At 36.9% G+C, this 70,951-nt stretch overlaps 7 protein-coding genes and 1 long non-coding RNA gene across 16 annotated transcripts; 3 read left to right on the forward strand and 5 right to left on the reverse strand.

Annotated features, from left to right (window-relative positions):
- Positions 1-24,802: 24,802 nt before the first annotated feature.
- Positions 24,803-28,503, forward strand: LOC112286930 (uncharacterized). 6 transcript variants are annotated; one of them, XM_024529352.3, is made up of 5 exons: positions 24,803-25,019; positions 26,130-26,312; positions 26,618-26,697; positions 26,873-27,745; positions 27,874-28,503. In XM_024529352.3, the coding sequence occupies exons 4-5, from the start codon at positions 26,905-26,907 to the stop codon at positions 28,323-28,325; spliced, it is 1,293 nt and encodes a 430-aa protein (XP_024385120.1). In that variant the 5' UTR covers positions 24,803-25,019; positions 26,130-26,312; positions 26,618-26,697; positions 26,873-26,904; the 3' UTR covers positions 28,326-28,503. The 6 variants fall into 6 exon arrangements, with proteins under 6 accessions (XP_024385120.1, XP_024385117.1, XP_090109018.1 ...); XM_090252892.1 differs by having other exon boundaries at positions 25,017-25,143; XM_024529349.3 differs by lacking the exon at positions 26,618-26,697.
- A 4,283-nt stretch (positions 28,504-32,786) lies between these two features.
- On the reverse strand, positions 32,787-34,233 carry LOC112286411 (stromal cell-derived factor 2-like protein). The gene has a single exon (XM_024528276.3). The coding sequence runs from the start codon at positions 33,872-33,874 to the stop codon at positions 32,948-32,950; it is 927 nt and encodes a 308-aa protein (XP_024384044.1). The 5' UTR covers positions 33,875-34,233; the 3' UTR covers positions 32,787-32,947.
- A 183-nt stretch (positions 34,234-34,416) lies between these two features.
- Positions 34,417-38,114, forward strand: LOC112286412 (derlin-1.1). Its single transcript, XM_024528277.3, has 7 exons — positions 34,417-34,695; positions 35,412-35,547; positions 35,759-35,832; positions 36,112-36,205; positions 36,628-36,759; positions 37,134-37,294; positions 37,524-38,114. The coding sequence occupies exons 1-7, from the start codon at positions 34,679-34,681 to the stop codon at positions 37,654-37,656; spliced, it is 747 nt and encodes a 248-aa protein (XP_024384045.1). The 5' UTR covers positions 34,417-34,678; the 3' UTR covers positions 37,657-38,114.
- Positions 38,115-38,680: 566 nt separating this feature from the next.
- LOC112286410 (scarecrow-like protein 11) lies at positions 38,681-42,611 on the reverse strand. Its single transcript, XM_024528275.2, has 5 exons — positions 41,021-42,611; positions 40,430-40,556; positions 39,960-40,239; positions 39,514-39,788; positions 38,681-39,184 (listed from the first exon to the last, which is right to left on the reverse strand). The coding sequence occupies exons 1-5, from the start codon at positions 42,190-42,192 to the stop codon at positions 38,747-38,749; spliced, it is 2,292 nt and encodes a 763-aa protein (XP_024384043.1). The 5' UTR covers positions 42,193-42,611; the 3' UTR covers positions 38,681-38,746.
- Positions 42,612-47,538: 4,927 nt separating this feature from the next.
- Positions 47,539-49,399, reverse strand: LOC112286313 (nascent polypeptide-associated complex subunit beta). Its single transcript, XM_024528063.3, has 5 exons — positions 49,238-49,399; positions 48,408-48,556; positions 48,077-48,133; positions 47,902-47,940; positions 47,539-47,756 (listed from the first exon to the last, which is right to left on the reverse strand). Exons 1-5 carry the CDS (start codon positions 49,303-49,305, stop codon positions 47,605-47,607), a joined length of 465 nt encoding a protein of 154 aa, XP_024383831.1. The 5' UTR covers positions 49,306-49,399; the 3' UTR covers positions 47,539-47,604.
- A 274-nt stretch (positions 49,400-49,673) lies between these two features.
- LOC149988327 (uncharacterized) lies at positions 49,674-53,605 on the reverse strand. Of its 3 annotated transcripts, none has more exons than XR_016504653.1 (2): positions 53,441-53,605; positions 49,674-53,218 (listed from the first exon to the last, which is right to left on the reverse strand). It is a non-coding gene; the product is annotated as an uncharacterized LOC149988327 (long non-coding RNA). The 3 variants fall into 3 exon arrangements; XR_016504655.1 differs by having other exon boundaries at positions 49,674-53,225; XR_016504654.1 differs by having other exon boundaries at positions 53,365-53,605.
- A 313-nt stretch (positions 53,606-53,918) lies between these two features.
- LOC112287007 (uncharacterized) lies at positions 53,919-56,723 on the forward strand. Of its 2 annotated transcripts, none has more exons than XM_024529582.3 (2): positions 53,919-55,302; positions 55,460-56,723. In XM_024529582.3, exons 1-2 carry the CDS (start codon positions 54,588-54,590, stop codon positions 55,921-55,923), a joined length of 1,179 nt encoding a protein of 392 aa, XP_024385350.1. In that variant the 5' UTR covers positions 53,919-54,587; the 3' UTR covers positions 55,924-56,723. The 2 variants fall into 2 exon arrangements, with proteins under 2 accessions (XP_024385350.1, XP_024385351.1); XM_024529583.3 differs by having other exon boundaries at positions 55,463-56,723.
- A 5,645-nt stretch (positions 56,724-62,368) lies between these two features.
- On the reverse strand, positions 62,369-63,982 carry LOC112286336 (uncharacterized). Its single transcript, XM_073536067.2, has 2 exons — positions 63,736-63,982; positions 62,369-63,314 (listed from the first exon to the last, which is right to left on the reverse strand). The coding sequence occupies exon 2, from the start codon at positions 63,297-63,299 to the stop codon at positions 63,045-63,047; it is 255 nt and encodes an 84-aa protein (XP_073392168.1). The 5' UTR covers positions 63,300-63,314; positions 63,736-63,982; the 3' UTR covers positions 62,369-63,044.
- Positions 63,983-70,951: the final 6,969 nt, after the last annotated feature.

A 70,951-nucleotide genomic window follows, 5' to 3' on the forward strand; every position in this document is an offset into this window, starting at 1 on the left:
CCAATTTCAATTCAAATTAGTTGTATTGACAGTTGTATAATGTAGGCTTCTGCATAAATACATAGAAGCAATAAAAGATATATCGTCGTCAAGAACAATTCACTTTCTCAACTGGAACAAGTTCATATCATGATAAAATGTGTTCTGTAAAATTACTTGAACACAATTCAAGTAAGAACAGTAGCAGGAAGCTGATTAAGTAGTGTTTTAGCAACAGAACAACGGTGTTAATGCAAAATCTTTAACTGTGCTTTGCAATATGTGTGCGCGTGTGTATATATATATATATATATATATATATTCATTTATAAAAATTCACACATTGAATGCTATTTAAATTTAATCACAATAATGTCAATGCAATACGTACTGTCGCATTGAACCTCCAGCAGGTTAGGGGATATTTTAATGCATACATCAGTTGGTTGTCTCTTAATACATAATCAGTCCTTCCTTCGTAAAACTAAGTATTTTTGTAACTAAGTCAATGAAGCCACATTTACACACCACTTCACTGAAATTCAAAGCAAAGTTATCCAAACCAACATGCCATGTGAAGTGCAGAGTCTCGTGGTGGTGGTGGGCTCCAGTGAAACAAATCTCATCGTTGATTCAGCCCCAGCGTTGACGATGATTCAGAAGCAGCTCTCTTCCCTGTCGGAGATGGTTCGATATGGGCTCACAGCATCAGGGGCCATCCCGAAACTAAGGCTGGGACCCATAGTAATCACCCACATCATCGTCACCGCATCTCGGACAAATATGGTGCTCGCGCAGCCTGGCATGTCTCGACGACACCCCAGCTCCGTCCACGGCTCTCGATTTGGTGCATCGATACTGTAGGCCTCTATTTGGCACGGGTATTCTTGCACAACTGCGTGACCCCAACTCCGGACATGCTTCTGGAACCGACTCTTGCACGAGGCATCATTTGGTGTTGAACAGTCCCTCCCGATCCCGTGATCAAAGGACTCGTGAAGCTTCGAATGCTTCCCCGCCCTTTTTTCTGTGGTCCTTTTTGCTTTGGCGTCAGCAAGGTCGGTGACGACAAGCGATCCAATTTTTGGGAGGTTCAGATGGGATTTTGAGGATGGCATACTGCAACAGTCTCTACGGGTAGACCAGGGAAACGTGAAGATGCGTACGTTATGTCAGATAGTATCCATCATCAACCGATGGATTTGGAAATCACATTGCTTAGTACTAAATTTAGATTGTCACGTCACTGTCCAGCAATCCAGTTACGGAATTCAGTCACGGTGCGCACATGATTTCTCGCTACAGGTATTCTAATATTCTCTTCTGAAGCCCCCTTCACCATGTTAAAGTTCAACTTTTTCAGCACCCTTTTCCTTCACAACTACAGAGCCCGAAAGAGATACTGGATTTGAAGGGAATGCAGAGATAAGCACAAAGGGTTAAGAGAGATCGCCAAGTGTACAGACACACAAGTAGTGCGAGTAGATTCTTTTAAATCCGAAGTGAAAGACTCGTGTTGTGCTACCGACCAGTAGGACCTGTCCTAGGCTCGTAGCACCCGTGACGTACTCTGAAAGAGTTGGGGACGGCAGCGTTAGAAGATATGATAGGAAATAATTTAGCAACCGCGTAGAACCTTGAACAGTAACTGTAGGCGGATATAATCGATGTGAAGATGAGCCTCCGTGATGGGTGGCTATGGTCCTCTATGGTCCTCCTCTGAACAGTATTCTGACGACGCACAAACGTACTAGAAAGGCGGATACCGTTTAGCACCTGGTTTCCTAAACGGTACCTTCTAGCCAGGAAACCGATCTTGTCAGGATGTTCTGAGTAAGCGCCGATCATTCTTATTATGGTTTGACGAAACTGGTCATGACATAGTTTCGACGGCATCTGTAAAGGAAATGTTTGGGATCGATGAGGGGTTCGTTCACTGATTTCGCCGCTGAACTGGCTGATCAGCCATGATGATCACGAATGCTTTTCCTTCGCAGTTCTCTGTGTTTGAAGCGTGAGCTGGTTGTGCCATGAGAATGAGAAAGTTACAATTGAGTTTTGTCTGGTAACCAGATTCTACCTACAGGGACGGAGAAGTTAGGCCTGGATCTATTTGTTACAAAAATTGGATTAATAACATTCTTTATCAAACTGAAATGTGCCGAAAGCCAAGGAGAGAGCACTTCTAGTGTCATTCAACACTCCTCTTTTGTAAATGGGACTTAATTCTCTATTGAAATAAGACCTAACATATCCCTAAAAGCTAGAAACTTATATCTAGGGAGAGGTTTTGTAAAGATATCTCTTAAAAGCTAGAAACTTATCTCTATGGAGAGGTTTTGTAAAGATGTCTGCTGCCATCTGCTCAGTGGGACTATATTCCAAACCAATTTATCTTTTCTCCACACATTGCATAATAAAATGATATTATATATCCCAATATTTTATACGGCCATGGTATGTTGGATTCTTGGCAATAGCAATGGTATTCTCATTATCCTCGTAAATGAGAATCTTTTCTAGCTTAGGAATGTAATAATCTATAAGTACTTTACAAAGCCACAAAATCTCCTTGTTGGAGCAAGTAAAGTTGCATACTTTACCTCCATTGATGAAACAAAAATTAAAGATTATTTCTTACTTGACAAAGTAATAATTGCCCCACTCAATATAAATACATAATTTCCTAGTAAACAACGTGTATCCACACAACCTACTTTATATGCATCATTTTAGCCTACAAGTTATAAATTTATTTTTTTTCCTCTATATTATAATATCAATTTTTTTTTCCTTGCAAGTAACAAAATATTTGTTTGATTCCTTACCAATATAAAACATATAGATGTGACAGGTATTGAACAAAGTCTTAACAAGCAAATGCAATGTCATACCTTAAACCATTTGCAAGGTACAATAACAAATCCAAAGCTTTTTGATAAAGCTTTATACCTTTTACATCTAAAAGATCATTATCCTCGTGTTTAGTAATATGACTTTGTACCATTGGTGTAGCAACTACCTTTGCATCTTTTATCCCAAATTCCTCTAACTTTTGACAAATGTATTTAATTTGGCTAAAATTAATAATATCATTTTTTTGATCTTCCAAAAAATCAATGCAAAAAAAATCACTAGGTTCACCAAGGTCTTTTATCTTGTAGCACTTTTGCAATTCATCTTTGTATTTCACAAGGATCTCAAAATTCTTGCTACTAATAAATACATCATCAATATAGTTAATTAATACAAGAATCATTTCATGAATGTATATTGTATATAAACAAAGGTTTGATTGTGAGTACTTCCAACCAAGATTCAATAAAGATTTATCCAAACTCTTGTTCCATTTACGTCCAAATTGCTTCAAATTATAAAAAGTCTTTAGCAATTGCAACACCTTGCTTTTGTATTTTGATCGAACTTCCAAAGCTTCTAGAATTTTTTGTATAAATGTCTTTTTCTTTAAATTGTATTCAAATAAGTTGAAATAATATTAAGTTATAGTATATTATAATTAAAGATAGCAACAATTGCAACAAATATGCAAATTTTTGCAAGGCAAGAAACTAGTACCAAAATTTCTTAGTAATCTAGATTCTTTAATTGAATAAAATCCTTTGCAATTTATTGTGCTTTAAAATATTTAATAGAACTATCACTAGCAGTTTTTTTCTTAAAAATCTATTTTGAATCCACAACCTTCTTATTATTAGAAAAAAATAAAAATTTCCATATACCTTGATTTTTCAAAGAATTGAATTCTTTTTGTATAATATGACTCTATTCTTTACAAAAAGATGAATTCATAGCTAGCTCAACAATTTCTAGTTTTGCATATTCATCAACATGAATTACATCCATTGTTTCAATTGGCAAGTCATAATCTCATTGAATAAAATTGTTGTCTTTTTTTCAAAGAGTGCAATAGCCATTCTAGTTTCTCTTTCAATATATATACTTGTTTATATATATTTTGTTACCTCTCTTTGAATGAAGGCTCACTTGTCTAAATTTTTTTTTTTTATCGAGTTCTTGTCTTTGACAGATTGACAAGAGTACACCAACAATATCAGAGCTTTCTCTAATCTTGATTAAGAGTGGATTATCCCTTTTTCTTGATAAGATATAAGCATATTAGAAGTTGCGGATTACCCTCTTCTAAACTGATATTGTCCTTAGTATTTTCTTTGTTCTCAAGTCCTCTCTTTTATTTGTCTTGAGCGATATTGGACATCTTCTCTCTTCTAAATGTTATCATGGCAGAACTTGTTGAAATGAAGAGTGCAATGGCACAAATGCAAGAGCAATTGAGGGAGTTAATGCTTGCGATGCATCAATTCAATTTACCACCACAAGGAACAACAAGATTGGCAAGAAGTGAAGATATAGAAATGGTTGGAGCTGCTTCAACATCTGCACCAAACCATGTCCTTTCTCCTATGGTAGAACGCACTTCAAATGTTAGAGAACCAAGAATTGCTCTACTCGAGAAGTTTGATGGCACCAGCTCCAAGTTTCGAGGATTTATCAATCAAGTGCAACTTGTGATTGAACTTCAATCCCAAAGCTATCCAACTCCAGGATCGCAAGTTAGATTCATTGGTACACTTCTTTCAGGTTCATCACTATCGTAGTTTTCATCTTTTCTTGAATGACGAGATCTAATATTGGATAATCTAGAGGCTGTTTTGGCACAGTTTCGATCCATGTATGGAGAACATGATGCAATTTGTGTTGTAACCAATAAGATCCATATTTTAAGACAAAAAAAATCAATCAATAACATAATATGCTTCACAATTTTGACAACTTGCAACTCATATTAAGTGAAATGATGTTGCACTTATTAGCCAATTTCTCTACGGATTACAATATGAGGTAAAAAAATTAATGTTCAACTTACCTGATCCTCAAACATTGAGTCAAGCAATTGACTTTGCTGTGAAGTGCGACAATCACCTTTTTGAATTCCAATCTGAGAACCATACAAATGGACCTCAACGTTACTATAATTCAATGGCAACACCAACACCTCTTCAACACATACATTCGAAAGTAGAGGATATGCAAATTGATGCAGTATGTTTCAAACCTCTTACTGAACAAGAAAAGACTCATCGTCGTCAAGAAGGATTATGTTTATATTGTGGAGAACCAAAGTACACTGCTCAACATTGTCCAAAGAAACGACGCAATCACAAAATGAGGAGTATGGTTGTGAAAGAAGACAATATGTCGGAAAACGAGTTTGTCCAGCTACAATAGGGACCGTGCGGCTGGAAACTTGCACAACATCTAGTAAAGGTCCTATTCTCTCCTTATAGCCCTCTCCTTGTTTTACATTAAATATTATTTTAGGACCTAAACATTACAAAGTCTCTGCCTTATTAGATTCAAGAGCCTCAGCGTGTTGTTTAGATGAAGAATTTACTAAAAGACATAGCATATCTTTAGTAAAGAAAAGTAAACCTGTTCATGTAGAAGTCATAGATGGTCGTCCATTGTCTTCTGAAGATATTACTCATAAAATCCTTCCTATAGAAGTAATAATCAATGGTCATAATAGTTTTGTAGTATTTAATATCATTAGATCTCCCTCTAATCCAATCATTTTAGGTTTATCGTGGTTAGAAAAATACAACCCTCAAATAGATTGGATTTCTCGAACTCTTACTTTCTCTAAAAGTATAACTAACAATGTAGTTAATCAAGTAGAGAGTTATAAGTTCAGTTCAATTAAACTCGTATTTATAGGTGCAAAAGCTTTCTTGCATGCCGCTCTGAAAGAATCACCATATATTATTTATGCCACATCCGTTTCTACTGGTGAAAAGACTTCAAGTGGCATTCCAAGCCAATATCAAGAATTTCAAGATGTATTTGAAAAAAAGAATGCGGATACAATCCCGGAACATTGTCCCTATGATTACTCAATTGACCTTCAAGAAGGAGCACAACCGCCATTTGGACCAATCTATAGTTTATCAGAAAATGAGTTGGCTGAACTCAAGGAGTATATTGAAGAAAATCTAGCCAAGAATTTCATACGCCATTCTAAATCTCCGGTAGGAGCTCCAATTCTATTTGTGAAGAAAAAAGATGGATCATTGCGGATGTGTGTTGATTATCAAGGACTCAACAAGATTACCATCAAGAACAAGTATCCACTATCTTCAATATCTGGACTTCTTGATCAGCTGAATCAAGCTAAGATCTATACAAAAATAGATCTTCGGAGAGCATACAATCTAGTACGCATCAAAGAAGGAGATGAATGGAAGACTGCGTTTCGAACTAGATATGGACATTTTGAATACAATGTCATGCCTTTTGGACTTACAAATGCACTAGCAGCTTTTCAACATCTAATGAATGATGTTTTTCAAGAGTTTTTGGATGATTTTGTGGTCTGTTATCTAGACGACATCTTGATCTATTCTAAGAATCCAGAAGAACATGAACTTCATGTTCGTTGTGTATTACAAAAATTAAGAGATGCAGGACTCTTTGCCAAAATAGAAATGTGTGTATTCTACACCACTCAAGTCGATTTCTTAGGTTACATCATTTCAAATAATGGACTTATGATGGATCCTAAGAAAGTTCAAACTATTATAGACTGGAAGATCCCAAAAACGGTAAAAGATGTCCAATGTTTTTTGGGATTTGCCAACTACTATCGGATCTTCATCAAAGACTTCTCTCGAGTTGCAGCTCCACTTACATGTTAGACTTGTAAAGACAAACTCCAATGGAATCAAGAAGCGGAAGTTACTTTTGAATCTTTGAAGACAACGTTTGTTTTTGCACCAATCTTGTATCATGTTGATTTTTCCAAAGCATTCTTTATGGAAACAGATGCATCGGACTTTGCTCTGGGTGCGGTTTTATCACAAATGGGAACAGATGACAAACTTCATCCAGTAGCCTTTCATTCAAGAAAATTCTCAGCAGCAAAAATCAATTATGAGATCCACGATAAAGAACTTCTTGCAATTGTGGATTCTTTTCAAAAATGGCGTCATTATCTAGAAGGCGCTTCCAGTCCAGTCACCATGTATGCGGATCACAAGAACCTCAAATATTCTATGTCAGTACATGTATTAAATCATTGCCAAGCTCGTTGGAGCATGTCTTTATCAAGATTCGATTTCATCATCACTTATCAGCCAGGAAAATAACAAGGTTTGTCCGATGCCTTATTTAGACGTTCTTATCTTGCACCAAAAGAAGGAGATGCAGCTTTTGAGCAACAAAGAATAGTTCTCTTGAAGCCAGAGCAATTTCATCTTCGAGCAATAAAATCAACATTGACTGTTGATTTAACATTTCTTAAGCAAGTTCAGTTAAGTATGTCTTCAGACCCTGTTGTTCATGATATCAAGAATAATTCTTCTAAATCTCATGATCCCTCTAAATTTGAATTCAAGAATAACCTACTCTATTTTGAAGGACGCCTATATGTTCCAGAAGGAGAAGCACGTTTACGTGTTCTTCAAGCTCGTCACGACTTCCTAGCAGCAGGACATTTTGGATATAATAAGACTTTAGAGCTGATATCTAGGGATTTTTGGTGGCCTCAAATGTGGAAGGCAGTTAAAGATTTTGTACAATCATGTGATGTTTGTTCAAAATCAAAAACTCCTCGTCATTGACCTTTTGGACTTCTTCAGCCATTACTCATTCCAGAACAACCATGGTCTTCTGTTTCTATGGACTTCATCACGGATCTTCCAATCTCAAGTTCTTATGATTCTATATTCGTGATAATAGATCGTTTTACCAACATGGCACATTTTGTACCATGTACAAAATCTATTATAGGTGAAGAAACAGCTAAGCTCTTTCTTGACAATATCTATTGCTATCATGGATTATCCAAGGATATTATATCAGATAGGGAAACTCAATTTGTATCAAGATTTTGGCGGACTGTTTTCAAGATTCTTAAAGTGGATATAAAACTATCTTCGGCATTCCATCCTCAAACTGATGGATAAATGGAGCGTGTTAATCAAGTTTTGGAGCAATATTTAAGATGTACCATTAATTACCAACAAGATGATTGGACAACTCTTTTGCCATTGGTAGAGTTTGCTTACAATAACACGATACATTCTTCTACAAAACAAACATCTTTCTTTGCTAATTATGATTATCATCTACGACTTGATACTTTTGACTTTTTAAAAGTTGATAATCTTGCTGCGAAAGATTTGGCAATTCATTTATCAGAGCTACATGCAACGATGAAGGTGCAGTTAAAAGAGACTCAAGAACAACAAAAGGTCAATGCGGATGTCTATCAAAAGGAACAACCATCATTCGTCTTGGATGATAAGGTATGGCTACTTCGTCGCAATATCAAGACCACTCGTTCTTGTGACAAGTTGGACTATCGAAGGTTGAGACCATTTTCTATTTCTGCACAAATCAATCCAGTTGCATATCGTTTACATCTATCGGAGTCAATGAAAATCCATCCAGTATTCCACGTGTCTCTTCTTGAACCATACAAGACAGTGGACATACGAAGAACACGACAAGCTCCATCTCCTCCTATAGAAGTGGACAATAATGAAGAGTTTGAAGTAGAAGAAGTCTTAGATTCAAGGCGGCGCCGAAATAAATTAAAATATCTTGTCCATTGGCGCGGATATGATATTAGTGAACGCACATGGAAGCCAATAAAGAATCTTGCAAATGCAGCAAAGGCGGTGGAGGCTTTTCATCGACGACATCCATTAAAATCAAGATAAAAACCTTCTTTATAAAAGAAACAACATCTAGGCAAGATAACATTCTACTTTCAATTTTTGTTCGTAGCTTCTTTGTAGTAGTGACGCTCAGGAGATGGAGAACCAATAACCAGCGGATTCAAGTCAAGAGCCTTCATTTGCTGACCTGCTGGATGAGACATTACGATTGTCACAACCTTCAAGATGACACAATCGAGATGAAGATCTTCAAGAATGACATGTTCTTCCTCGAATAGATGGCGAGATACAACGCGTTTGGTATCACGATTTGGGAAGGGACTCCCAATATTTGGTGATTGTGCTAGAGGTAGGAACAACTTCTGATGGTGTTTCAAATATTCTATTCGAAGGAAGTTAGGAAGGCCTCAGTAATGATCAAATAACTGGGTGGTCTTTTCACCTTGGTATGGAACACTACCGATGGTTGATGGCCCTATCAATCATCTTCGAAGAGAACAAAGATCAGAGTATGTGGCGAATACAATTGGTCGCATCATAGATTTTCTCAACATATGATGACCACTCCTCGTGGAACTCATTCCTAGAAAGGGGGGTAATGCCATGGACATAATCATGTAAGCTAGTAATTACATATACAAATAGGTAGAAGTAAGTAAAAGTAGGTAAAAATAATTTAATTCTATAGTATTTAATATGGAAGCTTCCTAGAAGCTTTATAGATGCTGCTTTGATTTTATAGGTGTCTTTAATTGACTTTTTGGATTAGAAACGTGGTCAACAAGTTGGCCATGTGCCACACATGTTATTAGCTTGAAGATCAAGCTTACTATGTGGCCCACACGTAGAAGAACTTGCCTTGTAAGTCAAGGCATGTGTCCTACAAAGTCAACACATATTGAAGGTCTTATAGAACGTTGCCACGTAGTCCTTAGTTAGATAGTATATATAGAGACAAGAGTGAAGGCTTCTTCACTCTTGTCAACTCTTTTTTTGCTTCTAGTCTAGTTTCAAGGGTCTCTACTTTTCTTGTCTTTTGGCAATAGCCATTCCAGTTTCTCTTTCAATATATATACTTGTTTATATATATTTAGTTACCTCTCTTTGAGTGAAGGCTCACTTGTCTGAATTTTTTTTTTATCGAGTTCTTATCCTTGACACATAAGTAACATGTACTTGGTCATTAATTTAAAAAAATTTAAGGCTACAATATCCAAAATATTATTCAATCTATATAGCTAATTATTTGGCGCTACTAAAGCTAGCTGTATTATCAATCTATATATCTAATCATTTGGCACCACCAAAACTTGTTATATTAGAATAACCAAGGTCAGATACTATTATATCTAAAATACCATTGGCATGCTTATGATTGTGTGACCAAGGTTGCCTACAGATCTTGCCAACAATGGATGACTCATATATAGATATTTTATCTTTCTCCCTCTTAATCTTTAATCCTTCAAAATAATTCATTCAATTTGCCTTTCTTAATGTATGCAGTGAAGCATGTGCTAATACTTGATGTTATTGAATAAATGTACAACCTAAAATAGATGAATTAGAAATTATAGCAACTTCTTTAATTTCACAAGGCATAAGATAAGCTTTACGTACTAGCATACCTTGTATAAAAAAGTCACCTAAAAGTAGAATTCAATCAATTCTATTGATATTCAAGTTAAATTTACAACCTCTCTTACATAAAGTTGCAGTTGATAATAAAGTATCATGTGTTGCAAGAATCCAATGGATATCCTTCACAACCACAAAAATATATTTTCCTACAAGTCTAAAACTATAAGATGCATCTCATTTGAGCCTTGTGATTTGCTAATGCTACCATCATAGTCTTGAAGTTGAATAGTTGTATTTTCATCAAAATTGAAAAGCTTACTCTTCTCTCTTTAAATGTATATATCTGCTAAACTATCAATGCATACATAATGTCATAATTGAGACAATAGTGCAATCATTGTTTTTGAATTAAATGTTATCTCTTGAGTTAAAAGAACAATAGTAACTCCAGCATTTAAAACATCGTTGTTGTTTGTTTTAGAACATTCTCGATCATCTTGTCAATTCTCCTTTTGACTACAACTCCTACAAGTACTTTTAGACTTATCAATCATAGGCATCAATTTTTGTTATAGATGGTGCTTCTTTAAGACTTGCTTTTCTTTTACATACATTGTAAAAGCAAAAAAATTGAGAACTAGTCTTCTCCTTCTTTCACATCTCTTCCTCAAGGAGACTAAATCATACTATCTCTTTTGTGATCTCTTCTCTTTTCCTCAATATAATTGACTAAATTAGCAGATCCCAAGATTTTGGTAATACAATAAGTATAAAAAATACCATGCTTTGTTTGTCTATTTCACCATTGGCTTCAATATATTGATCCCTAAGATAAAAAAATGTCTCCAAAAAAAATCTCCATAGATTTTCTATCCACATATCAAAGATTATACAGTTTCTTCATTAAAAATATCTAAGTAATAATTCCTTAGGGCTTGTGGATTTTAGCCAATACATCCCACATCTCCTTTGCAATATTATATTTGCATATATGAGTTAATTGCAAAGGCTTAACATTGAGTGTAATCAATGCTTGTACTTGTGCTTCACTTCATTCCCATTTTAAAGATCCATCTACATGCATGTAAAGCTTGTGAATGTACATCAAGTGTTTCATAATAAATGTCCATGTGCCATACTTTTTTTCATGTAATCGATCAATGTGATGATCCATTGAATATGTCATTGCCAAATACAATTAATGCAAAAACAACAAATAACTATAATGGAACAATTAACAAATGATCTGCAAAATGCAATATTGGAGCAAATAACATTTCAATATATATATATATATATATATATATATATTTCACTAGCAATAAATGAAATTTAATTAAATAAAAATTAAACTCAATAGAATTAAACTCGAGCTCTAGTAGCTCCAACAAAGCTCTAGCAAGGCTCAAATAGTTCCTCGGCTTCAATAGCAATGGAGGTCTGGCAATAGGCAGATCATCCACAATTTCATCCAAAACCTATTCAATATTATTCATCTATGGATCTTTTCATCCAATTCTGATCCCATGTCGCGAAAACTGGATATCATTTTGTTGTGAACTAGAATGTGCTAGACGCGAAGGGTTGAACACTTCCAGTGTGTTTAGAGCGGGATAAGTCACAGGTTTCAGTACATAGAATATGGGACATTCAACACCATTGGCAGAGGCGTTCAATGACATGGGATTTCAGGTTTCGAAACGTGTCTTTTGACAATGATGCAAACGTGGGAGCGTCGCAGCATTGTTAGCAAAGAATACTCATGACGGGGGTTCAGAATAGAGTTAAAACAGGAAATCGGAATCGATGTGTAAAGTCTGGTTTGCATCGTTAAGGATGGGGTTCGTTCGGTGACACTTCTAACAGTGCAGGCATTGTGTCAATCCGACGAATACCGGTTTGTGCTCTATTGTGATTGCTATTTCGACGACAACGTTGTCGGCAAAACTATTGAGATAAGAAATCTTCACTTGATGATGACGCTTCATGTCTGGCCTGAAGTCTTCTTCTGCACCGAGCAGAAATTGTGAACCAATTGACAATTCGCTAAATCTCTGCCTTTCAAAACTTCGATTCCTTGGATCATTCTTATTAGATTCACATTTTGGCCAACCAAGGAGTTGACCATGGAACCCTCTTCACTTCAAACTTTGTTTAGTGAAGATTTGTTTTTCAAAGAATTTGTTCACAAATTTTGGTTTATCAAGAAAACACACACACCTATACACACGAATTCAGAAAGCGATAGCAAAGAGCCCCAAGAATCGAGACCAACTTCTCTATAAATGTGCTAGCATGTGTACTCTGAAAGACATCTTCTGTACCAGAAAGGGGTCTAGAATTCACGAGTTCACTGGAACCCATACCACCATAATCAGATTTGGTTCTCCAACAAGCTCCAGAGCCATATTCTCTACCCAATTGCTCCATGGAGCAAACGGTGCTAACTTGTACTTGTTACAAAGCGCTAAACTCTCTTATGTTAAAACCTTTCAAGCAAATAAAAGAAAAAGATGTGTAAATAAAAATTAAAATAAAAAATTACCAGGACGACAAACAAATAAATTGGATACAAGAGTTTTAGAGATCTACCCTATTGATAGGATCTGAATACGGCGAGCTTTTCAATGTTTCGGCAATCCTGATTTCGAAGCTTGCATGCCAGCTTCAAGAGTGAACACTTCAATGCCATTTTTGTGGAGTGAGAGAATCTGAAGAAAGGAAACTTCATTTATCGTTGAGCTTAAGAGTGACGGATGTGGGCGTGAATGGTCACAAATCTTTCATAACCAAAACCACTTTTACGAAAACGCAACTATGAGATTCTCGTCTTCATACTTATCTACAGGAATCTGACGAGCTATATTTCAGAAAAGGGATTTTCGCATGGGTTCCGTGCTATCGAACATAGAAAACGTATGCTTGCTGCCACGTTGATCATCAGTTACAGAGTACAAACAGATTCATTGCAACTTCAAACAGTTTCTTCAGGTTAGCTGTGCTTGTTCATTGGTGAATTGTTCAACAACAGGACACTTCAGGTTGCACACTGCAACACTGAAAGTACCAGCACTTGGAAAAATTTGAACCATGGGCGACTTATTCGCGTGAAAGAGTTTCACTCAAATGAACACGATCTATCCATCCAACTGCATTGCCTTTCTCAAACAAGAAGTATGAAAAGCAATCTACTTCCGGCCACGGTGTGATTGCTCGCTATTGGATCGATATCAGAAAAGTATAAGGAATTAGTTTCCAAAGCGCATTCAGATGAACAGGTAGTCGAAAATTTTATCCACAAATGCCGTAGGAAACGAAACCGACCTCGAGCACATTCAGATGAACAACAGTTTCGAACATTAAATACAACAAAGGTAGGACAACGTTATCAGCAACCTAACACAGCACTCAAAGGTGGTACTACCACCCTACATGGTTTCGTTGACTTACAAGGATTGTCCCATGTGGGATCTATTGAACATAACTTTCAACCTTTCCTGATTGGGAATTCTAACGCCAACTTCGTTTGCACGTAGTTTGATCGAGCCCAAAATCGGACTCCCATGTTCATCCTTGTCAGCATGACCATTCAGAGACAGTCCAAAAAACTACAAGCTCAAAACGTGCGATGAGATGTCCAGTTCTCAAGTACGGTTCTTTTATGTAGGTCTATTCCCCCCAAACTTTAGTCGTATTTGCGTTACAATTTAGACAAACTGGTGAGTTCTTCCGACAATTGGAATACAGTATCGAGACTACTCTGCCACGTGACTCATATCAATTGAGGAATATTACCTCGCTCTGTGAGCATTAAAAGAGGATTATTTTCAATGCGGCTGGATAACCTTTACACCGCCGGGGATGCAAAGCCTGAACGTCGAGAGCACATTTCCTTCAATCATACCTAGACTCTTCACAACTAGACGGGAAACACACCGGGGACTGAAAGACCGTGACAATGTCAGTCGAATTCGAGAGCCAAGCGCTATAAACACAGAATTCTATAAGGTCCTTTCACCCGTTTCCGCAGCCCTCCCTCACAGAATCACCCCATAACCCGGAGTATTTTGCGCCACTCCAGTAACTCCACATCTCCTAGAATTTGGTACTCTTCTCCAAGTCTCAATCCTGCCGAAAAGCTTTGGTAACAACATGGAGCATCAATCCCTCCCCCTCTCCCTCTTTTTCTCTTCCTTTCGTCTTGTATGACAGCTTACAAACAGTAAAAAAAACATTTACTTCTCCAGAAGCATTCTACCTTTATTTATTTATTTATATATAAATGTATAGATATATATATGTATATGTATATAGATACTTATATGTATATTATATGTATATAGGTACATATATATATATATATATATATATATATGTATGCCATTGAGTATTGTCACTACTTCTCAGCTAGTTTTACTGTTTTATCCACGGTCATTTTATGTCGTCGAAGATCTCCAACGTGGCCTGCCACTCAATCCACCTTAACAACTCACCCAACAGAGAGACACAGAACGTGGGACCTTGTCAGACAACTCTGCCACGCAATGAACATCAAAGTCGTTCGGGAAGAATTATGGTGTTTCCTTTTTAATACTCTCTATTTCGATTATTGTTTTCACTCCCTTTCCATCCTGTTTGCCAGAAAAGATTTGTGGGGGGGGGGGGACATGCGCCCACGTACGATTTCCACCACACAACGATGCGCAGGACGGCAGCCGGAAATCTATTCTCTAAAACTCTCACTCAAATGCGGCGGTACTGGTGAAGATAATATCCACGTCGACGTGGTGGATCAGTCGGTAAAAACCACATTCATCAAATTTTAACAAAATTTCATCTATGTCAACAAATGAATTGAGATCCTTGTTCTGATGGGTTAAGTCGACTCATGCCCGCTTCCCCTTCTATTACGGGTCCTTCACGCCGCGAACCCATGCCTCTGTTATCTCCACGGGCAGTGAAATTCTGCGGTGCCTACTTCTGCCCGTCGGAATATTTTTTGTCCTGACCTCGTTTCTGAAGCCATTCATAAAGATCTGACATATGAGAATGAAATTAATATTCAGTTGCCGATCAACAACATGGACATTTTCTAAAGGTCTAGGTTCATGATATTTTGTATTTTTTATTTTTATTTTTTGAGTTGTGAGAGAAAATTTATTTATCTAATTTGAAAAATCCACTTCTAAGTTTTCAATGTTCGATGATGAAGATCAAATCTTTCAGGATTGTACTAGAGAGGATCTAACGAAAGTAGGGTGATTGTTTGCCAGGTTCAAAGAGTGTCAGCTTAGACATCCAAAAACAAAACACTACATAAAGAAGCATTAGCGTTGCCTTATGTGTGTGGGACTTCCCTCTATAGATCTTTTATAGGTCGAAGATCCTACTTGAACCAAACTTATCAAGAATCAAAGTCATAAGAACATTTGACCATGAGATTCTATCAAGAGAAAAATCCTTTTCCTACTCGGGAGATATCGAATTAGTGTGCAATTCCGAATGAAATATGTTTGTATCACAAAATTAAACTAAATCTTTAGTTTTGGCGGTTTCAATAGTAAACAACAACAAGACATTGTGAAGATTTGAGGATTTGACGTAAGTAACAAAGGGTGAATCTTATAACCTCGAACCCTATTTTTTTTGTTATGAAATAGCCCCTCGTAGTAGGAGCATCTACTCAAGAGAAGCGGCACCCCACGAGAAAATCACGGGACAATGCTGGAGTCGTGAGTATAGCGACAAACGGGAATTGGGACAAGCTTAGACTCGCTTTTTAGCAGCGAGAGATAGTGGCAGCCCACACCCGCGCGCACGCTCCCCGTGCCCAGTCAGCAACTCCTCGCCCCGTCAGAAGCCCTTTCAACCGTCCTCCTTTTCTACCTGCAGGCCCACCAGGCTCTGTTGGAGCGAAGGAAAGGGTAGGTAGATCCGAGGCTGCCAACACCCTTGGCATACCAGAGCCGCTTCGGAGCTCCGTGTGTCCCAAACCCAACTCTCGCCCAGGCCCGCCAAAACGAAGCTCCCTCTCCAGGGCTTTTTCTGAGCGGAATTGTGCCTGCCGAACCCCACGGCCATAGGCTCTTTCTCCTTTTAGGGTTACTAGGGCAGGGTTGCCCTTGTGCCCGTGTCTTTTGCCCCTCTTCCCCTTCCGTGCCATAGCTTCGGCTCAACCTAAGCCAGGATCCAAGACTGGATCAAAGCCTGGACTTCCGAGTTTAATGGATGAACGAGAAATGGAACGATGAACAGATAAATGGGTGGTGATACAAGAATTAAGTCGTGTTTGCATTTCAGCTTTTGCCATCTCACTAAAGCATATTTTATTATTTTTTATATCTGATTGGGTATAACACAGTTAAATAATATAGCATTGATTGGTGAATGGTGTTTTAATTTGGTACTTATGGTTGAATGCAGCTTGAAGGTAAATTTGAATTGTGTGTTTTATTTAATGTGTTTGATTTTGGAAGACTGCATTCTTCAAAAGAATCATCAGGAACAATTAATTATCTCTGTACCAAAACTGCTCGATTTCTAATTTTTTGAATCCTCAATTTTATCTTTTTTGAAAATAATAAATCATTTTTAATTTATATTCAGAATTTATTTTCAAATATTTAGCCTTTACATAAATTTAATGATAAATTTTTTAGATCTTTAGAAAGTAAGAAGTGTTTGTTCGCATGAAAAAACAATTGTATGTTCTATGAAAGTGAGGGCTGTTCATCACAAGATAGTTCTAGCTGTAATTAGAGAACCTAAAGCAATTCAATAATAGATTATTGCAGGTCTTATTAGTGAAACTTTTATTATAACATTTAACTCTACTTTAGAACCTCTAATGATATTCATATGTAGGTAGAACAAAAGAATGTGTTCTTTGACAATCTCATGCATTTGGAACTAATATCTATGCAAATGCCACTTCTAAAATTTAGTTCTACAAACTATCAAATCTTAAAATATAATCTCTTTTGTAATGACCCAATTATACATGTGGCAACAAAATTACAAAAACACATTTGAGCAAAATTCCACATGCCAAGTATTGGCAATGCTCATATAGATTAATGATTAAATTTCACATAAAATGATAAAATTTCATATAGATTAATGATCAAATTCCAAAGAAATCATGCAATGCAATCTAAAATCCTTAAAGAAAAATTTATATGGAAGACAAAGTAGGAATCTGCAAGACATGAAAAATTTGTTGAATCTCATGATGATTCTATACTTGGAAGCTTTGAGTATTCAAGAATAAGTTCAAAGTTTGATTTAAAAAAAACACAAAACATAACAAAAGCTTGTGTAATAATTATGAGTTTTTAATCTTTTTATTTATGTATTTTTATCATTATTCATGTTTTTATAAGAAACTGAAGTTTAAAATTAAAGAAATCAATTGATAATGTACTCATATATTTTTCAATAATAAATATATAATTATTTATTTGTGAGACAATTTTATTTTGTAGAAGGAGACTAAGGAGGTTCTATATTAATTAAATAACGATTTGATAATGCCAAAGAAGTGATAGGTACCAAAAATCCTAATGAACGACAATTTGTCTAGCTTGACATATCTTTGGTGTATAATGTAAGTTGTAATTCTAACCAATAACTTTGTAGTAGTGGTTTCAAGCTTTTGTAGCACCTATATGCCAAAAAAATAATAAATATTAAGTATCTTTTTGTGATTGTAGTTCAAGAAAAAGACTTCTATTGCTATAGAAGATGATAACAACAACAATAATAATAATAATAATAATAATAACATATAGGATAGAAAAAACATTGTTGAAGACTTTTGTCATCCAATGAAGACATTTGGGGAAGATTGTATGGTTATACAACAAGTTGTCATAAGAAAGGATACCAAAGTATCATTTAAGGTTAATTAGACTACTTTTATTGACATTATAGAAATTATTTCAAAATTAACAAACAAATAAAAATCAAAGGTTGGTGACCTTAGTAGTATAATTAAATTTTAATTACATGCTTGAGAAGCAATGTATATTTGTGTGTGTGTGTATATATATATATATATATATATAAAGTATTTTTAATTCAAATATTACTAAAAGCATAGTTGCAGAAATTAGAAGAAGTTGTGCAATACTATAGATGATATTTTGGATACATTGTAGATTTTATTATGGTATTGTACATGTACTTCTTTTACCAGCTAATCTAAATAAAATATAACCTTATTTTTAAATGACAAGAATGGATCTAGTAAATGTGTTTTAAATTTGATTCGACATGAATTTTAAATGATTTTTTTATTAAAATAAAACATATAATAATAATAATAATAATAATAAATTATAATTAAATTATCCTAATTTATTTTTGATATAAAATAAGGATTTCCAAATTTGGCCAAATATATTTATTTTAATTTATTTAAAATATTATTTTCTAAATTTATAAAAAATAATAATCAAATTAAATTTTATATGGTTAATATTTGGTTTTTTTAAATACAATAAGTCAATATTAAGTTAGAGAAGTTAATTTATTTTGATTTATAATTATATTATTAAAGATAAGGTTTAATGCATTATATGACACAATAATAATAATAAATAATTTTTAATTAATGGCATGTAATATTACCTCAATGGATTTTTGAGTTGATACATTAAATTTTTGTAATTTTAAACTTAGAAGAAAAGATGAGAAGCCACAACTTTTAAATCCTTCTATTGGTTGAAATTGGAAACCCTTAGCTTGCTATATATTTAAAATAGAAATTTCTAAAAGTCATATATATAACATATTCTTTTTAAATGACATTAACAGTGTTATCACTTGGAATTTTTGGTAGGCTCACCTCAAAAGACAATATTTACGAAAATTTGAGAATTGTGATCAAATTGTTAAAAAAAAACAAATCATACAAAATTTCAAAACTCAACTCTTTTTACGTATATTACAACTGATATAATCAAGTTATAAGTTAAAGTATTTATATTTTCAAGAAAATAAAATTTTATTTCATTTTGTAGCCTTATCTCATTTCATACTATCTCTAAAAGTCAAAACTACCAAAGAAATATTTTTCTTCACCAAGCATAAATCTTAATATTGTTTAAATACCATGGCCTTACAAAGTAGGCTTATAAGTAAAAAAAACTCCTTAAACAACACTAACATTGTGTCCACCTCAGATTGTATCGTAATCAATATATATATTTTTTATTACTCACCCATGGTGATCGTACCCGCCTCTAGATGTGTTATTCGCTCAAGAAGTCTTTACGTACATGTGGACAATACTTGCCAAAGTAACCCAACGGCAAAAAATAAAACAGAGTAATCAAGAATTAGCATATTTCTTAGTTAGTCCCGGACAATAGCATCACAAGGTAGAATAGAGTTGGGCTAGATGAAGTGTCATTCTCACTATGTTAATAAACAAAAACATGTTTTATTCAATCATCATGCATATTGAGTCTGATTTTACAAGATATTGTGTTGTGCTTGCTTGTAATCCAAAAAGCCCAAGAAACATAGATATATTGGAATGTTAAGTAAACTTGGATTTTTTTACTAAATTGACTTTTCCATAACAAAGATGAATGTGGTTGGTTTTTATTGGTTTTTGTCTCTATTAGTGGAAAAAATAAATCTGAAAGTCATTTTTTTCCATGATGATTAGATTGGATAAATAAATTTTGTAAATGCTTGGGTCTATTTAACATTCCCCATATTATATATAAATAAATAATTAGAAGTCCAAGCAGAATTCTTCAGGAACGACGATGTTCAGCGTGAAAGCAGGATGTTCACGTCCGGAGTGTGAGCTCCGGCCACGTGGCGAAAGGAACAAGGAGGGCAGGGGAGTGGCGAAGGCGGGCTATAGTTGCAGTGAAAAGGATTGAATGGACAGCGAAGATTCCTTGCGCCCCCACCCGTTGACACACTGTTGCACTAAAAGCATGGAAGCGCCGCTGATGGATGAATGATAACGGTTGTGATACATGCATTAATGGATGTAACATTCTGGTGGGTGGGGTGTGGGCCCTCCGGGGGCCGCCATAAAGACTAGATCTGCGGCTGCTTCGCCAAAGTTACCGCTCCCGGGCTCGTACTTGCCCCGGTGCGACTCCCTTTAAACTGTACACCGTCCAGTTTCTAGATGGGCCGGTATTGGCGCAGCCAAACTCTCTCTCTCGTTCCATGGCTTGCTTGGTCACTCCAGCGCTTCACATATTGTAGACCCTCGCCCTTGAAAGGTTGGATGCATATTGTCCTGACTCGCTTCCTGAAGGACTCCACTACCACAGATCGGGACATCAGATCAAAGTCTACATAACTGGGTGGGAGATCTTTTCAGCGTAGAAGCATTCGAAAGCGAAGTGCGAGAGAGAGAGAGAGAGAGAGAGAGAGAGAGAGAGCGAGAGAGGGTGGAAGACAAATGACTGCGTTTGGCGGCGTGAAACCGAGGGCAAGGCAATTCAGGAATCTCTTTGCTGCGGCTCTTCTAGGAATGGTAACTGTGCTCGTCGGATCGGGGCCCCCGCCAATATTGGGTCCATCGCACCCGTCGGACTGGCACCATGTCGAAGAGGTGCCATGTTAAGACATGGCTTAAAATGGAAAAGTGAGACCCTCTCAAGGAACAGTGGAAGGTCAGGCTGGTGGTGGCACTAGGTGGGCAAACAGGAAGAGGAAGCCAATCATGAATTTTTAAAGGCGGCTCAGACCTGGAGACCCCAGAACGAGCTCTGGTGGTTTTGGTTGCGCTGGGGTCTAGAAGCAACCACGCGTCAATCTCCTTGCTGCAAACCTTGGGGTTGACTTGTATCTGTCGCGCGGCGATAATCCAGTGAACACCAGCTGGTGTACACCGTTGGTGAAGAAAGTGCGAAAGTCTTCTTCGACTGGGTTTATCGCAGCAAAGCTCATGACGCTGGATCCTCTGCTGTGAGTCCAGGTTCTTTATAAGTCACGTCTGACGATGCAATCCCCAGTCCTATCGCAACGAATCGCATCGCATTGTCATCCATCTTTCTCTCTGACTTCGAATGAAATGTTGCAACTTCGGTGAAAGTGAATGCCGAAATGCTTCTCGCGGAAGGCTTTCGAGACAGCAATGTGGAAGCTTTGAAGACAGTACCGCTGGAGCATGAAGAAAGAGTGGGTTCATGTGGCCATGTCCTTAAAATCATTATTTTTATAACAAACATATTATATATTCAAATCAGAGAAATAAGCATTTTTTCACGTCTCTTAAAATGAGTTTAACACACTTGATTTTACCGTGTGTGCGGTAACAAAATTTAGAATACCTGTATATTCAAAAGCTACTATGCTGCAAAGAGACTTCGGTTTTATATACATACGTACACATCTAAAATTTATATGATGTAAATTATATAATTCATTAAATAATTCTGAATAAGTTTTATTCTTCAAGCTAAACCTATATATATATATATATATATATACACACTCATTTAAATTATTACACCTGTATAAATTTTAATGTATTTGTTTTGATTCTATTCAAATATGTCATAAAAATCATGTATTAGTTAATAAATTGTTGTAATAGTACTGAAAATTTCGACTTGGATTAATTTTCAATTGGAAAATGCACTTGAATTATGTGGACAATATTAATAAGTTAAGAGTACATGAATAATGTTTTTGTTATAAACCACATCGTATTCTATGTAATTCAGTCATGTTATAAATTGAAGGCATCTTATAAATTGAGATCAAAACCCAAACCATGGATATATATAATAAGGACATGTAAAAACTTGTTTTTCAAACTACAATGCTTACTTACACATGCAATTTTTATGCATGCATCCACAATAGTATAAGCATTTTTTTTTCATTTCTTTTCTTTCTGTCATTGCATTGAGAATTTGAGGTGACTCTGATGGATGGATTTGTTGCATACGCTGGATAAGAAAAGAGAGAGTTATAGAATGTTTTCTAACAGCATAATGACAACTAGTCAAGTTGCAGATCATGACAAGATGAAAATGTGTAACCAATTTTCCTTTCCTAAATATAATAACACAGTAAGTTTATGTATATAAAAAATAAACGTTTCTTGTGAAATGAAGATGTGAGCCCTAACCAACCTCCTACATTATATGAGATGAATAGCTCAATCATGATTTCTTCAAATGTATACATATATGATATATGAATATATGTATATAGTTAACTGAAAGTAAAATTTAACATGTATTGATTGAAAGTTAAGGATGTTTCCAATTGATTGCTTAAATTGCAAATTTTCAACCATATGGAAGTAGTATGAAGTATCGATAAAACACAAATAAATAATGCCAATGTAATAATATGCTATTTTCTTTGTGGCATTATTTTATCAAAACAATGTATTATTTGAAATCTGGTTATTAAATCAACAATCAACCAAATAAACAAATAAAAGGTACGAATATCAATTTGAAAACAAATGAGAGGCTAAATTAATCTAATGAAAATTTGAGAATATCAATCACCAATGAAACAAAATGAGAAAGAATGGTGTCAGAGACACATTAGGGTCACATTTGCACAGCCAAACTTCCTCGTTGAGCATTATTTGGACGAGATTCTTGGGAAATGATGTATCCTAAAATATATAGAAATTATACTCCTCACAAGAAATTATACTCCACATCATCAGCAGAATAAACAACATTGCTTGTACGTTTGCACTCTACGAAATGGACAGTTCGCAAGCCCCAAGCCAGTTCCACACCCAATTCCAGGCCGAATCTGCATCCTCACTTTCCACACTCCAGGACCAATGACAGCCATGCGATTGATCTTCAATCCATCCGTTGTGGGTGGGCCTCGAACGGGCAGCCTACTTAAAATTTCCCAAGCGTCCCGAAACTCGAGGCAATGATATCCAGAAACGCAAAAACAAAGGGACGAAGACAAAAAAGCTCAGTTTATTCTCCTCGGGCAGAGAAGAGAATGACGGGCAGCGAAAGCGGGCAGTGGATTGGTCTGGACTCTGATGGGGCAAATCATCGTGGCCACTAAATATGGGGCAGTGGGCAGCGAGGAAGAGTGGGCACAATTGCATAAGCGGGCAGAGGGCAGTGGAGAGAATTTTTCCGCCATATTCACCCATCATGGGATTGTGGAGACTAGTCAGGCAAGCTCATGATCAAGAGGAGTTAATGCTGCTGACGCTGCCGCTCTGTCCAGATTTAGGGCGCTGAACGGGTGCAGAAGCATCTGGCCCCCTTCCACCCGGCTACTTTCTGTCCCGGTTCGGGTCATCGCTGACCGCCTCGCCCACCTTCCAAGTTCATTGAACTGGTCAGTTCCCAAACGTGGGCACTCGTTTTCATCCAAATCGCAACCGACCTCCCCTATCCTCCAGCTCAACCTCACCCATCAACGTATTTCATCCGTCGGTAGAATCGAAGACCTATTCCGTCATCGTAGCACGGCTTCCATTCAGGGACCACTAATTTCGTCCGTCTTCAGGTCTCCAGAACGTTCGTTCACGTCCGTCACTGTTTTGTGAGGTGTCTGTCGTTTGGATTCGATCGTCGCTTGTCGTCGTCCCCCCTGTCCCAAGTTAACGTCCCTTGGCCTCCGAAAATCGGGTTAGTGCAGCCCGTGGAAAAATTCTCATTCGCCCACACTATAAGTATCACACACACTAAATGGAGATGCAATTTTTAAAATTTTAAATATCACTTAGTTTCGTGCTAACGCCAGAATATCTGCATTGATCGAGTTCGACACGTCTTTCCATATGCTCCAGATGTGTGTTGGCAGGCCGGACAAAAAGGGAGTCAGAATTCTAAAGGCAAAAACATATAGCAAAAGCGAGAAAGTAAAAGTGAAAGGAAAGGTGTGGGTGGGGCTGTGAGCATACACTGAGAGCGACTATGTTAATATAGTATGGGTTACTATGATGGGAACGAATGAAAGAATAATTCGTACATCCACCGCAATTGGGAGGGGCGAGGGGGGCATCCATCCCCCACGGGGTGGCGGAGGGCGGAGAAGCGGTGCGGAAGTGAAGTTAGCGAAGCTGCAGCGAAGGAGCATATGAAAAGGTGACGCTAGAGAGGGGCCGAGACAAAAGGGATGAATAGGAACCACCTCCTGGTCCCAATGCACACAGTCACATCTTTGTACGTATACGCCGTACTATGTTTCCACCGCCTTTCGCTTTGGCTATTTCTTAGAATTCTTCGAGGGTTCAGGTGATTTCCGAACAGATTCGGAGATTCTATACACTGCCAGTCCAAAGGCATCCTCCTCATGCTTCGTTGCCAAACCAGGGGATGCGCACCATCCTAGCCGATATTATAATAGATCCGCTTCTGGGCACCGACTTGCTTTTAGGAGCACAGCTCCATTACCGCGATCCCATTTGCCCATCTTCTCCCGCTCGGTTCAATCCAGTCCGATTTCGTCTGCCCCATCCCCATCCCGTCCCCGCCTCTCGCCCATTCCGCTATATCTCCCGGGCGCAGTCCGTTCCTACCCTCACTCGGTCTTCGAGATGATCCGAGCGGTGTGGTGAGAAGTACTTCGAAATGGGTTCCAAGTAGTTGGAAAGCAGTGTGCACGAGTGAAAGCTATACCTGTAGTGTTCCCAAGTGTTGAACAGTGACGGTTGCTGATGTGGGAGGTGCGAGCTTCAGTTGGTTGGTCGGTCGGTCGGTCGGTCGGTCGGTCAGTCGATCAGCTGCACTAGGACTTGTAGGAAACCTGAAGGTATTGCTCGACAACTCGATTCAGCCTACACTTTGAACTGTGCTGTGGGTCGGTCAGGATTGTTGTTGCGGGTGAATATTTCGCTTGAACAGGTGCCCTTGAATTGAGTGTGCAGTCGCAGAGTGTAGGTTTTCGTATTCCTCTTCTACTGTTTTCTTTTTTCCTTCCCTCCTGTTGTATGTTTTGTTGGATAGGACGTGTGTTGCACATTTGTAGCGTGGCATGGTTCATTGGAGTAGATCGAGTAGTTTTTAACAGAACGCCGAATGATTATGGAAGTCATATGGGAGTTTGGTTTTGCTTACAACAGCTTGATCAACTCTGGTTTATGGGAAGTAGTGTGAGAGAGGGATCAAGGTCGTTTACGAGAGGGGGTGAAAGGTTCGAATGGAACTATTGCAATGTTTCGGCACGCATTGCATGGTCGGTGACTACGACCTGGCTTTCGAATGCTTATTTAAGCGTGACAGGGAGCGTCGACATTGAAATTTGCTCTTCCGTTCGATTCTCTCTTTAATTTTAGAAAACAAACCGCCGCACTGCTTGTGGCGCATGAAATAATGGGCGAAGTTTTTATTTTTTGTTTTGGGACTAGTGAAACTATTGTCGGAGAACACACTCGAACGTAAAAGCATCAGGATACGCATGAACATTAGCGGAAATTGGTCAAAGGAACATAGTGAAAATGACCCAAATTTGAGGAGTATTAGTAGGTTTTAATATATTAGTTCCTAGAGGGTATTTTGCAGTGGTAGACGTTTTAGAAGATAAATTTGAAACATGGCTTAGACTTGAGAGCAATCTAGTCTTCGTGTCGAGAGATCAGTGTGGATATTGATGAGTTTCATGTGGGATATTATGATGTATTTTGTTTTCGACAGCAACGGTTCAGGAAATGTTTGAGCTCAATTCTATCGTCCTTTTGTGACGATCTGGATTTCCCTCGATTATTATTATTATTATTATTATTTTTACGTGTGTAAGTTATGTCGTGTAGACCGTTCAAAGAACCCAGCACGGGTGTAAATATGAGATATGCATGATGTAAAATGTTCTAGGGTCTCAGTGCAACAAGTAGACGTCGCTTATCAGTCTGGAAATGGTGCGCAGGTGAATTTATGGCTGGGTAACGCAGCACAGATAGTCGTCCTAGTTGGCGCGCGTTTTCAAAAAAGTGACTAAAAGTTCAAGGTTTGTTGAGAATGTGTGGTAAGAGCGTGGCTGTCATGGATGGAGCCGCGAGCACCATGATACAGAGCCACCGAGGCACTTCCCAAGCGTCTTATTCTTCAGGTAACTTGTATTTTCAGAATGCTTCATTCTTCTCTTCCTCTTACCACCGCCTAAGCCTGTGCCGTATTTATTAGTTCCACGCAGTTTTAGCAGCTAGATCGCTTTCTTCACTATCTACTCCCCCATTTGTCCCCGCTCACAAACACTTCGCGGAGATCTGAACGAATAGATGAGTGAGCTACTGGAGTATAGCAGGTTGATTTTGTCACATATCAGTTTGTTTTCAAGAAATTTTCAAATTTACACCCTGTTAAAGAACCTTTAAAGCGGCTTGAGCAAAAAATGGGCTAAAATATTTGGTGCAGGGTATGACATCCAAAGGGCATGGGGTAGACTGATGCGCGGGCCGCGGGTTATGTTGTTCCTTTGCCTCTAAAAGCAAGCGGTCGCTTTTTCTTTTCCCTTATTACGAGATCGAAGATATTACTTGGCAGATTAAAATGAAGAGTATTTACACCGAATGTATATTTGATCGACTCGTAGGAGATTAATTTAGCTTTCCGATCTAAGCATCTAGGCGGTCAAAGTAGCTGATTTTGTGAAATTGTTGGTTGAATCAGGAAGGAGTGCTGTGGATGAAGAGATCTCGGCGATGTTGCACAGTGGAAATTACTCGCACATTAGTCAAGCACCGCTTGCTGTGTCCGTAGGACTAGAACATTTTCCTTATTCTGTGTACCAAGGTTACCCAGGTAATCAAACTCGACCTGTTCCGACGACGCAACGGAATACAAACATGCCTCGGGGAGAAATAGGCGACGGGAATGCACATGTTGGGCCTCTACTGCACAGAGGATCTCCTCCTCGGCATTCAACTTTCAACTTGGAAGAGAAATACGTGTTGGAAGCTAAAAGCGAAGCGTTGGACGCAAACGTACTGCGGAATGGTGCTACTTATGGCACAATCTATGAGAATTCGAGACCATCGGCGATGAGCACGACTGTGCCCTTGCTGCACCGCTACCATTCAGCTCCTGCAAGCACGTATTTGACCCAGATGAATGAGGAGCAGATCGGTAACACCGTTATGTCTTCGATTTTTACGGATGGAGGGCTCACCCCCATAACAGAAAACATGGACGTTGAGCGATTGGGCTGCGGGAACTCAAACTCGAACGAATTCGAGCATTACTTAGCCCCAGAGAACGATTTCAGTCGCCGGGCTGCGTTTTCGGCTCTTCACAGGGAAGAGGCAACGCCCGATTCCTTTGCGACCACGTTCCAGAATTCCAAGAATGCGGTGTTATGTCAATCAAGCTTATCGTCTGCTGGGTTGTCGCAACCCAATATATCCATGCAAGATAGGATGGCTGAGAATGGCTCGGAAAAGAACAGCTCTCGCAACTCGGACGATAATAATCACCTGATTAGCGGTTACGCGGCATCGATATATTCTCAAGAGGACTGTCACTGGAAATCGCCTACAAGTCCAGGTATTTATTGCGACTCGGCACTTTACATTCGCTTCCAGGGTTTTCTATTAAGTACATAGTATTGTATTCCTTTAATGGTACAATCCGTAGTATCAGCTCACGAATTTACTACTTCTTCGTCGTGACAGCCAAGAGGCAACGGGGACTGGACGGCGAGAGTGAAACCTCGAGCGGCTCAGTCGAAGGCTCGACGTATCGGAAAAGCCAACAAGGTGGCTTAATCCGTCACATGAGCTTACCACACTCAACCAACGGAGATTCTAGTAGCCCAGGAGTGGAGGACAACACCTTCCACACGGTCCCTATGCGCACCCGTGCGAAACGAGGATGCGCCACACACCCCCGCAGCATCGCAGAGCGCGTGCGCAGGACGAAGATCAGCGAGCGGATGAAGAAGCTCCAGGACTTGGTTCCCAGCATGGACAAGCAGACCAACACCTCCGACATGCTAGACGAGACCGTGGAGTACGTGAAATCGCTGCAGCGACAGGTGCAAGAGTTGAGCGACACGGTGGTGCGGCTTGAAGCCGCCGCAGCACAAAAAGTATCAAATACCTCTCATAGCCCAGAAATCGCATAGACCTCTAGTATTAGTTTAACTTTAGGTAGATTATATGACGAAGTTGTGATCCCGGAGGGGGTTCGAGTGTAACATATTGCGACGATCGGTGCCTGAAGTTGGTATGAATGCCCCTTTCGAAGTTTGTACAGAATTATCTCTTAAACTCAACATCATCTCTCGGTTCCCTTTCCGACCACTTCTACTGTAGGTGGCAATGAATCTCTTTGCCACAGATCTTTTCAGATTTTCAGATCCGTCAAAAGTATCTTGCAACTCCTAACCCTTACAGTGTAGATGTGACGCAAGCTGATGCAAGTATGAATTGTGGGTCATGAACTTGCCGGAGCATTTGCTCACTAAACAACAGAAGAGATTGAATTGTAACGTTCTTCGACGACAGTCGACGTCGAAACTGGATGCGACTATGCTAGTCACTGTGGACAGCATGAAACCAACGACCGATATTTATTCACATCCCGCAATTGGGTATTGCACCCACAGACACCTCGCTTGTGAGGATTTTCGTTGGACGCAGATCCCCACACCTTGAAATACTCTTCTAAAAAACCGTAGCGTTGGTTACAGACACAGATATATATATATATATATATGTATTTAGCTCTTGCGAATGAAATGTGAGATGGGTCTGATCCCGCACGCGATCGCTTCGTTGCACTTCGGTTTCGACGCTCTTTACGGAACATCCACCGCAACCTGTTCGCTGCTGTGTGTGGCTTGGGTCCAATCCATCCGAACACCGATGGAATCTTATCATTGTCATATATCTCAATATGGATGTTGTTGTACCGCCGAAGGCTCGGCTGATGAGAGGCCTTCTGGACGGAATCAAAACTCCGTTTACGGTGGACACAACAGCCAGGGACCCATCATGTCATTTATATACTTAAATTCCATTCTTTCTATATATATATATATATAATATTTTAATCTGGTTTCTTTGTTTGTTCTGTGGCAAGCTGCCCATCGTCTTTCTGGCAAGCAACAGATTCAAGTTGGTACAGTGATGAGTGGCATTCTTGACCATGACACCATATCACATGATGTTTAATTGTGGCGTCAGGGGCTCATCCACATGCTGACATAGATTTTTTTTTCTTCTTAAAATTCAGTGGCACATGAAGTACCCACTGGGTTGCCACGTCAGTATTATTAATATCAACTTTTATTATTTATAGAATAGATGAAAGTTGTCGGACTGGATGGCGTCGCTAGCATTGGATGTAGCCAAACTTTATGCTGCGACTTTATCTGGGAAAATGGAAGTTTGGGTCATTAGACACCATAACACCAATAGATGGTGTTTATTTATTTTCTGTTTAATTTTTATATTTAATTTTTAAAAAATCAGTTTATGACACGAATGTTTAGACAAAGACTTATTATAGTGTTTTTATTTTTCCTTCTGTTTTAAAACCTAGTGGATACAATTGTAAAGCCATTAATACCTACTAAATTTGATTATTTTTTCGTTTTTTATTTTTAGATTTTTAATATATATATATATATATATATATATATATATCTGAAAAGCAAGAATTGAATATTTTTTGATTATATAATTTGTATCTAAAAAATATTTTTATATATTTGGAAAAAAATCATGGTCTGTAAGAATGGTTCTTTCTTTTATGATTAGTAATTTTAAAAGATAGCTCGTAGTCTATTTTTAGAATTAATTGCAACACAATATATTATATTAAGAGGTTTGAAGTTACATTTTTCTTTTTAAACAAAACACAGAAGTTAATAACAATATTCTTGAAGGCACTTTTGGATTCGTTTGACATGTTCTTAAATATACTCTAAGTAGAGATTTCCACTTAAATTTGCTAAATTTTTAATATTAATAGATTAAAATTTAGCCTCTTTTCATAATATGTACAAATTCTGTAAGTGATTTAAGAAGAGTTTGTTAATTGTAGATTTATGACTATCTTAGGATTATTAAATTTAATAAAGAAGTGTCTTCTATTTAAGAATTTGTTGACTATAAGTATATTGTCAATGTTCATTTGAAGTTGATTAAACTAATGCTTTAAGTTTATGCTTTGAAGTTTCTCACCTATAAAACTAGTAATTATTATAAATTTACCTAAGTATTTTATTTCTTACTTAACTATCCTTATATCTACTTCAATTAAAAAATTTAAATTGCATACTAACAAACTTCCAACATTGTAAAAGTATCTAAGAAAAAACATTTGAGTTGGATTTTTGTTTTGTGCAAGTCAATGATTTTGAGATAGTTGTCCACTTTTTGATCTTGTATAGTTATGTCTTGTATCTTTTATATGCTTTGGTTCACCATATTTGTCTACCATTCTCTCTTTTGTGATTTTGAGTGGTACATTTGTTGTACCAAACATAATTCTAATATCACATAGCATTTTTTGTCTTTAAAAGATAAGGCCTAAATTCACTTCATGCAAAGATTACATTAGTCATGAGAGGCATCTAAACATGAAATTAAACACTATAAAATAATTAGAGAATTATTAATGCTACATCCCACCTAACCTCCTCGTAAACAACTAGATAATAGTGTGTTTCTTTTATTTGCACATTTTCCCCTTTCTTTGCTTTAAAAAGTAGTGTTGGTTTAGAAAGAGAATGATTATTTTATTTTAAAATAGGTCTTAATTTTCTTTTTTTAATTATAATACATAATAATTGTCTCAAAACTATTTAATACATATTTTCTTGTCAAAACTATATTTTTTTGTTAAATATATATATATATATATATATATAATTTATTTGATTTTTGAGTCAATATTGGAATACCAAAGATGCCCTAAACGTAGAAGCACAGTTTTTAGTCAAGAATCTGAGTTGCGGTGCCTCTGCTGGGGCCGCGCATCCATCACCGTCAGAGATTGGGTACTTAGAAAGAGAGTTCTCGCATGGTCCACGCTGGGACCAACGAGGTCGGGTTTTCGATGACGCCATGCTTAGCATATCCCCCGCTATGGAGAGTCGGACAGTAGGCTGACGGTGCAACGCAATACGAGATTCCCTTGCCCTCCTTGGCAGCAACAGCGTTGTGGAACAAGGTTCCAAAACAGTTTTCGAAGATCGATCTGCTTGCCTTTTTCGTTCTGTTGAACGAACTTGTGTCTTATTGTGAGTAATGGGTGTGGGTCTATCTCATCAGAGGTCTGCGGCCTTGGCCATGCGCGCGGTGTCTGAATTTACTTTAGACTGGATTCCAAGTTAGAGAAACTGGCAGAGCTTTGAAATGAACCCATGGTGAATTTTTTTTGGCTCCAGGGTGCTGTGATGGATGGTGATAGGAACCAGGTCATCGTTATGAAAATATCCTACGATTCTACACAACTCTTCACAGATGGAGGAGTTCTCGGAATTAAAAATTATGTCCATTTCTTCTTAGATTTTGAATGAGAATGTACTTTTGAGTTGGTAGCTTAGAGGACTTTATAATCGCAACTATTTCGGATTAGATGAAATTCAGCACTAAATCGTAGAGACTAGGGAAGAGAAAGCGCGTCCCTCATTCACTCATCACTTCTTGATAGACTCATTATTAGCGAAGGAACGCCAAACAATCAGAATCCAATGTCCAGAGGAGAGAAAAGAAAGAAGAGAAAAGAAAAAAGAAAAAAAGAAGTGATGAATTTCAAGCTCTGGGTATGGCGAAAGCCGAACCAAGAGGTGAGGATTTCATCGATTGCTGGTCGTTTCGGAATTGACGTGTTTCTTTGAAGTTTCAGGTTCGCAAGAAAATGATACTATATTAAAAAGAAGCGGCAGATTCAGATTGAACATGAAGCTTGTGGAGAGTCAATGTCGACGATCAATCGAAAGCAGTGAGTCCTACAAGGAAAACTGTCGAAGGACTACGAAATGGCTCATGTCCTTCGCATTCAGAGGTGAAGAGTAGTGACGATAGATTGTAGAAAAATCGATTCTGTCCTGCAAGCCATGCTAGGCAATTTTATTTGCCGGTTGCTGGCTGTATATTGTGAGAATAACACACAGATAAGTAAATCTCAAGTCTTTTTATCGAGACTGTAGAATAGTCTTATGTGCGTCACCTTGTAGGACGATTTCTTAACGCTGCTGTTGTTTCCCGATCAAGGCCTATTCTACATGTGATACTGAAGGATTCCAGCTGATTCAGCGATTTTGCAGCTGCAGGAGTTTGCTCGACTTCCTTGGCTAATTGGGCAGCCTAATCGGCGTATTAAGGATTCAGAACGATACAAGAAGAGCTAATCAACACCGCTGATGTGATAACCCGTTAACATATCTACGACGTTTATGAAACTCATACGTCCAATGAAAGCATTCTCAACATTCACTGCAAATGTTAACCATTCAGCTTGCAACGACGAGGCTGAAGGTCTGGCATACGGTTTAGCATTGAAGAATTTCTGGGCCTAACATTGTGCCCAACGCACTGCTCCCGGCTCACGACATTCATAAGCAGGATGCAAATTAGTAAGAATTATAGTGGCAAGTTCTTTCCAGCTTTTTTCCAAGAATCGTCAAGAATCGTTAACAAAGAATCCAACACTAGTAGCCTCTGAACGCAGACAGTGTTCCACTATAATTATAAGCAATTTAGCAAGGCAGGATAGTCTATGACCTAAGTGAATTCATTCTATACTACCACCTTTCGTAAGAAAATAAATTCCTTCCGCAGCTGTCCAGAGATTATCCGAATTCTTCCTTGTCACTCCGCACACCTCTTGTTGATCTAATTGGCTGAACTTCTTGTTATGGCTGTGAAGGTAGCCATTGGTAGCAACGTGCAGAAACCTAACTTGCTGACCTAGTGTCCAGACGCTCCCCTTACCCTCGATTTCCAGTTTCCAATAGTCACCAGAGTCAGATTGCTCATCTCCTCCGAAGGCACTAACCTCAAGGTTTCCAGTAATGGGAGATCGATGTTCATGACTGTGGAGCCATTTGCGCGTCCGCGCATGCTGGAGACGCACTAGGGCACCATTCGAAATAACATCGCCTTGCTCATGCTCGTGATCTTCGTCTACTATCTGCACCCTCCAGTAACTGTTAGAGTCCTCAACGCCTGGGAAGGCAGTCACGGATTGTTGTCCACTGCCAGTAGCATAGGGGACGTCGTGCGAGTGCAACCGGTACTTGGTGCGTAGGTGCATGAGCTTTATCACACTTCCATGTGTCACCTCCTTGGCCTCAGTGGCGGCCTCGACAGGCGGGGGGGAAGAATGGAAGATAGCCAGGAATGCAACTAGCGCAACCGATAGCAACGTCATGGCACACGCCAATTGCAAGAATCCCAAGCTCTCGTACCAAGGAGTCTCTGATTTCACTAACCTTGACCTAATATGCCGTTCGTCCTGTCGAGGTACCTTAGCCTGCGATTTCGCAACCTCCCTCAAAAAACCTTCAAGCTCACGCTTTCGAGCGACTGCCGTAGGCCGAGACCGAACCCCGCGTTCCGAATTCAACGACTCTTCCGAAAGAACTGCACTCTGGGGCGACGTAGGTGTCAGATCTACAGGCGCTGCGGCGACATCAGGCCCCTCGCCGTCTGAGCCCATCGCCGCCGCATTCCCGCACACTGATAATAAAAAATATATATATACAAAATGAAAAAACGAAACGAAACTCACACAACAATAACTCGAATCCGCAAACTAACTCTTCACCCGTAGAAACTAACAGAGACAATTCGTAATCTCTAACAAGTTCCAATCTACTCAAAAATGCTCCACGCGTAGGTACTGGTTCTGCATTTCACGACCAATGCTGAATTCAAAGAACCTCAAACACCCAGAGCAGAAATAGAAACCTGCGCAGCTCACAGATCACAACATGAACAAGCTTCACAAAATTCGGAACGAGTGTAACACAACACGATCGATCGATCGATGGTCCGAGATCGGCTTCCCGAGGCATCGAGGGGAAAAACAAAAACTCAGTTGTCAGAAAATTGCTTTTAAACGTCAGGCACGTCACAATGCTTCTACGCACCCAATGAGGAGAGGCCACGTTGGACAAGGCACCCTCATTCCCGCCTGTGGAAAGTGACCGGGGCATTGATGGGAACGAATGGGGACGAAGAAAACAGACGTGCTATTCATTTGAACGGTATTCTTTACATTAGGAACTTCGTCTCGCTCCTTCCAGAAGACCTACCGCCATAGCCAGAGGGACTTCGAGGTTCGAGAGGTTTATGGAAATAGTGTTCCTATTCACAGATGGTCAGATAACCATCGCGCTCATTCGACTGCCGGGAGAGGAATTCATTTGAAGTCCTACCGAAGAGTTTGCGCTGTTTCGAGCCGTCTAGTGCCTGGACTCGTTCGGAGAAGCCGGTCGCCTTGTGGTGGATCAAATCGATCATGTCTTCGCCAGGAGAGTGAGTGAATTGTGATTCTTAATTTTTTGTTCCGTCTTTGGACGAGAATCCGTTTTGAATTGGAAATGACATTTTGCCACAGTACTCCTCCTCGGGACGTGTTGTCTGAGTGTATTTACGGGGTAGAAAAATGATAAGCACTCTGTTCTTTGTAGATTGCATTGTGCTTTGTGAGATGCGTAGAGGAGCAATCATTTGGCGAAACGTTCTATTCTACTTTGTTTTCTCCAACCCTGGTGTATTTTTTTGGATGGATTTTGATATCTGAGTTTCTTTGACCTGCCCAGCGGATTGGTGCTTTCTGTTTCGTCGGTAGATTTCATGAGGATTTTAGAAGGCTTTTATTTTTGTGCCGAATGTGATGTTACTGGGTTGAAATTAGCTGAAGAAATGTTAGGGTCGAAGCTTATTCACAGAATCGCTGACAGGTCTATGTGTGATAGCTTAATTGTATACCTAAACCGATTGGAAATCCGCTTTAGGAATTCGTCAAGCAATCTGCATTTCACTCTTGATCCTTTCTATCTCGAAGACTTTCCAGAAGAAAGCTGATGGACATCTTAGTGCTTTTCTCTACCTATTACTCCGATGACCTAATATCCAGTTCACACGCCTGCCTAGCTATGTATATGCTGCAAATTTTCCAACGATTTCAGGTCTTAAATTTCTTTCAAGTCTATGATTTTCCTCATTAACTCGCTTCCCTGATCTTGCAGATGGTTCTACTCCCTTCCTCCTGTGAGCAAGACGTATGGAACTCTCTGCTTTCTCACCACGATTGCCTTCACTTTGCATCTCGTCAGTCCTGCATGGCTATACCTGGACTTCGCCTTGGTGACCAAAAACTTCCAGGTTCGTTAAGAATGGGGCTTTATGGTGTGGTTAAACTAAGTAATCGCAGTTTTTATCTTATTTTCTAACTAATGCCTAAGGGTAGCAAGGATATTTGGCCGAAAGAACTTGAACATTTTTGTGAATGATGACAAAAGTGGGAATGTTTTTATTAAGTAGGGCTTTTGAAAATAAAATGTCTGCATATAATGGATTCAGTTTTTGCTTGCAGATATGGCGTCTGTTGACTAATTTTTTTTTCCTAGGATCGTTCTCCATACCGTTTGGTGTCCGGCTCATGATGATGTGAGTATCACAACTTCTCTCACTTCCAGACTTAGTTCTGGATTTTCCTCTCATTAAGTAACGGGATTACTATCATAATCCCTATTTTAATATTTTATTTAGAGATTTTGTTGAACCTTCAGTAGTCTGCGACGAGAATGTGATGCAGAGCGTGTTCTTGAAGAACTTTATTTTGGAAGGATTGCTGCAGTCTTGTGGAAGATTTGCACGCCTGCTTTTGGTATAAAATTATGTTCCGCATTTTTAAACATGTAAATGAAATGTCTGTGATGCGGACAGAGCAAGATACGGAGTTCAATTGGAGCAGGGTCCGTTTAAAGATCGCACAGCTGATTTTCTTTGGATGATGATTGTGTCTGTGATATCATTTCTGGTAGGCTCTATTCCATGGTCCTGGCATTATGTCCTTTTAAAACGCCTAGCACAAAATCCATGTCTGCAGGCATTTGCATGACCCTTTTCTATGAATTTTTGTAATGAACACAGCTTATTTATGGAACAGGGGGAGGTTAGTTTCATTCCACAGGATTCATCTTTTTCGGTTTTGTTCTAGGATTCAGTTCTTTTGTATGTATTAGCCAGCAGAAAAGCATTTATGTTTAGCACATCTGTCTGCTGTCAGTGATTATCCTACAGTATTTACGTGTATTTAGTTACCAAGAGCACGAATTTTTTTAATTTGAAGTATTTAAACTCATGAACATATCTAATAATGAGATAGTTCACATCATTAATTTACTTAGTTATTTGTTTTTGCGTTTATCAACCATTGATAATTCCCTCTTATGGTTTCAGGTTTTGTCTCTTACCGTCCCGTTTTTCAAGTCATTTTTCTTGGGACCCTCACTTGTCTTCATGCTTCTGTATGTATGGAGTCGTGAATTTCCAACTTCCACAGTTTCGATTATGGGGTTGGTGAACCTACAGGTTAGTTCTTTTCTTCCTTGAAAGATCTTTATGGATTTTACATGTTGATGCGGGGAACTCTCTTGGTTGAAGTTCATGCCACCTATTGAGCATAAATTTTCTAGCAGTATTGGCATCCCGATATTTAGGGTTGAGGCTGAAAACCATATTATGATTATTATTATCGTTTTTTGATGTTTTCATTTTTGTCTTGTTGCATTAAGTAGCCTGAGACTGAGGGTCCTTTTCTCTTTCTTATGACAGTTTTAAAATAGCATTGACCATAAGATCTCTTTTTAATGGGCTTCTGTTCCACCTCAACTTAATGTTATGCTATGTCGAATGACGAATCTCTCATTCTCTCATCTTAAATTGATTGTTTTTCGTGATTGCAGGGTTTTTGGCTTCCATGGGCCATGCTACTGGTCAACACTATTTTTGGGATGCCTATAATGTCTGATCTTCTTGGAATAATAGTAGGTCATGTCTACTATTTCCTTACTGTTTTGCATCCTCGAGCTGGTGGGCAGGAGTATCTCAAGACTCCTACCTGGGTGTATCCTTCCAATCCTGATATTCAATTTGATTATGTACTAGATCCTTGTGCTTCAATGTCACGTGGTGTGAATCTTCGTAACCATATTCGTCCATATTGACACTCTCTAGATGACTAGAATAGGTACCAAGTGACCGGCTTCATATTGGAATCAACTAGTACAACATAGTTGCTTGTAATCAGTTGCATCAAAATTTAGACGTTCCCCTTGACAAAGACGCTTCTGCAGACGCAAACTGGCTACTAAGTGGAGTGTGGCAGGACCTGTTGCATTCTCACCTACTCCAACACCACAAGCTGCTGCTACCGCTGCCGGAGCCAGACCAGTATTTACTGGCCGAAGCTACCGCTTGAATCAGTGAGCTCCTTGACGCTTTTGCTCTCTGGCATGGATATCAGAGGCTCGTTGACCGGCTTTGTTTGTGATAGATGTACACCAGGAAGTACTCGCATGGTTCTGGTTTAGGTGACCGCGTAGGCCACTAAAGTGTCTTCCTGGAAGAAACATGAACGAGTTCAGAAGTACCAAGAAGATATCTGAATCTTTCGCCGAACATGGTGTACCTGTGGTAGAGAGAAATGCGGAGCGTTAATAGTTCGAAAATGATGTCTAAAACACTAATGCGAACCCGCGGTAATAGTCTCTGTATCCGTGGCAATTGAAGCGTACGCTCTCAAATGCGATCTCTACTGTTTTGCTAAGAAACAAATCATGAGCTCACTTAGGTTTACTCATGATTGTGTGATTGAAGTAACGTTTATGTAATCGTCCAATCGATGACTTGTACATACTTTTAACATATCTCTTCTTTTTTTGGTACTTCTTTGTATGTTTCTAACTGTTACAAATCGCATTGGTGTATTCTTGTCTTAATACAAATCTACCCGTGCAACGCTAGACCTAATTATGTGGGATTTCTCCTACAACTCTGGCGATATGTTAAATACTACTAGCCTAAATCTGTGACCTGGATATTATTTAGAGGCCGAACATACACATGGATCCTCAAGACTAAACCCTTCTATGCAGCGTGTGAGAAATCAAAAGTGATAACGTTAGGGGCTGTATTGTATTCGCTACGCCGCTCTGCCTTGATACTTATTTTAATTCCAATGATGGGTGTAGAGCAGCCCTTAATGCGGAACTAAATCATGAACAGTATATCCATCATTGCAAGAAAGTGTACAAAGAAAATGGATTGACTATCTTGCAGCAGGTAGTAATAATGAAATGACGGTATGGCTAACAGTGCAAGCGCACCTAGGAAATGTGTGGGTCTTTGCTGAAGGGAATCTCAGCATCAGCAGTTACATGGAGTTTCAACTTGCAATTGTGACACATAGCTTCACGCTCCGCAGTCAAACCAATTCAGACAGCAAACACGCTTGGAACAGACGTCAAGCACCAGTTGAGAAGGTGTTGTTCGTATAACATAACAAGGACGGACACTTTCATGACATGAAGTTTAAGACGGGTTTAGACTCCCAGCATGAATTGGCTTTTACAATTTGGTTCTTTATCCCCAGAAGAAACCAGCCCTCATCTATACCCACACCATAATCTTTGTGGAAAGTAGCCATCATGGCTTTCATTTTGGAGAGAATGATTTTCTTAGGTTGAACTTGCTTGAAACCAGCTCGTTGCAATCGATTTTGCCATTGCCTGTACGGCTCTTGCCGGTCGACTCTCGCTTGTCCTTCGCATGCAACAATATTTAAAATCTCCCGACCGAAAATCTCTCTTTCAAGGACGACTCTGTCTGGGTCATCTTCAGGAAAAGATAATTCCATCCCGTTGAAGATTGCCGAATAATGCTTCACGCTCTCCCGAAAGCGAGTCATGAAAAAAGGACCATTGCACGCTGCATTGTCCACGATGATGAAGAATAGCTGCACGGGTGGAATGTGAAACATTAGGTTTAAAAAACAAGTCAGTTTGGAACACCTCACAAGCTATTTCAAAAGGATTTTGATGTACATTTGAACGCGTAACGCGGCCTGGAAACAGACAACTTGAAGTGAACATTCCTTGCATCGACATAATGGGCCACAAGTATTCTGAGAGGTTTATTCCCACGAGTCGGACGATAACGCAACAGCGCCCAAGTGTCGGGTAGGACAAAATCCTCCAAGAGGAAGTTCTCCCAAAATAAAACAGATAATCACAAACTAAATGAGATGTAACGATTATTAATGACACAGCACAGTTGCAGACTTACCTTGGGATTTAAACTTCGAATCCTTCTCAGCAGAAGCTCACGAGGACTTGAACCCAACACAGACTCATCAAGGATGTTATGCATTTTGTGGGAGGTCACTGCAAGAACTTCATCGCTTCTTAAATTGAAATCCTTAGCCGTGAATGATTCCCATTTCCCAGCTAGAGCATGAAATTCAAATGGTACATTCCACATCTTCGCGAACTCTGCAAGCCTCCGCCCAGTTTGATGTATTTTCCAACAGGGATCGTCTCCTGGGTATGGAACATCAACACCTTGCATAGCAATACAAAATTTTCAAACAGAGTCGGGCAACATACATACGAATTCACTGCTATGTTTCTCTACATACCTGAATCTACACACCAAACGCCTGTCGCAAGCACAACTGCATCATCCTCCTTTATATGTTCTAATTAGAATAAGGGGTTGGAGATTTCGGGCACCTGTTATGCGAAAATAAGGAGGTCCTTCTGGCCTTTTTGAGAGGTGCTGGATAAGACTAGGCCATTCAACTCCGTATTGGATGCCGTAATGAACGACATGAACGCGGGTAGCGCCTTCAAAAGCATCCAATGTCATTTTCGTTTCAAAAAAATGACTAAGTTTGATGTAAGGGCAACAGTCGACATACTGACGATAAGCCTTCAACATTGTCGCAGCCGACGGGTGGTTGTTTGTAATCACAGTGTACAGCTGCTCACCGGTACCTGACAGTTTCGCTACCTGCAGGTCCAAATGAATGAAATGTTAGAGAAAATTCTGAACCCTAGCTAAAATAAGATAATTTATACAATTTGGGAAATAATCCCCTCTGCAAAGCACGCAGGGTGCTATGAGCAAACGAACAGGTGAACGAGAAAATTGTAAAAACATAAAATGCCCCCAGACCCCTTCCAGGGAGAGACTGACTAACCAGAGCTTCCATGAAATAATGCGCCATGCGCTGCATGTAATCACCATACGGTGATGAGAGGCTCCGCAGTTCTGCTAAATAGTCGGCCGCACTACCTGTCTTGCCTTGACTCACTGCAAAAGCACACCTGCACCATCGCATGTGATATAATAGTTCAAAATAGAATTAAATGTCGTAAATTTCGGAGTTGTAAACCGAAGCGATGTCATGGAAATGGGGTTCACAGTTTGTGCTTTTGGAGGGTGTTAAAAAATTCAGCTACAAGTGCTGCATGTTGAACAAAAAATTACAAAAATTTGGAGGTTGGAAAACAATTCTTCAAATAAACTAAAAAAAGAGTGGTGATGGAGTGATGTAGTACTCTAACATTACGTGAATTGCGGAAATAAACTTGACCTACATTGCTGGAACAACCAGCTTTAACGTGGGAATTTTAAAACAACTTCATGCACCCAAAAATCCACTGCAACTATCAATACAACTGTTGGCACCAAGCGACATTCTACTCAAGTAAAGGATCCTGGCTCTCCGTTTGAACCCCTGTCGAAACATAGTACATACGCAAAAGCAATCGTTGGGAAACAAGCGTACCTGTGCAGCAGATCCGTAATACTAGAGTACACAACCCTAGATGAAGACGAACTCGACCTCTCTCCTGGGGTACGAAGTAGCAGCTTGAAGTCCAGGGCCGAATTTGGAGGAGGATTTTTATTTAAATTATCCAAATAATATTTCAGACGGTCATCGAAGTGGACAACGAGATCATCTGACTCGGTAATAAACGACCTGTAATCCACGTTATCAGAATTGCTGGCACCACTTACATCCGCAATGTGCTTGCTGAGCATACGAGTGTATCCCTCCATCAACTTCAGTGTCGTGTTATCTTCAGTTGGAAGAAACGTAGTGGAAGTGTTGCTCTGGTCATTATCACCCCCGAATCCTCCTGCATCTAGAACATTAGCCTCTGAAGAAATGAGGTCGGCAATTTCCTTTCTCAAGTCCCGGTATACACTGCTGTTTTCCACCGCGTTCGTTTCTTCGGCTGATAAGATCTCATTTTTGGCCCAGTCATTAGAGTAATCTCCTCCAACGACCTCAAGGTTGTTGGTCTCATCTACAGAAGAGTCGGGGTCAATAAGACCAGCCAAATCCTTCGCCATAGCATGGATGGCACCAGTTTGCTGCATCAGCGACTTCTCATCTTCCATGTTCTCATTCATGAGGATATCATCAATGTAACGGATCATGGACTCCATCTGTCCTGCCAAATCTGCTGAGACACTGCTGCTGCCTTCAAAGTCAACAGCATCGCAATTTCCTCCAGACACAGATGCCTGTGTATCATTCGAGAGACTGCGTGTCGGAGACGGGGAAAATTGAGAGGAGTTATCACTAGTTCCGAGAGGCGAGCCTCTACCTCCTAACACACAGCCAGAATTTGATCGCGGTACGTTCGTCTTCTTGGAGATGGTTTCGAGCTTCGGCGGTGCAGTCCTCTCCAGAAAATTCGAATTCGCCTCGGGCCGGATCTTGTGAAAATAGGTTTCCCCTAATCCATCAGCAGCATCACCTAGACAAGCAGAATCCAGGTTGACCCGCTTCTCCACAGATACATCCAAACGAGGATCCGACTCGCTGCGTCTCTGCAACTTTGGTTTCTGTAACTGAAGGCATGCTTGCTGCAACAAACTCTCCAACGAAGAGCCACCGCTCCCTCTCCTTACCGGATTAGAACTGTCTGACGTCGCTTTTTCTGTCATCTCTGCATTTAGCACCCTCGACCACACTCTTCACCTGAAAGTCGACTCTATTTCTCCTCCCTCTGTAGACCTCTCCTCCAGAACTCCACCTTCAGCCACCCTCACACCACTCCATGCAAGATTCATATGCCGTAATCCGACCAAATCTGCTTAACCTGCTCAACCTACTAATCCCCTACGAATTTTCACGAACACAAACACAGGCCGTAAATCTAGCACAAGAAATCCTAATCTCATCTTCAAAGCATCAAGAATTAGCTACCGGAGTTCTACAGAAGTGACGCAACGAGCTATCGATCTTTCAATTTGCGAAAATTTCACAGACAGTGGGAAGACAAGTACTTGCTTCGCTATCCTCTCATTCTGCACTCAGCTCCCCTGATGAGAAAAAGAACAAGCCCAAACACTAAAATAATAAGCAATCTGCATCGTTTTGTCGAGGTTTGAACCTGGTCTTCCCATGAAGGGAAAGGTCTTCGGAGCTCATCGGGATGCCGGGGAATCGACGCGGGATGCGCGGGAAGAAGCAGAGCCGTCAATGTCTGTGCTCACTTTCGGGACATGGAGTCACCAATTAGGACGCGGAGTCGAGCATTGGGACGTGGATTTAGTGGCAATGTGAACGGAACCTGGAAGCTCCAGGATCTTGGGTTCGAATCCCCACGCGACAGACAACGGAGTGGATGTAAATCTGTTTAGAATTTAGTCGGTATTTGGATTCGGCGCGCTCCTATAGGCGCAAATCGTTTGCAAAATACGTCGTGGAAGAGATCACTGATTCAATTATTTGGAAAGAGGAACAGGGTTTACTAATTTTGGTAAATTGTGTCGGTCTTTAGAATATGAGTAGATGCCCATCGTGCCTCACACTTCTAGTATCTGCATCGGCTTGATATTAGACAGGGCATCGAGTGGGATTGCACAGCAAGGTTGTCCCACGGACATCCATTCATGGAAAATAATGAGAATTAAGGTAGACAACCTTTTTCTTATAACTTAAGCATTTCAGTATATATATTCAATAGGTGTAAGAATGGAAAACAACCCCTCACATAGGGAAATAGAAATTTCACACAATTTGGTCCAAAAACATAATTTTTATAACTGTTTTAGCTGAAGATTTGCTTTGACTCATTCTTGACATATACGCCAACCTAATTCCGACCAGTGGTAGGTTACAAAACCAAGAAACTAACTTTTGCAAAACTGAGATGTGTGGCACCTAATTATGTTATCAAACTTCACCTAATTCTATGTTACTTACATATGTAAATGTGTGGATGATGCAATAAAAATTGAAACATTCAGTTGTAAGTAATCCACCATGTTCAAGTTGGATTTTTGCCACTATTCTTCCTTGTTTCCATCATCTCCAAACAATATCTCACACATCCTCCATCTTTTGATCTTGCTCCAACGACTCTTTGATTAGCCAATGCATAATCAACCACCACACATGTGCAACTCCATTAATGTAAAAATTGATTTTTGATAGTTTATGCATATTGATTCTGAGTACATTGAATTGTTTATTTAGCTCACAATTTAACATTATTTCTGCTAGGCCCTCGAACTATTTCTGACCAGAAAATGTTACAACTAGTCGACAATAGGTTGCTAACCTAGTGGCAATACCCCACCCTATAGGTCAAAAATGGGGAGGGTGGTTGACAATGGGTTGGCTATTTTAGAACCAATGCCCTCATTATTATTGTTGCTGGCTGGGGTTTAACCACAAAACCCAATTTTTTCTATTATCCAACTATGTTTAAGACTGCTCAAATCCTGTCTCTTTGCATCACTCTTGTGGCTCCCACTGCAAACCCACTTGTGTGTGCAGTTTGCCTTCAAGGGTTAACACATGTGTGTTCCACTTTGGGATCTTTCTTCAACTTGAGCTCTGATTGCTTGCTTTGTTTGGTGCCAGTGTGCTTCTAGTTGATCATTTCGTGACCCGTGGCTGTTTGCCTGGTTTCGTATTAATTAGATTGAATGTATTAATTAGCAGTAGTGGCCAGCCGGACTAATTATGCAGAATATTTTTCAACTTTTTAGTACATGTGTTGGAATTTCTTTCTGTGGAATCATTGGTCTGCCCCCCAAATTGATATAATTCCCCGTTCCCGTTCAGTTGTTCTTCTGCCATTTATAGGCAGTGTCTACTGGCTCTTTAGTCTAGCCCACACACACCTCTCACACTCAAGTCTATACTTAAAATATGCCACTTCGTTTGTTCCAGACAGTCCATCGCTCACATCCACAGTGTAAGGTGTCCCAATTGGGAAAGATAGTATCAAATGAGTGCTGGTCACACTCTCGAATGAATTTTTTTGTTTGCCTGCAAACCTTCAAAGTAAATGTCAGAAGTTTCACACAATTATAGCAATAAACTGGAACTTGGTTTGAGCCCAAGTATTGATACCCAATTGGAAACACAATCCTGCTTCATCTGTTGTGCAGGAAATAATATGGCTTGTGTGAAGGCATGTGTGATTGCAAAGTCTGATTTTCACTGTGTTTTTCCCAAGTTCAAGTAATAAACGAGATTACAATAATAAAGCTAATTTACATATTCGGCAATTTAATGGGCAGTTTTAGCATTAGCCTGGACTGGTGGTTGGAAGCATAATCTTCAACTTACTTTAGTGTCAATCATTTACATTTTCATATTTTTTTCATCAATCATTTTTACAAAGTATTCAAATTTGTATGATCATGTATTCTCAGTTCTGCATGCGTAAGTTTTAATCCAAAATATGATCATATATTACTCTAGTTTGGGTTAAAACCAATGTTAGATGCGTTAATTATAAGATGAAAAATATCAACTCTTGGTGCTTTTGAGGAATGAACATATTAATGATATTATTTTTCAGTACTGATCTATAGAATATTACTACTCTGAAATCAAAACAATAGTATAAAGAAAGTATGTTAGACAATTGTATTAAAATGATGTTTTCAGTATCACTAATTTAAATGATTATATATCTATATATATCTACATATACATTCTAGGGAATATATACAATTGAGTTATCTTACAATGTACAGTTTATATCTTTATAGTTGGTTATATATATATATATATATATATATATATAACAGCATAAGTTCTCATGTTGATGGGTTTACTGTTGTATTTAAAATTTTGAATTTGTTTACACCTATGTATATATGTCTATTTATAATTATCTGTCTATATATATATATATATATATGTATTGTGAGATATTTTAAAATAAAAGTATGATTTATATTTTAAATCTTATTTTCTTCATATTTAAAAAAAGTGTTCTTAAAAATAGTTTTTTGCACTCTCCAATAAGTATACTAATTTATGAATGTGTTATTGATACCACTAATTGTATTTTTTTTTTATTGTTTCAATAATGGTATTGTTTTATTAAAAACATATATATATATATATATATATATATACATGTTCTTGTATTATGTATTAAAAATACTAATAAAGTAATCATCACAAAAACAGGAACAAGAATCATGCCATGGCCAAGTATAATGTATGTTGCCCATGCAACATTTTCTATAAAAATCTAGTAAAAATGCTTATCTACTAGAACAGTGTTGATACCACAATCTCACTTTATGTCATTTGTGTGTTGTAAAAAATAAAATGTATGTATTTATGTATGTGTTTATGTATGTATACATACATATGAGTCTTTTATTATTCTTAGTGAATTTTATATGTCACACATGAAAGATAAAAATTAAAGATTAATGTGATTTTTTTAGTAAATAGTAAAATAAAATGAAGTATTTAAAAAAAAAAAAATAGTTTGTTACATTTTTATACAAAACATTCATCAACTCAAAAAAAATTCGATTTTTTTATTGAAAAAAATAGAAGATAAAAAGTGGCATGCTTATGTTTTTTTATTACAAAAATAATAATGAATTTAGCAACTGTAGATTTTTAAAATGAATGCCTGTAATTTATACTTGAGAAATTTTATTTGTTGCAAATATTTCTCCTTGTATTGGTGTATCATTGGCTGCTTTAGCCTTCATGAGAAAGCATTGGCACACCCAACTTTATACATAATGCCAAGCAATGTCATTAGAAAGCATTGACACTCCATAAGAAAGTAGGATCATAAAAATGAGAATATATCATTGATTATATATTTTTACCAATAGTTTGCACAAACAAATTACATTTCTTGGTTGGTTTGAATACAAATTGAATGTAAAGTCTAAAATCAGTATTTTAGACTGTATTAAATAATATTGTAAATAATAATATTTTGTTACCATAGTTGTGAACTCTTGACCTTACTTTTTTTTTTTCTATGTAAATACAAATTTACAATTGTTCATACATAGTATTCAATTTACAAATAAGACTAGTTATTTGAATATATATATATATATATATAATTATTAAATTGACCCAAATATTTACTAAATCAATCCACCCATCCTGACCATCATCACAAAAATCTGCATTAGTCATAAACCAATCATAAAATGGTTGAATCCTCAACCAATGATAGTGGGTGGGTAAATTTAGTAACAGCTTGGGTTAATTCAACAATTCCCTCCATATATATATATATATATCAAAATTTTGCTTACAAAGGTAAAAAATTACCTACTCTATACACATATGTGTTAGAGAAATATTTTTCAATTCTCAGGAAATATATTATTGTCATACGATATTTAAGTCTACATTTAAGATGTTGAACAAAGTAAAATGATGTAATAAGTGCATGGAGAATGAATAGAACATGGAAGACTCAGATTGAATGTTATCTTTTGAAGGTAAAAATAGTACAACTACAAGTTGGATGTTCAGTGACTATGTCAGCACCCATGACAAAGAATGTGAAACTGTCATCCATATTTGGGTATCGGAACTTAAAATTTTGAAGATTATTAATGATGTCTAGTGGTCATCATATCTCTACACTAGTCGTTTTATTCCAAGGTTGAATCGCTGTTACTAAACATGACGAGATATTTCAAGCGTAAAATGTCGCTGGTCACATTAACTCCGCTCCAATTACATGAATAAAAACATTAGAATGAATGAGGTTAGTGGAGTATAAAATAATAACTATTACTAAGTGATATTTTTTACTGTCCATTTGAGACGAGTTATTAAAATTCCATCATAAATCAATCTGTGGTGCACCTGAGGGGACGAGTCCTTTCGCTAGAAACGACAAGAAAAGAGAATACTCAGATGGTCCAAAACTTGAAACACGCAATGACTAAGCCAGAAGTGGCATTAATGCTCTCATGCTCTTCGAGTTCAACTGTACAAAAGCAAGGCAAGCGACAGGTTGAAAATCGCTTCAACATCTCAGAGAGTGCTCAAAAGAAACAAGTGTAACCACGTCAATACCAATATTTTGCAAAAGCACATACAGAATCACCCTAGGCAGTTACAGATTCCTGCTTGGCAGCATCCTCAAAAGTCTCTCCCTCTACAAGTTCAGGAACATCATCATCTTCCTCTGCAGCGCTGGAAGCTGCTTGCTTCTGGAACTGCTGAGCGATCTTCTTCAGATTCACCAAGTTGTCAGGGCCTGCAACCGGAACCACAGTAATTACATAAGAAAATGCTGAAACAACAAACATTCACATAGATTCAGTAGGACCCGAACTTAAAATATGAAGCTGAGAGATGCTTTAAATTAATCAAAGTGAAATGCAGAGGAGAAAGGAGTATACCGAGCTGGTTGATGATGCTGGGTAAAAGATCCTCAAGCTCTGCAAAAAAAATTGCGTAAGATCACAGAAGTTAGTTCTCAATGCTTTCTGGGTGACCAATGACATTTCAAAAGGACTTTATGGTAACAGATGCTATTCATGGTACAAGAGCAAGTTTAAGAAACAGTAGACATACTCTTAGTCGATGATGGTCCACTAACGACCCAAGTGTTGGCGGCGATAGAAGCTTGCACTGCAAAACAGAGAAGAAAATTGGTCTCTAATCAACATTTGCTAATACAATTGAGAGCTCCAAGATGAATTTTAACGTTTCTGCACTAAAAAAGCGGCAGGTGCTAGGACAGAGTATGTACATGATAAACCTCAAATTGAAGATATGATATGCAGCTGAAGGGAAAGATATCAAAGAAGCATTTACATCATAATCGTAAATGGGAGAAACTTCAAATATATCGAACAAGTTCTTTATGTATTTTATTGTAGGTGGATAAAGTCCAGTGCAATACCCTTGGGGTTGACGAAGTGGATAACAGTTTCGTCCTTGAAGATGTTAACCTCCTCAATGCCAGGAATAGTATTTACACCAAGTCTCTTCAGAGTGTTTTGCAACCTCTTGTCATCGGTAGTGGTAGTTTTGTGGGCCGCTTTATGCTTTCTGCCAAAATAAAAGGGTTAGTACATCAATCCCTTATATTGTGGTGAATGGCACACACATTCAAACCTTAAGAAGCATCAAGCAATACTGGCAGCGAAAGTACTCCACAAAATCATTATAAAAAGGCAGCCGATGTGATACTTCGTGGTGATGCGCATTCAGCAATTCAACGACGACGGACAACAACTATCCAATCTCAATTCTCCCCAAAACACCGTTGATATACTCATACTGAAAAGCGGTTTAAAACGGCCGTCTGGCAAAAAAAACCCTAAATCAATGCCTCAACATTATATCAGAAAACCACCTGATAAGGTTTTTCATTCTAAAAGAACCTCTACTTTTGAAGAGCTTCGTTCCTGCATTCTAAAATAAACAGTGGGCAAAAACGCAAATGAATTCACAAAACCCTAACACCACCCCCCCCTCCCAAGAATCCTCTAAACCCTATAGTCTAATTCCACACCACAACGCAGCAGGCCCTTCGACCACTCCGCTAAAGTATTGAACACAGCCAAAGGTAGCAAAAGGCGCCAGACTACCGGAGCTGGTAAGGAACACCCTCGAAGTGCTCTTTTCGACCACACCAAGCGACGCAGGACTCAATCCACAGTAATGAGAATCAACGACAACAACAACAACAACCATCACCACAGTGAAGGGAATTGAATCCAGCATTACCTTCTGACGCTGCCCTTTCCGCCAGTGCGCACGGCACCAGCCATCTTCATGAGCTTCTCCCGGTTCATGCTGGCAGAGACGTCGTCGCAGCTCTCGCTAGGTCGGGGTAGCGACGAGGTAGAGGAAGAGAGGTCGGAAAGAGCTTAGCCTAACGCGATGGCTGTGCTAAAAGAGAGGATTCGTATGATAGCTCCCCTGTAATACCCCCCTAGGGTTTCCAGGCGGCGGGGGTCGCCCGTCCCCCCCCCCCACGCCCGGCCCGCGCTCCACCCCCCTCCCTTGCTGACGGGGAAGACAAATCAATCCAGTTGGATATCTGACGTGTCGTACACGTCACGATTAGGGCTTCGAGGGCTCCGCCTTCAGAAACACACGCTCTCGTTTTCTGCTGCGGACGAGGCCGATTTCCTGTTGGGTGGATTTTTTGTCGCAGGGATGTGCCCTCCGTTTGAGACTGTTACTCTTCACCTTGCTCAGTACAAAGTAGATGATGTCTCGGTCTTTGGTGAGCGAGAGAGAGAAGTGGGAAATGTAGGAATATGAGCGTGTTTGGTTTTGTGCGGGTGGTGGGTGCGTTGCTCTCGGCTTCGACGCAGTGCCGGCCAGTTTTGCGCGCTTTCGGCATGCGAGAGGCTCTCACGGTTTCCGAATTTCAGGTGAAGTGAAATTCACATGGTTTCTGTGTCAGTGCGACCAAGAGTAATTAGTTTGTATTTGTTGGCCGTTGTATTTTTATTTGCCTGTTTCCTTGGAGCTTGTGAAATTAGGGTTAGCAGACGAAAGGTTGTGATCACAGTGACGAGACATTTCGATAATTAAATTTAAGTGTTATAACATTCTCGCTAGAGATGTTTTGCGTGTATCAGTTAGTAAATTTGTTCTTGGGTCGTTTTTGAAGATGCAATGCATGATAACTTTATTAGTGAAATTACATACGGTTTATCGAAATTATGCTTTTAGATCAAAAACAACATTTGAAAATTCACCATGCCAACAAATTCATTTCAATCATATCATTACAATATCATTATCTACTGAAGAAGTGGTTTTTTGTTCGATGTCCCTAGAGAAAAAAACAAGTAAACTAAAAATGCCTGAAAATGAATGTCTAAATTCAGACAAACTATTCACAAAGTTCAAATTGCCAAGGCTTTTCTAAATTCATGTTGTGAGCATTTGCAACCATTTTGGGAAGGAAGATGCCTTACAGTTGAGTTGCTAAAAGACATTTTCATCATCTACTGCTACTTTGCTATGTATTCAATAGCTTAAGTAGCAATTGTTTTACAAATATTCGTTTAATCATTAGATTAACACTTGATCATTTCTTCACATTCATCCTCAATGTTGATCTTTAGAACTTTTTTGAAACAAATATATAAAATCTTAAATCATAAATAAAAAAAAATATGTACACAATAGGAAAGAAAAAAGAAAAAAGAAAAAACATTATCAACAACCTATTTACATAAAAAGCATGATTGTAGATATCTTAGTTTAAAATATATATAGTGAGTTGTTAAAGCTACACTCCTCTTTGTTTTTTCATGATTCATTTTGTACCCATTTCTAACCTTTGTCCCCTATTCCTAGCAATCGTTCCTATCTTGTTTCTATTCCAATCCACATCCCATCTTGATCCCCCCTTTTTTTATATAAAGTTGAATGAGTTGTAATGATGAACGAATTGTAAATATATCAAAAAGAATATTGACATCAAGTCGCAATTTTTTTGATTTAAATATGAAAATTCGATATACAAAATTAATTCATAAAATAAATATATATATAATTTTATTTATTTTTTGTTTATTTTTTGTTTTTATTGAAATACAATTGCATGATTCTTTTGAGAGTTGCTTCAATAAAATCAAGAGAAATAATTTAAACAAGTTACAATAATAAATCACAAACAACATTTCAAAGTTTGATTTAGAAATTTTGTTTTGGAATGCAAAACAAATGGATTTATTCTTAAAATTAAACACATACTTAATTTTCTCTTTATAAAATTAATATCATTATCATCATTGCTAATACTATTATCTTACATTTTTTTTTATTACAACTAATACTAATGCATAATAATCTTTTTGGTGTAATGCATAACTTATTCATCATTTTATTTATTCAAAAAACTTTATGGACGTTGGGATGAGGTGGAGGGGGGGGGGGTTGAGAGGGATAGAAGACATAGTGGAGTTGGAGACAATAGATGAGTATAGAATAAATCATGAGGTGGCAGAGGACAATGTGGCTTTAACAACTCCATGTATATATTACGTTTAATAAGTATGGCATTGAATTTGAAGAAAAAAATGGTTCAATTTTACACATTTTTTGTAAATTATACAATCAGAAGTATTTATAAAAAAAATACCCTGAAATTTTTATGTATAAATAAGTATTAAACCAAAATTAAGAAACATATGTGATTAGTACAAAAGTATATGTTTGTATTATTACACAATATTGTGTAATAATAATTACCATTAATATATTTCTCCTTCAACAAAACAAGACCTATTATTTGATGACCTATGTAAAATTTTAATCTGCAATTAAAAAAAATATCACATATATTGTTGGTCTTGCAATTATTAATGTTGAAGCATGCACAAAATTTTTAAATATATGAATGCTATCTTCTTTGAAAATGGTTTTTTCACCACATTAAAAAACGCACTAATGTGTTATCTTTTTATTTGAATTCACAATAAATTTTTCTATTTATATTTTATTTATTTTATTTTATTTATAATTTTAAAACCTTGGCTAAATCAACTATTAAAAGACCAAATGCTTGTTAAAGTTGCACAAGGATATTATAACTTTGCAACTTCATGTTGTTTAAATTCATCACCACCTTAACATTATTGAATTGCTAACAACAGTTTCATGTGACTTGACAAATTTCATTTTTGTCATCATATTTATTTTTTTAAATCCAAAGACATGTACAAAAAGCTTGTCTCTTCACAAAATTGGCTTGATTTTACTACAGTAATGCAGAACATATATTCATATACACACACATATATTCATATGCACACACATAGAAAAAGTTAGAATGAAATTATGTCACCAATATATTTAATTTTTAGAACAATGTTGAATATTTTAGGGATAATATTGAATAGACCCAAGTTTTTACTAAATTAATCCACCCATCTTTACCATCATGGGAAGAAAATTAAAATAACTTCTAGATTCATTTTTCCACTAGATCCAAAACCAATAAAAACCAACCACATTCATCATGATTACCATATTCGTCATCATAGGTAGATTAATTTAGCAAAAACATGATCCTATTATATAATTATAGATCTATAATTCTTCATATTAATTTTTTTTGCTTATTTTTTTGTGTATTTAAATTCTTCATGAGAATTTAAGCATCATCACATTGAAGACAGTGTAAATTACATTTAGCCCAAATGGCGATTTTGTTATTTAACTGAAGTAATTAAAAAAGTAACAATTTATTTTTTCTCTGATGATTGGACTATGTCATAAACACTGAATTTGTTTTTGTGATTTGTTGTTGTTAAAATGTTGTTCCTTATTTGACTCCTGCAACTTTTTCTGTTCTGGATACAAGTGTGCATGGTTATAATCATGTAAGTTGAGTTTCATTTCTTTTTTTCATTTATATTAAACTCATTACAAGTTTTCCATGCCGGTGTAAGCCTTGTATACATGATTTAAGATGATTTTAAGCCATGTATACAGATTATTGCTTAGTGAACAGTTTCAGTTTATTGATTATAGCCCTAGATTTTACTGTCATGTAATAACAATGGCCGGTTTTCAATAGCATAAATATCCTCTTTTATTAATATTTTATTATTATCATGATGATTTTTTGTGATTTTTACAAGAAATATGAGTTTTTTTTACATCTTTTGTTTGAGACATAATTATCTCCAAATTTGCAGCTACTTCTGCACTTTGCATGGTGACTTGAAAGTTCATAATCTGGTGACTTGAAAGTTCAAAAAAATCAATCCGGTAATAATTTTAAGAAAGGATTGCAATATTTACATGCATGTCTTGAATGTATGAAAAAGTTGTATTACACACCATCAATGTAAGGCACTAATGCAATTAATTGATTAACAGACCTTAAAGTTCAACGCAACGAAGGTTGTTTCGCGACTCCGCGGAGGATTGCACTTCAAGGAAAGGGTCAAACATTACCTTTTCTATCTATCTCAGATGGATCGGATTCACGCAACATCTCCTCTGCGCTTCGACAATCAACGAGCTCAGACAAAACCAATGGTGAATTGCTTTTATTCTTCTGGAAAGTGGCCCCACTGCGACAACGAATGATGTCAATACAAAATCGAAAATTTTAGACCCAAGGGGGTTGGATTTCGAAACGGTGCAGCTGACGAGAATCGGTGACGTCGTAGAACATGAACAGTCTCGTTGGGTCTAGAATCCAACGGGTAGGCATCGTCATCATATCCATTTCGGGAATCTGACTGGGTGTGTTGTGTTCTTACTCAGCATGCGGCGGGACCCCTCAGATGATCCAACCCACAAGTGGTGCTAAGCATCTGGACTGAGGATGTGCCTCCGCTGACGCATGATTTCGGAATGATGTAAACTTGAGATAACGGTGTGGGATATAAATAGGTCGGATCGCTCTTCCGATGCTGATGCTTGCTTCTAGCAGAGAGAGCTCGCGGGCCCTGTGCTAGTGGTGCAAGTTTTGCCATGACAGCAGTGATATGAGAGAAAAGCTAGCTGAGTGAGCGAAAGAGCGTGAGCGTTTAATTTGGAGATTTCTGAGCTGAAGCTGTAGGCGGTTGAGTTGGAAAGCGTCGAAATAGTTTTAAGTTAGGGGGAGTAATTGCCGTGTTGGACTGTTGTCGGAGTGTGAGGTGCATCAGGGTTAAAGGTTTTGAGATATTTATGAGTTGCGCGTTTAAAAAGAAGAGTCTAGCGCTCGTCGTGTGTGGAGGAGAAGGTGGTTGTGTTTGAATCATAGTACAGGAATGGTTCGGCTAGTGACGAAATACCTGTATCGATTTCAGCGAACGTCGCATGAGCATTGGAATGTGTGGATGAGTTTGCACTCTAGTTATTGGAATTCCGAAAGTTGTAGTAGTGGGAAAGACTGGTGTGCTACTTGTGCGAATGCTCACTTTGGATGTTTGTCGATTTGATTGCGGAAGCTAGCATCTAGCTTTTTAAACAGGTATGCATGAGGCTGGTAATTGGCAATTCCGTCTCTTCATGAAACGAGCCGGCGAAGAGATTCATCATCAATTCGGTTGATTGGCTGATTGATTCTTCTTTAGGTTGGTTTGTGAGAACAAGGCGAGCCGTTCACAGGATGGAGGTGACTGTGGGCGGTGCACACCGTCTTTTAGATTCACAGATTAGTTTCGTTTCGAAGGCGGTGACTATGGCGCCAATTAGTTCAGCGAACCATGTGAATGCCTCGGGCACAGGGTATATGGAGCCAGTAACCCTCGTCAAGTTTAACCCAGCTTTTGCGGCTTTACTTATAGCCATGATTGCATCCATCTTCCTCGTCGGTTTCCTCATGGGCCTCCTCAAACGGTGCATTCCACCTTCCGAGGCAGACGATGACAACTCTCTCACTCGACGTCGCTTTCCCGATAGATCTGCTCGCCAAGCATCGAAATCGCAGCGTGGACTTGACCCTGAGATTGTCCAAGCTTTGCCCCTCATACACTACAAGGACTTACCAACTGACCAGAAGGTGAAGAAGTGCGATGATTGCTTGATTTGCTTGGCGCCATTCGACTCTGGCGATCTCTTGAGGTTGCTGCCTGAATGCTCTCATGCGTTCCACTCGGATTGTATTGGTGCGTGGTTTCAGTCACACAGCACGTGTCCCCTCTGTCGCGCATGTCTGGCTCATCCGGCCGAGGAAGAAAGCAGGCAAGATCAAGACGGAGATCACAGCGTGAATGACGAACAAGAAGGCACTCGTGAATCGGGAGATATTGACATCGTTGAGCTGGAAAATAGGAGAAGTTCCGAGCGTGATGCGAGTGGTGTCAATACCACTATTTCTGAAGGTAAGTTACAGGTGTTGTCTACTCTGTAGCTACTTGCTAGTCGAAGTACGACGTGATTCAACGTGTTGTGCGGGATAGGAATTCTAATCCGACCGTTGTTGTCGCAAAACCACGCACCAAAGTCCTTGAACTGATTTCGAGTCGTCTTTATCTGCAGTAGAGCGAGTCACTGGAGCACGAGCGGGGAGCATGCCTGCAGGCGAAGAAGAGGGGCATCACAGGGCACCCCTCCTCAGCAACTTGGTTGGCTCTTTTACACCTGCTGTGCGATTGGTTGTTGTTCCTGAGAAATTCGCTTCATTAGCGTCAATACGTCGCTCGAGCTCTACGGGAACCGACCTCCTCCAGGTCCCGAAACCCAGCTACATCGTCGACAGCGAGGGTACTCAGCACAACAGAAAGCTTTTCCAGTCGTATTCAACGGATTCCCTCCCGAAGCACCAACTCGATCTGAATGGCTCTCCTTCGACATCCACTAGTCTTGAGGATCTATGGAGCACCGCGGATCTGGAGGCCGGAGCTTCTAGTGCAACCCACCTCATTACGAATGGAGAGATTTCAACAAAACCCTCCGGAAACTGGAGTACCAGATGGAAGTTCCGAAATCTGAGATATGTCTAGCAAGTTGGATACCGACAAATCCACGAAGCCCTTGGAGGATCAAACCTCACCATGACCTCGACATGTGACGTCGGGGATTAGCTCTGTGAACGACGAAATCTGAGCTCCGCTGACGGAGGTCAAGACACAACCCAGTAATCAGCTTTAAGACCAACGCTTCTCTCGCTGTCCACGTCCTACCGTATAGAAAGAAACCCCATTTCTGTCGTCGATATTTTACTGCACATAACTTTAGAATTCAGCCTTGATCAGCGGAATCTCTCCATCATCGATCACGATCACTGGCGACGCTTTAGTGACAATGTCCATCGCAACCAATCAGAGATTGATGTATAATACCGAAGAGTGTAGAGAAGCAAGCAGAAGTGTGGATATCACCAGTTCATGTGTCTTGTTGCGATTGCCCGCTACAGGGCGTTGGAAACTTGGTTCTTCTCGACTTGAATCCCATGGATTTGCTGCATGCAACGCAGTGAGCAACTGTGATTTGAACTGTGCTCCTTGCATGGAGACCACGTTACAACTTCGAAGCTAGAAAGCCCTGTTGTCGGAACAGTTGCACCACCTTCAGATTGCGATGAGGTCCTTCATGTAGAGTGGACAGCTTTCAGCTCTCCAGTTTGGTCTCTGGTGTGAAGACCTGTTAAATTAGCAATTTGTTTCTTGCTGTGAGTGATGCCCACTGTACCATGCAAATTAGAGCCATGTTTCCTGTCGGTGTATATGAGTTTGTAAAATGTTCGAAAATGTTGGTATATTGTGATATGCCTTCTAATAAATAAGTAGATAGATTTAATAGAGTTGAAATTCTATTTGTGTTGTTGAGGTTTCCTATGTTGTAGTTTACATAGATGTGTTTCATTCTGGATGATTGTAAGATTAATATTATTATTTTTGATTGGTTGGCTAAAAAGAGAGAGGGAAGGAAAGAATGGAAATTAAGAAAAAAGAAAAGAGAAAAGAGAGTTGTATCCATTGGTCGTAAAGAAGAAACTCTTCTGAAATACAGATTTATTGCCCACGAAAGCCCAAGTTTTGTTTTTATTTTTATTCTCTTGAAACATTGTTTGTATTATCATTTGTGTGATAATTTCAAGAAAACATTAGAACCTCAAAATTTAGTTACTTTATCTTCTTCTTCTTTTTAATCTTTTTTGCTTTTGATCCTCTTCATTGAGAAGTAATCAAAAATTTAATTAATTAGCTTTTTAGGAACAACAAAAGAAGGAGACTTATCTTTTTACAGTTTCCAATCGGCAAAAATTGAAGAATGAAGCAATAATTAACACAATCACAAATAAACTATACTTAAATATGACAGCCATCAAACACAATATAAATTCTACTTGATATTATTAAAAAAATACCATATAAGAAAGAACTTTAAATTTTTATTTTGACTTTAGTTCTAATTGCAAGCATTTTGCTAAAATTGACATCAATAAAAAAAATTCAAATAAAAGTTCAATTAAAATATTTATAAGTAACAAGTAAAATGTGAACTAATTCTAAAATTTTGGTAATGCTCCCTATAAACATAACAAATAAATTAACAAAACTAAGGCAGAAGATAGATCACGATAATATATACTCCTTGATTTTGGTAACTTAATAAAATAAAATAAAATAATATTATTTATAAATAAATAAAGATAATAATAATCTTATAGATGTTTAATTTTAAAAAAATATCAATGATGGAAGTTGACAATACTTGGATATAGAAAATATTAATGGACCAACCATATCTAAACAAAACTTATTAAATAGCATAATACAACATAAATAATTATCAAACAACATCAAATTTGATAAATTTGTGAAGATTAAAAACATGAGAAATTAAATATTAAATATACAAAAATGATATACAAATCTAAGTTTCATAAATTAAAGATAGGTACAATCAATAAAAGAAGAATTTGAATCTATATACAAAAAATAGATTTAAGATTAGTCAATTTGACTTTATGTGTTTTTTCTATTAATAATCCCTAGATCTTAACATCAATTATTATCATTATTATTATTTATTTATTATAGCAAAAACAGAAAATGGACTTAAAAATATGTTTTCATCTATTGTATGATGAAAGACAGTTTTTAAAATCACTACACTGGTAATTTTACAAATTTGCTTATTAAACACATAAATATTCATAGCTATATAAAAAGATATGTTTACATGATACAAATTCTAAGTTCCATTGATAAAAAAAATCTATATTTTATGTACAAGTTAAAAGAGTTAATTTATGAATTAAAATTTTAAATTTTAAATATGTTACATGAAAATCAATTTTGACCCTCTATTAAAAAAACAGAAATTCTATATTAGATTTTAATGTTTTATATAACATCATTTTATTTTTCATTTTTAAAATCGTTTTACTTAAATTATTTATTGATTACAAAATCCAACATCATGTTTAGATTTTAAATGACCAAATTTAAACTAAAGCATCAATTCTTTAAAACATAATTTATCTAAAAGAAGATAAGAATATTTCTTTATTAGATATATTATACATATTAGCTTTTAAATAATCTAAAATTTAACAACATGATTACAAGCTACTTTCAAATGTAAGATTCTATTTAATTAGGAATATAGATAGACATGTTAATATTAGATTCAAAACACAATGAAGTCTTGGTAAGAATAGTATTCTATTTAATAAAAACAAAAAAATGTGTTGGTTATTTAGATATATTTTATAAGCGATTACATGCACCATTATTAGGAGCAATAACTACAAGCCACGAAAAGTATCTTTTGCAAGATATTTTGTCATTTATTTTTTGATCTCTAATTCTTAAAAATACAAGAGATTTTTTTTACTTAAGCATTTGTAGATTTGAATGGTATTAGAGATGTCAATTATAAAACATCAAAATGTTTATTATTTATCTTCATAAACAAGACATTAATTTGTAGATCTCTAAAAACAACTTGTAGTATGTTTTACCATCTTCTTAAAAAGTCATATATTGAATATTTACAAAAATAATAATAAATATTATGCAATCTGATTACAAAAATTAGTAACATAAATGGTCTTTAACAAACATTACTATTATAATGACATAAAAGAACATTATGAAAAGAATAAGAAAAATAAAAAATCATAAGAAAACAAATCACTTTGAAATTAATTGGTGTATGATTAGAATAAAAAAATGGATTATTGATCTATCTACATCCAATATAAAACTAATTGAGAAAGTTTTAGCATGCTTACCTCAAATTTAAAAATATTCCAAAACTTTTTGAAAATTCAATATTCTTAAAAATCAATGCAAAGATACCATATTATAAAAATCACACATGATTTTGTTAAACAAGCATTGAATACAAAAAGAAGACAAGTTGAAGCATTTTAAATTAATGTAAAAATTGTTAAATGAAAATCTAAGTGTAGATCCTTCTTAAAAGAATCTATTAGATTTTTCTTAGATAAATTTAGAAGATAGAACCTATACCTGAAACAAGAGAAATAAGAAACTCATTGCATGAACAATACAAAGCAAAATGAGTTGCAATACCATCTCTAAAAAACAAACAAAACAAGTTTTTCTTTGACATCAAAACACACTTAATCATCTAATATTCAATCATATCCAAACACTAAACCACAAATAGCTTCATTACAATAAGGGATTTAAACATGGCACTTTTGCAAAAGCAAATAAATGGAATTCAACCCTTGATATTTCCAAGATCATAGTTTAAATTTTATTACCCTCTAATATCACTCACTGGTTCAAATTTTGTTACACCCTAATTTGGAGTCAGAGAGGGAAGAGAGTTAAAACAAGCAACATGGTTTTTGATATTTCACCCACCCTTCTTTTGATATTTTAATTTTAAAATCATAAACCTCAAGACCTCGAGAGGTGGGTGATTTGGTGAAGTATCAAAATATCAAAATATTTCAAAATATCTTAGGATACTTTGAGATCTCATCACTGGTTAAATACAACCCGAAAAGGCCATGTTTGAACCTCGAAATGAATCCTCTTGTGTCTAGTTCCACATTAGATCTTATATCCTTTCTACAATTACTAGGAAACCATGCTTTGAGCAAGCTGTGCACAGCAAATGTTATTGTAAATGTTGTTGTAAGTAAGAATTGACAGTACCAAAAGAGTGCCGGACATGCCGTTGTGCTACACAATGATAAGTGGGATCAGAACGTGAAACTGCACATCGGCAGCTGCGATCATGCACAGCAAGCTGTGTGTGTGAAATCAGCAAATCAATGCGGAAAAACCTCACTTGCAACGCGCAACTGACTGCTTTCGTTTCTACCACATCCACTTACGCATGCATGCACAGCTTCTTCAAATGCACAGCGTCTGTAAATTCACAACTTCTTTGATGTGCACCACACAGGGAGCTCTTGCTTCAGGGCAAATACCACACTGCATCAAACATTGAACAGGAGCTGAAGCTCCAATTCGTGAACATCGACGCAGTTTAGATTCGTATCTTCTTCTTCAAGTTGCGGGTATGTCGCCGATGATGTGTTTTTGTACCCACGTTTGTTTAGATCTTCACAACCTAAAAAATAACACACGAAAAGGACCTAGAACATCGCTTCCAGCGCCGTTGCTAGCTGTTGCCGTGGAACTCTATCGTCCTCTGATATTGTTACCTGCTTCGATCGCGACGAAGCTAAGAATGTCCAGCACTCCATGTTGTATCCAAAACTGAAGCACTGGTCGTGTTCACCAAGGAATCCAATAATCACTGTAAAGGCGGTGCCGCGTCAGTTTTCAATACCCAAAACTTACGTTGTCTTGGATTCGCGACTCATATGGGCGTGAGCTCGATGTGGAATGCTTTCACGATGTATAATTAGCATTTCTCGTAGATTGGTAGATATCCGCTAAATAAGCAGGGATTTACAATCGTCTCTTGCGCGAAAAAGTTTGCTACTAAGGCGGTCACGAATTCTTTGATGCGGCGTTTAGAATCTTGGCTGGCAAGTTTGTAATATTAAGCGTCTGTACATACTTTCACCAACAGATGTGTGACCACCCGTCACGCAGAATCCAAAAACTTTGACTAAGCTATATCTTTCCTTGAGATAGTAATTGATACACAGTAGTGTGGCATACATTTCGAGATAGCTTTAAAGCTCCCAAAAGACGAGGTCATGTTCTGTACGTGTCAAGTCGATAAATAGAGCGTAATCAAATTCCGCGCATCTTGATCATGTGCATCTTCCGTATGTTGGAGAGTCTCACACTTTTCTTCAAACGCACACGGGACTGAGGAAGGAAACTTGAGGGTATGAGTAAGCATGGGGGAACTGTTGCATGCATACACAAGTGGGATAGGTTGAACAAGTATGACGGCAGGATCTGGGACTTCTTCCGCAGCATATTCAAGGATGCTGAAGCTAACTTACTGTTATCGTTACTGGTAAGGAAAAGGATCTATCTTCCGAAGAAATAAATCTCCTTAAAAGAAAGTTCACAGGGTGTGAGAGCTTTGTCCACGTTGACTTTTGTCCTAAGGATGGTGATCCAGATATAGAAGAAGATAACGTAGAAGTGAGAAGCGAGTCTCTAGACAGGTTAGAGAGAGAGCTTTCAAGTCTTGGTCGGCGAGACGTGATCTGTACTGAGGGAAAGCTCTCCAAAGGGCGTCTTGCATACAGTAAGGGCAAGGCAAAAGTCGAGATCGGACTCCTCGGTGAAGCTTTTTCAGACTTTGTCTCTTCGATCTTTCACAACACACTTGTGGTACACTTCTATATCCATAAACATTATTAATGGTCTTGGAACATCTATTTGATCTATAACTTGTATTGCACTCCAGCTACACGTATACTCCAGATCCGTAGAACATAATCGTGTGTTGTAATCTACACCTGCACATAGTGCCTTTACCCATCCGGAATAGCTTATGTTTGTAGCAGTGATGAACATTTCTTCTGTCTTCATACCACCTTCGTAAACTCTTATATCCATCTTCTTCATTAGATTAGAGAAGTGGTTAAGCGTACTTCTCTTATAGAAGTAATACTTAATAAACTTCTTGTCACCTTCGAGGTATGATCTTAGTAGCCGTCTAGTGCACATTACAGTCTTAGCAATGTTGTTACGACCAACTAGCTCAGATATCTTGTTCATCTTCTCACGTACGTTTATTCCCATAGCAGACACAAGTATAGCAGATTAAGGGGCACAGCAGATTGTGAAGCAAAACAAACATTGTGCAAAGCCATGTAGTCACTAAGACAGTGAGCAAAGGATTGTTGCTCATTGCCATCGTCACAGCACATAGAGTAAAAGAACATAACCTTTTTGGTGGAGCCAGTATGCATTCTTCACCCACACAATGGAATACAAATACAAGCATTCAGGAATGCAATGTTTAGGTGGAAAGCTCACCAGAATCATCAGATACCATCTTTGAAAACTGCAGAAGTAATTCCCCATTACAACATCACAGAAGAACGATAGAATTATTACTGAACGATTACATATCGCTTGATAAAGCTGAAGTCTATGATAAGAACAGATCATAAAAAAATAATGAGCTCCTCTACGGACTATTGTGCCTGTACCTACACCTCAGAGACTTCGTCAGCTTTCCAAAAGTCATGCAGAACAAGACCGGAACGTAATAACGAGTGTCATGGCGATTGCCATCTTCAAATGAACTTCATCAACATTGATTGATAACAGCCTGATGCCCAGAAGGGGTTTGTGGACAAACTTAAAACTCATAAGAAACCCTCAAATCTGCTAAACCATAAGCACTGTGGTAAACAAAGACCAATTCCCGCCAGAGACAAGGTATCGAATTGATGAAAAGGGAAATTCCACAATTGCGTAGGTTACACGCAGAACTGTCAAAAATGGTTGATTCTTGCAAGAAGTTAAAACTCACAGGGCATGAACATTCTAGCTTAATCCTAGAATATTCATGTCCAGATTGCATTCAAGTCGCTCCTGAAAAATTGAACCGATCTGTCTTTCTCGTGCGATCTCAACCCCATCGAAGTTAAAATGCATAGATCAGTTCATGTTATTCTCTCATTCCTTCGCAGTGACGGATGCTCAATCAAAAAATAAATTTTCCACGCTTCCAAGGCTCAATACCACTACACATTAAAACCCTCTCGCCGCAGGCACTGCTTGTGGGCCTCAATCCACTTCGCACAAGCGTTTTCCCCATGTTCCACGATGCAATCGTCCCGCAACTTCTTCGTCTCCGGACAGGCGCAACAAATTTTCTTCTTCGGCGCCTCCGCAGGCCCAACTGCTGCTGCAACTGGCGTGACTGCTCTCTTTACAGTGTCATCTGTGACAGCTGTCGTACTCGACTTTCCAACTTCTTGACTAGAAGAATTTCCCATTCAACTCAATAAATTCTGCAAATCGAGCACGTAAGCTCATTTCCACTACAAAAATATCTCTAATGCAGAGGTCTATCTTGTTCAGAAAGTAACCGAAATCAATGAAACAAACGCAACCACACAGCTATTGAGCAAAACCCAGAATAAATTCAATGGCAGTCCAAATCAAACGATTGCGTACTTCTCACAAAACCGTCACCAAAATCCAAAACCCAAAACGCTCATCACAGGTGAAACCCAATTCACTTCGAGGGTATCGCCAAAGAACGCAGACGTGATCAATTGCAGAATTTGGGAGATAAAATACGGTCACGTAGATACACACTTAGCATGAGCAAGAAAAAAAAGTAAAGATAAAAATAAAACCACACCCACAATGAAGCAGTTCCGATTGGTCTCAAAGTGAAAAACGAGAAGCAGGCATTATCAAACACACCTTAAAGCATTAAACAGGAGACACGAATGAAGGAGAGCGGCGACTGTCGTCACGCGTTAGCTTCAGTCTCGGCGGTGAGGAAAGCAGAACGAAGTTGACAAAGTCACAAAAACACTGAAATGAAGGGGCGCTCTTCATTTACACCAAAAATACTCCGCGGTCCATAGCGTGGCCATGAAGCAACAACAAGAATTTGTGCATTGTATAGTTCCTTTTTTCATGGATGCGACCAGCTTCCGACGGCTCGGCATGCATTCACGGTGAGAAATTAGGGTTTTGTGTGTGTAAATGCAAGTTTGTGACGCTTCTTGGGATGGAGTTTGGGTTTTGGTGCATTTGATTGGCAAGGTAATGAATTATTTTCTTCACACATTCCATGTAGTTGGAAGCTGCATATTAGATAGATATTATTATAAAGGTGTTTAAAATAGGCATTTTGTATAGAGATGAAAATTATCCCACAATATATTTGTTCATAAGAGGTTGAGTTTGAATAGATGGATGTGTTGTTTGTTTGTTATTTGTTTGTTATTTGTTTACTATCTAACAACAAGGAGGGAGGAAAACCATTCTTCTTAGAAATAGCGTAATGTCTCTTTGTATGATTATATAATGGAGAGACTGGCTTATTTAGAAGTGGTTTACTGTAGTATCCAACAAAATTGAGTCAGCCATTTTGAAATGGAAATTTGAGCCTTGTTGAAAACTCACTAAATGAATTTTTACATTTCTATTGTTTAGAGATATTATTCCAAGTTTACTACCTTGCATTTAATTAATATTGATAAATACACAAGTTGTGATTAGAAATTGCTATTTCAACTCTAATACATGTCATGTCATACTCAATTTTGTGTTCCTTCTCACATCAAACAAAATGAGGTTGAAGAAGAAGAATTCAACAATACAAAACTTAAATCCTGATGTATATTTGGACTATACTTCAACTTAAAGCTCTATACATGTTCTTTGTAATTTTCTACTAGTAACAAAAATTGAACTATAAAGGCATTAAGGAACAACTTGAATTTCTTAGATGCCATGAAATATCAAGGATAAGAATTCAAAGAATGTAAATAAACAAGTGAGACTTTTCTCAAAAAAAGATTATAAAAAAGAAATAAGTAAATATGTATATTCAAGAAGAAACTAGAATGGCTATTGCCAAAAGCCAAGAAAACTAGAGACTTTTGAAATTAGACTAGAAGCAAAAAAGGAATTGACAAGAATAAAGATGGCTTCACTCTTGCCTCTACATACATTATTTAACTATGAATTACATGCCAGCATTCTATAGGACCTCCAACACATGTCTAATTTGCACAACAAGCTTCATATATATGCACTACATGTCTTAATTGTACTACAAGTCGCTAACATGTGCAATAAATGGCCAATTTATTGACCAAGTTATTAATCTATCAATTATCTATAGATACATATAAAAGCAATGCTACATTTGTGAAGCTTCTAAAAAGCTTATCTACATTATATTATCAAATTTTTCTACTATTATCTATTTCTATCTACTCATATTATCTAAATAATTTATGAGGATAAATATGTATGTCTATGATATGAACATAGGATCTTTTGTAATTGGGAGCACATTATTATCTAAGATGAAAAAAATATAAATTAATTTTGTTCAAATAATCACACTTACAGTTGGATTTATGATGGAAAATCTTACAATTTAAGATAGCTTTAACAAATAGTGAAGTTTTGTAGTGATTTGGTGATGGTATGAAGTGGTATAATGTACTAGGGCCTTAACATCATTCATAGAATTGAAGGATGAATGGATCATCATTAATACAAGAAAATCTTGTAGAAATATTTATTATACATTGTAATGGCTTATGATCATGATTCTTTCCATTTGATTGTTGAGCATGATAATAGTGCCAAACAAATAGCAAAAACGTTTGCAAATGATTGAAATCACAAAAGTCTAATGTTTTTAAGTGGCTTGTGTAGTTTTTTGATCTAAATCTAATATTTAAGAACATTAGACTTTCATTACACCATAGGAATGTAGAAGGTTGTAGGAGAGCATACTAAAGTGAATCCAAGTTGTTTTAACTAGTATAGGTAGGCTAACAAAATATTAAGGATTTTTGTAATAGAAGATGCAAAAATGAATCAAAAAACATAGTTTTTGTAAAATATAATTTTCTTGTACATATTAATGTGAAAGAGACATTTTTTTCCCATCAAAATGTAACTTGTTCAAACTATTATCTTGCACAATTTATGGTTTGTAATGACTTATTGCCAATTTCTCTACATTGGTGATTAAAATCATGTAATAAGTTGTATTAAAAGCAAGGAGTTTTTTTGGCTGTAATAAGAATTGTATTTCTAACTTGGTGGTATTAATGTGGTTTTGTTGAATTTTAGACAGTATGATTTGAAAGTTATTGAAGGTACGAAATAATAATTGATGTGCAAACTTTGGTAGGATGAAATTGGTGTTTTTCAAGAAGTTGTATTAGCACATGTCTCAATAGTTATAATATAAAATAGATATATTTTTTTATATGTAAAAATCACTTGTTAGTAAAAAAAAATCTTAATATAGTTTATTAATTTTTTTGATTAATTTTGGTATTTTCCAGATTTTTATAATATCAATATTAGTATAATAAAAAACATCAATACTCTTCTTCTAAATTTGCTCACTACATAAACTAGTTTTTAAATCAATTTATCATAATAAAATTCTCTTACAAACTATGTAATTGTAAGTCTTATAGTTTTTAGAATTTATGTTTGATAAAAAATATAATGCATAAATACATTTATACCTTTATTTTTTTATTAAAATAAAAAATTATGATTAAAATTATTAATTATTCTTATTTCTTAAATAATTTTTTACCTTTATTTATAATTATGAAAATTATAATTAAATTTTATTAACTTATACAGAACTATTTTTGATAAGTTTAGGATTATGAATATTTTAGATTTCTTCTAATAAAGAAATCAACTAAGAATACAAGAAACAATTTAGAATTAAACATAATAATTTAGAATACAAGAAATAGTTTAGAATATAATTTCTTATAATTTGCTAACTTAGAATAAACATATTTAATTACATTATGTTTTGTATCAAAAATTTAATTTCTAATATTTACGATGTTTTTGTTTATTTGTACAGTTTTTCAAGTATGTATTCTAATATATAGTTTTTGAAAAATCTTAGATCAAGAAATTAATGTTCTCCTAATATTATACCACTTATAACTTTGTAATAATACTTACATTTTTTTTATGTACATAAATATATTTTTCAACTAGTATATTATCAAATATCACAAATGATAATTTGATTAGATTAAATGTTAGCAATTGGTTTTAAAAGACAGCAAATTTTAATGTATTAGATGTCAAATTTTAGAACTTTAAGAATTGAAAATGTATATATCTATATCTATAAAAAGAAAACACACAATGTAGCAAGTTTGAATGAGTATATAATTTTGATAAATAAGATAGTAAGAAACATTTTTCTGAATATCATGTTGAAATTCTTAATGAGTCTAAGAGGATAAAATACCAGTATACACCTTTTGTTTAAAATGAGTTTTAAGGTTTTATTAATTCTATATATTGTAATATTTTTGAATTTGTAAAGAAATCTATCAGTAATTTTACTGAAATTGTACCAAATGTCATTTATTTTTAATTTGATATATTTTATATGTGCATATTTCACCTATATTTTATTATTTTACAATATTATAAGAGATTATGCACGAAATTTGATAGAATACACATGATGTCATAGCTCCAAGTCCAAGACTATTGCTGCTGTGAGTACTTATCAAGAACTCAAAACTAGTTGTATTCTTTTATGTTAAATTCAGTATTAAAAAGGATCGAAACATATTATAAATAAATAAAGTATTAGTAAAGTAAAGGTTTTGAAAAAAATAATCTAAATATTAAAAAGAAGTGCAATAAATTTATCAAAACATAACACTCAATAAGCTTCTAAATACAGTAAATTTGTGTGGCACAAACTCCTTTTATTGAAATAAAATTCACATTGTAATTTGAATTTTTTTTATTTCAGAATATATAAAGAAAATATCAGTACAGATTTTTAAAAGATTAATGAAAAATAATCATAATCATAATCATCATATTTTTTAAAAAATTTAATACTCAAAAAAAAATCAATTATTAAATTGTAAACATCAAGTAAGCAACTCTAAGAACTTTACAGTTTTGTTACATATATTGAAAAAATAGTTTCATGTTTGCAACATAACTTATGATTATTCAAAGAGGGTGTCTTCAAAATAGTTATATTAATTATCATATCTTTAAATACATGAATAATATATATTTTTTAAATTAATTAATTTACATATTTTAAGTGTGTATGTGAATATAAATATATATATATATATATATATATATATGAAAATTTTATTAGTATTTAAATTTTTATTAGCTCTTTGATGTTTTTGAAAATATTCTAAAACATTTATTTATTACTATTCTTTTAATCCTCAAAGATTTCCCTCAAAAACATTATTTATTTAAAATGAATTAGAACATATAAATTTTAAAATTAATTAAATTTAATTTATTTATTACAAATTTCTAGAGATCTATAGTCATAGATTTTATTATAAAGTTATACAAACAATATCTGTAATGTCCTTCAAATTTACATAACATATTGAAATATACTGCAATGTTATAGGTTGTACATTTTATTATCATTACAACTAGAAAACAATTTGGGATTGGTAAGATTACCAATTTTATATATGCCTTATTTATTTATTTATTTATTTATGTATGTATTACTAAATCAATACATGATTTAATCTTGTAAAAAAAAATCTATGTATATATAAAACAAAAATGATTTGATTACTATGTAGCTCAACTATTCTTTGTGTTTGAATCAATTTTACCAGGATGGCAAATCTACTTTTAAGTCGTTTTTAAAATTTTTCTAATGAGATTTTTTGATATGAGAATTTTAAAACATTATTTCTATTATCAAATGGAGTTGCAATGGATTCTTATAGATCATTCTATTGCATTATTAAAATGCCACAATTTGGTAAATTTATATCAAAGATTTTAACTAAAATCAGTGACCACTATTTGAAAATATTATTGTTACTTGATTTCTTAAATTTTATGTACAAACTCACTTCATGTTTATGCATTACATTTAAAAGCTTATGTTTTGACAAATTAAATGTTCCTTCAAACAATTATTTTTTGAATAAAAGGATCTCTTATTATTTACTTACAAGTCATACATGTTTTTACTTTTTTCTGGTAAGGACATTACTGAAGAAGTGACATTTCTAACATTCACACTAAATAAGTATTATGTTTCATTCCTATAGAATATTAATAAATTTAGTTATCTAATATGGTTGTTGCAGTCTACATATACACAGATATAAACATACCATCATACACAAACATACAAAAGATATTAATGAATTTTAGTTATAAATTAATTTATGTAGATTTTATTGAATAATCTTCAATTAGTTTAATATAATTTATTCATTCTTTCTTTTTGAGAATAATTGTGACATCTATTATTATTATTATTATTATTATTTTTGCATTTTTGTGTTACTTGTGAATAACACACAAATTTTAAATACATGTTTAAGTTTGGAATTCAATAATCACAGAACTAATTGCACAAATTATAGTGCAGTATTGGTCTTAAGGTTATCTAATTAATGGTCAACAAAGTCCATATTTTCACTTTGAATAAAGAATCAACTATTCAAATAAAGAAGACATCTCAAAAAACATAATGACTCTATATTTCAATACATAACAAAGTCATTTACTGATGTATAAATAATAATAAGTATTTCTAATAGAAAGAGATTGTTTTTTCAAAATATTAATTATTTAGAGAAGAGAAAAAAAATTGTTTATAAATTAATTTATTATGAAATGAGGGTATTTAGCATATTTAATAGCAATTTTATTATTATTATTATTATTATTAATAAACCTATTGAAATAACAACAACAATAATAATAATGAATGTAAAATAATTTATCATTTAGTTATAACAATTAGATGCAAAAATTTATAAACATATCACAAAAAACCACAGTAGTATAATTCAATACATACATCATATTATTTTAATTTACGTTTTAGCACTCTCTCACAATTAAAGTCACTAATTTATATATGCAACAACACATGTTTAGAATCAAATTATTTAAAAATATTAAACTAAAATGTATTGGAACAATTTTCAAGCTTTGACAACAACCACACAAACAAAAATCTCATTATCTTATTAAATGATAAAGCATTCTTTTTCAAGAAATAGAGAAAGAAAGAAATAAAAATTAGCTCTAGAAATTAGAATTAAAGTCATTTAATTCTGAATTTTATGGATCATTGAAAAACATTTTAAAAGCTTAATAGAAACTTACTGTTAAACAATGTAAAAACCAATTACTCCAACCACAATGTCACTGTCAATATCCTTCAAGCATTTTGCGTACAATGTACCAAAAACGCTCAAAACTATGCTTAATATTAAATATCTATTATTATAAACTTAATGAAACAGTACTTGGTACTTTGTGTATCACAAGCGCGATACTTTCCAATGCCATGACTTTGTGTTTCCAAAGAAGAGGACCCCATCAAAGTTGCTTCAGGGTAAACCCTAATCTTTGAGCTAGCTAGGCCTCCGTGGCTGTGACGGAGCGAAGGATCACGCCCACGCGATTGCAAGGCGATGGATTGCTACCAGCCGATCCACGCCGCGACATGGATTCGAGAGGGACGAGCTTACAAGTGTTAGACGGGTGGTGACTGCAATTCGTCAGTTCGGCTGATTTGTTTCCGCCGGAATGATCAGTTCCAACACTGAACGCCTCTCGTAACTTAGGACGCATTGCAGCCATTTTTGCTTGGAACATTGATTGGCGAATTGCGAGCTTGCAAAAAAATGCTTGTCTCGCTCGTGGGACTCTGCTTTACGCTGACACGGGCTCTGCAAAGGAAAAGTTTCAAGCGAGCTGATTGCCCCCCGTAACGATGGAAAACGTCGAAATGACTAAAGAAAACACCCCACCGTGTGGCGTCGCATGGTTTCGGCGCCATGTATGAGTGTGTCTGTTACGGTGTGCTCTGTCCGTCGTGACGCTGGAGCAGAGCTTCGAAAAAGAGCCCGCAGTT

The sequence above is a fragment of the Physcomitrium patens genome, chromosome 9 (genome assembly GCF_059467195.1).
Source record: "Physcomitrium patens ecotype Gransden chromosome 9, ASM5946719v1, whole genome shotgun sequence".
Classification (NCBI taxonomy): Eukaryota; Viridiplantae; Streptophyta; class Bryopsida; order Funariales; family Funariaceae; genus Physcomitrium; species Physcomitrium patens.

Excerpts from the sequence above, each read along its gene's own strand:
- LOC112286930 (XM_024529349.3), top strand. The coding sequence starts at position 26,222 with ATGTGTGGTAAGAGCGTGGCTGTCATGGATGGAGCCGCGAGCACCATG. Across the intron at positions 26,313-26,872 it reads CCAAGCGTCTTATTCTTCAG|GAAGGAGTGCTGTGGATGAA; the intron begins GTAACTTGTATT and ends TGGTTGAATCAG. Across the intron at positions 27,746-27,873 it reads GAAATCGCCTACAAGTCCAG|CCAAGAGGCAACGGGGACTG; the intron begins GTATTTATTGCG and ends TCGTCGTGACAG.
- LOC112286411 (XM_024528276.3), bottom strand. The coding sequence starts at position 33,874 with ATGGGCTCAGACGGCGAGGGGCCTGATGTCGCCGCAGCGCCTGTAGAT.
- LOC112286412 (XM_024528277.3), top strand. Across the intron at positions 36,760-37,133 it reads TGGGGTTGGTGAACCTACAG|GGTTTTTGGCTTCCATGGGC; the intron begins GTTAGTTCTTTT and ends TCGTGATTGCAG. Across the intron at positions 37,295-37,523 it reads CTCAAGACTCCTACCTGGGT|ACGCAAACTGGCTACTAAGT; the intron begins GTATCCTTCCAA and ends ACGCTTCTGCAG.
- LOC112286410 (XM_024528275.2), bottom strand. The coding sequence starts at position 42,192 with ATGACAGAAAAAGCGACGTCAGACAGTTCTAATCCGGTAAGGAGAGGG. Across the intron at positions 40,557-41,020 it reads ATTACGGATCTGCTGCACAG|GTGTGCTTTTGCAGTGAGTC; the intron begins GTACGCTTGTTT and ends GCGATGGTGCAG. Across the intron at positions 39,789-39,959 it reads TCCTTATTTTCGCATAACAG|GTGTTGATGTTCCATACCCA; the intron begins GTGCCCGAAATC and ends TTGCTATGCAAG.
- LOC112286313 (XM_024528063.3), bottom strand. The coding sequence starts at position 49,305 with ATGAACCGGGAGAAGCTCATGAAGATGGCTGGTGCCGTGCGCACTGGC. Across the intron at positions 48,557-49,237 it reads GGAAAGGGCAGCGTCAGAAG|AAAGCATAAAGCGGCCCACA; the intron begins GTAATGCTGGAT and ends TTATTTTGGCAG. Across the intron at positions 48,134-48,407 it reads CCACTTCGTCAACCCCAAGG|TGCAAGCTTCTATCGCCGCC; the intron begins GTATTGCACTGG and ends TCTGTTTTGCAG.
- LOC112287007 (XM_024529582.3), top strand. The coding sequence starts at position 54,588 with ATGGAGGTGACTGTGGGCGGTGCACACCGTCTTTTAGATTCACAGATT. Across the intron at positions 55,303-55,459 it reads CAATACCACTATTTCTGAAG|TAGAGCGAGTCACTGGAGCA; the intron begins GTAAGTTACAGG and ends CTTTATCTGCAG.
- LOC112286336 (XM_073536067.2), bottom strand. The coding sequence starts at position 63,299 with ATGGGAAATTCTTCTAGTCAAGAAGTTGGAAAGTCGAGTACGACAGCT.